Source organism: Juglans microcarpa x Juglans regia, chromosome 5S (assembly GCF_004785595.1).
Source record: "Juglans microcarpa x Juglans regia isolate MS1-56 chromosome 5S, Jm3101_v1.0, whole genome shotgun sequence".
Classification (NCBI taxonomy): Eukaryota; Viridiplantae; Streptophyta; class Magnoliopsida; order Fagales; family Juglandaceae; genus Juglans; species Juglans microcarpa x Juglans regia.
In genome coordinates, this window is record NC_054603.1 from 4,175,872 (window position 1) to 4,247,289 (window position 71,418).

A 71,418-nucleotide genomic window follows, 5' to 3' on the forward strand; every position below is an offset into this window, starting at 1 on the left:
CAGGGAGCCACGCCACCATCCCTTAGCCCCAACGGCTAGTGCCATCCCAGACTCCACACTGTCTTAAAAGATCCTAATAAAATGTAGTGGGAATGACATGAACTCCTTGACCGAGGGGACAAGATGTCCCCCAACAACCTTATATAAAAGTCAACTCCAGGTATGAAAAACTCTCTCTAAGCTCTAGCATTCTAGCACAAATTACTAAGAAGATTTACTGACTTAAACATTGAAAGCTTCCCGGCTACCACTGAGCCCTTCCTTTTTGTCTTCTGAAATAAAGACCCATACCCGAATTGTTGAAACCAATCTCAAGGCACATAAAACACGACATTAAACCTTAAAAACATATGGCTTTGTAATCATATTGTAGAATAAATGATAGTTTAAAGAGCTTAAAAAATCATTTTTAAATTAATAAATTTTTAAATAGATGTCTATGTGTTTGACTGTAATCTGGCTGAAGCCCACGAAAGCACTACTGTTTAGGTCACATTCGGGCCTGATGAAGTTGGACCCAACCCAGCATAAGCTTTTCAAATGTACGTAAGAACTTCGAAGATCGTTGAGCGTTTAAATAAAACGGGCGATGCCTTGGCGATTACGACGGGATGGGCCCGAACCGGCCCGGACGATTCGGTCGGATTAAAATCGTCGTCCTGTATTGGGATATAACGTTAATCTGAATCCAATATTCCACGCCATTTTTTTAAAATGTTAAAAACTATATCATGAAAAATATAAATTTATAATTTTTTATACTATTTTATTAATTAAAATTATTTTTCTAAGATTAAAATTTAATTTTAATGAAGTGAAATAATTATATTGATTGATTGTAAAATGGATTATAAAAAAAAGTTTTAAAAACTTGTAGATATATCATTACCCAATAAACAAAAAATGGGAAGCTGTTGATCTAAACTCTAAATTTTAAAATGAAATAAAAACAAACACATGAAATATGCCATGCATCATTGGTGTCTCGCTTTAAATTTATTACTTTTAAATATTCACCAAATATCATATAACACCCATGATAATTATAATAGGGTCACAATTACTATGAGGGCAAGCTAAGCTTTGTCATATTGCTATAAGTGACTACATTTAATGCGGGTCACATTGTCGATTGCATTAAATGTTAGGGCAGAGCTAGCAAGCGGTATGTTAGTGTATTTTTTTAACTTTTTTTTTTAAATATTTTTAATTTTAAAAAAAAATTAAAATAATATATAACTTTCATACTGTTATAAATATAAAAAAATTATATAAAATAAACTTATAAATTGATATGATTTTATGGAATCCGTTATATCTACTTTATAATAAAAATAACTTTATAATTTGATGTATCACATCAAATTACATTAATTTTAGAATTTATTTTTGTGTAATTTTTTTATGATTAAAATATTTTTATTTTTATAAATGTTAAGAGTTGTTTTGTAAGAATAATTTTACAGATCAACCATTATAGACATCTCATATCTTATATTTATAACTTTTTTATAGAATATGAAATTACTTTTTATAAAATATGAAAATATTTTTTTAAAAATATAAAATATAAGTACTAAATAATAACTGATAAAAATAATTTTTCGTTTTCTAAATCCTCTATCACATAACGATGGGACGACAGTAGTTTGACGCTTTATAAGAAGCAGTCTTGTCAAATTTTTGGGCATTGTCTATCCATTCCTTTTTTTTTTTTTTTTTGAAATACAATCCATTTGATGCTAACCTTAAATCCTGTTTCACATATGCTAAGATATCTTTATTTTTCGGGAAGATGTGCGTAGTTTTTGTATAGTCATGTTTTAAATTAAGGGTGTTTTTGTAAAACTATATTGCTATAAAAATATCCTCCATCTAAAACAGGATTACGTAAATAATTGTGGAAAAAAAAAAAAAGTTACATGTGTATCATTTTATTTTTTGTAGTCTTACATTGTTTGGTCGGCGACGTATATTTTTCGATAACCCACACTTAGAACTAATCCCACACTCACAGGCATAGAAGTTATCACTGTTTGATTGGCTGGCACTTATACGATTGCCTTTCTTATTGGTCCGCGTGGTTCGTGGCACTTGCCCCTTACTCCTGTGCGCTCGCGATGCAGCCAGTCCAGAGAAATAATAAAAAAAAAAACCAATGAATCGGTAAACTGAACCTGACCGAATCGGTATCGAATTTGGTTTAATCTAGTACTAGTTTTATTTTTTTTTAAATCAGTTAAAATTGATCTGATTTCAATTTTTTTTTTTAAATCAGATCGGATCGAATTGAACCGTTTTATATATATATATATATATATATATATATATATATATATATATATTATAATTTTTTATATTGTATATAATTTTTATATATAATATATAATCATATATAAAATAGTTTTGTATTATAACATATTATAACATAAATTACTAATTAATATAATATTAATTTTTAAAATCTTATATCGCTATAATCTATTATATTAACAGTTATATTAATATTATATTACTATATATTATAATATATCACTATAGTCTATAATACATAATATATAATATAGTATATTAAAATTAAAAAATCGGATCGAACTGAACCGGAACCAGTAAAACAGGAAGTACCGGTTTGGTTTTACCGGTTTAGAGGAGTAATTGGTTCTTGAAAATTTAAAACTGGTGCATACCGGTTAGATCCCAAATTTTGTCAAAAAACCGAATCAAATTAGATCGGCTACATTCCTAATAATTGTAGAATGCGCAAACACTACACAATCTTTTTAAAAAAAAATAAAAATAAATACATAAATCACATGATAACAAAAAATTAATTTTTTAATAATGAACTCCACTCTTATACTCCATGACTGTATCTAACATTACTCCAAATAATATAAGGAAAATGATAGCATGACTCTCAAATTGCTTACCAAATGTGTCTAGTTATATATATTTTTTTCCCTTAATGATTAAGGAAATGATTATTAGTGGATTTATATTTATATTTATATTTTTTTCTAATGGTTAAGGATGTTTAAAAATTACTTCAGTTTGGATTAAAAAAATATATCATTTCATCTTATATTACATATTTTTTAAATTTTTACACAAAATACAATAACAATTCAATTTTTTAAAATTTTAAAATAATAATAATATTAAAAAATAATATTATAATAATATTTTATTTAATATCTTAACTTTCATCTCAACTCACCGTATAAAAGAAAAGAAAAAAAAAACTCATTTGCACTTGTACCTAGCGTTGTCCATAATTTACAAAGTTTGATATTGACTTTTCTGTCGGCATCAGAGTTGTAAGTTTTGTTGATTTTCCATTCCAAATCAAGTGGTAATGGTTAGGTCGAAAATAGTTGCAATAAATAAAGTCAGCAAAATTTAAAATTTATTAAATAGGAAAAATAATATTTAAAAAGAGATCCCAAAACATCAAATTGGCTATCTCGTGAAGGCTGAAGCTGTTACGAAGGATAAACGATTAATTTAAGGCATTTATAATGTTGAAGTGGGTGGGAATGTTTCGAAATTAAGGTATCAACTGAGAGAACTTGTTGCTATACACATGAACTTTTTTTTTTCTCACAAGTTAAGTATTGTATAGATAAATTAAACGGTAACAAGGATATAAGATTTAGTAGAGTGGAAGTCCCTAACAATCATCCAAAACACAACAAAAATAACACTAAAAATAAAAATAAAAAAACGGGTTATTAAGCCAAAAGCTTGACTTCAAAGTTCAATTCAATCCTACAGGGGATGCCGCTTTAAAGCAGTTTTAATATAGCTTAATAAACAGACTATAAACTTATGATTAAAAACCACAGTCGAGAGGGGTGCGTCGTATTTTATTGATTCGTCCCAACTGTAAGAGACTATAATGATCACATCGTCTTGATCGATGGTTAGGAAAAGCAAGAACACAGAAGAATAGCAACTTGAAGATGATCTAATACACCGGCGAAGGACCACCACCAATAGTGGTGGCGTGTCCCACTGAGAAAAAAATGAGCACATGGATTTGAAAGATTCAAAACCGCTAGCCCTGATGGTGCCATGCATGGTGGCGGGAAACTCCCTTTAGTGTGGCAACGCATGAGCCACACGCGTCAATCGGTTGGACAGATTTCTTCCACCGTCCAACAAATCGATGGTTGGGAATTCCTTTAGAGGGGTGAGTGGCAGTCATATATGACCAGCAAGCAGTAGATCGAAACTTCTTGGTACTATCACCGAACAAAGTAAAAAAAAAATTAGAAATAAACCTATAAACAGGGTCTGGGCGAGTGAAAGGGAGGAGGAGACGAAACCCCTCCCCCTTGGGCAGAGATACTGAAATGACGGGACGTGGGTAGAGAGAAAAGTCTAAGAGGGAGAAAATGGAGAAAAAAATAGGACACATGGACATTTTACTACAACGATAGACTGTCATTAGATATAATTAAGTATTTTTTAAGATAGCTAAGCTCTAACTGCCGCTATGTTACAAACAATTGAATTTGTTTATCATTTAGATAGATTACGCATTTCTTAACACATGCCTCTCAAGTCTTTTTGCCCTTACTGTATTTAAGGCCAACTTTTATCTACCTAATTCCAATACTTTTATCTACCTAACTCCAATATTGTTACTCTCTCTCTCTCTCTCTCTAAACAAAGCCAACATATTCCTCCCCCTCCCTTTCCCCTTTCCTCTTTCCTATCCCTCTATAGTTTATTTTATTTATTTTTTTAAAATAATTACACAACGATTGTATAATTCACAATTATAAATATATTTTCTCATACATCTAAAAATTTTTCCATTACCTTTCTCTTTCCAATAGGTCGAAAATGTTCAGATCTACTGCCCTTCAATCACCAAGCGACGACACATGCCAATCCACCAAACTCCTTGGCTGCCGATGTTCAAGAAGCTGTCAAGATCACCGCCATCAAACAAGCGCATGAAGCACACACGCCGTTCAACCTGCACGTGAGTTTCACACGCAGTTGCGTAACCACGTATCTAATGAGTACACATGGGCCACCGGAGAGATAATTGGCCTTTAATATTCAGGATAGGCCGCTCACCACCTTCACCCACAACGAGTGTTCTCATGCACCCTCGCAAAGTGTGTGCGCCTTTTGGTGCTTACCATAGATCGAAACTTTTCGATTCTATCAATCACGTTATGGTTTTGTTTTTCTTAAATGAGAACATAGATATAATGGACGTGGAAATCTCCAGTAAAAGCATCAAAATAGTTGGTTGTAGAGTGCTGTAATTGGGGTCTTTAATCTCAACCCTTTGGTTAACTCATTTGGACCACAAAAAGCCACCTTCGACGGTCCCTTCCATAGCAAGAGCAAGAAACATGGCCAATGATCTTTGGTCCATGCAAGTAACGTAATGAGTAGAAGTTGGAACCTGGTCCAGTCCCATTGTACATTTCTGATTGGAATTAGTAGCTAATACCATTTGTAATGTCCAAATAAATAATAAACAACGTGTGGATCAATACAAAAAAAAAACACTCATAAATATTATTGTGGATCAATAAACAACGTTCTCACTACGCCAAGTTCATTATAAGTGAGACTTGAGCACCTTTACACCATTTCAGTCAAGAGTACTACACCCAATCCCTAGCGAGAGATCTCAATGTCATAAATACGATGTTATGACGTAGAAAATATAGTCTCCCATCTCATATTGGTGTGTTATGCTTGGTCTTTTACATTTCTTTCTCTCTTTCTTTTTTATCCTCACATATCATACAACATATTTATTTTAATTTTATTTACTATTTTTTGGGTTTTATTCTTTTTAAACTAATTGAATTATTCTACTCATCATCCATACACTACATATTTAGTAAGAGAACAAAAATAAATAAATACGATGTGTGGAGATGATAAATAGAATTTTTTATATACAATTCAACTTTGATACTTGTATAAATCCCGATTACTGTCCAATTTGCTTTGAAAATTTGGTGAAGTTAAAGAACCCGTTTAGATAGTAAGATGAGATGAAATGAAATGAGTTAAAATGATTTATGAATAGTAGTGTGATTTTATCTTCATCATATAAAAACAGTTGGTTTGAATAGTTAAGAACTTCTTAAAAGACATATATTATTGCAAATGAAATTTGATGGTTTTATAAATTTTATCTTTGTAAATGAAATTTTATAAATTTGCTTGAAATTCTATCAAAATTTAGCCTTTACTTATAAAATTTTCCCAAAATCATTTACATACCATCTAATTTTCGCAAATTTGGCTTATAATCACATAAATATTAGAAATATAAATTCATATACGCTATGTTGTTATTAAATTCGGATGAAGCCTATCTAAGAAGTAAGAACATAGTTAAGAAAAAAATAAAACAAAAATCTTGACATCTGTTACTTAGGAGAAGAATAGTATTTGTTTTTATTTATTTTTCGTGTACTTTTATAGTAAATAAGAGAATGTTTGAATACAGAGATTGAGACATTAAGTTCTCAAAATTATAAAGATTTCTTATAATTTCATTCTCAAACATAACTTAAATAAAAGATATTTTTTAATTTTAAATATTAACATTTTTCATGTAAATATTATCTAATTATTATCAAAACATAAAAATCAAGACAATTTTTATAAATTATAAAATAAAGTATAAAAATCAATACAATTTTTACAAATTTAAAATAAAAATAATATTAAAGAACTAGATTCAAATAATTTGTTTCTAATAATTTGTTTGCTTTATAATATTTTTACGCAATTTTTTCTTTTTTTTTTCTCATATATTATAAAATATATTAATTAAAAATAAATAATTTGTACAAATTTTAAATAGTAAATTTCATCTAAAAATAAATGTAAAAACCTATACTTTATTAGCAAGTTCGTGTGAACTCTAAAAAAAAAAAGTTCGTGTGAACGGTCAAACAGAATGCGCAATCACACATCAATATAATCGGCCAGGCAATCAGAGCCCGCCACGTAGCAAAATTTGCCCAAATTGACCTTATTCACGTACATCTGAAATTTTCCCTCACTTACATCCCTGCTTTTTTCAACGCGTGAGAAACCCAACCCAGGCAATACATTCTTGATGTTCAGAATTCCAGACTGAAATTATAGGGTTATACGAATATACAACATTTTGCAAGGGGGCGAAAGAATCCACAAATTGGAAATCTGCCCCCAACCACTATTCTCTCTGATTTGCCTTTTCTAATTTAATTTAATTTCTTTTAATTATCTTTGCCTCGCGCAGTGGAGTGCTATTTTTGACCTTTCGCTTTCTGGATCTAGGGTTTCGCTTTAGACAATTCATTTCTCCTCCTCCAGCATCACCACCACCACCACCATCATCACAATCAAATCAAAACCCTAGCTCAATCATTTATTGCTTCCGAGACGAAAATCGAATCGGAGATCGCTTAGGGTTTTTTTGGATCGTCTTCATCATCAGCAATCAGATCTAATTGTTTTCCAGGAAAAAACCCTAAATTTTCTCTGAATGATCTGGGATTTTTACTTTTGTTTGTTAAACTCCAAAAAATAGGATCAAATCTAAAGCATTCTTGAGACGATGATGATATTGAGTTTCACAAAGAAATTGATGAACAATCTGAGCCCCACCAAAGAGTAAGATTTTGACTATTTTGGTTTTCGGCGAGAAATGGATATGTATAAGGCGGAGGTGTATCAAGGGAAGAGTTACTGGGGGAGGTAGAGATGTACCCTGTAGGGAACAACAACGACAACCCGATGATTGAAGCGAAGGAAATCAGAATAAGTTACTTTTCGCAAGCGAGTGAGAGGTGTCCACCACTGGCAGTGCTCCATACCATTGCATCTAGTGGGATTTGCTTCAAAATGGAATCAAAGTCCTCGCAGTCACAGGACTCGCCGCTCTATCTTTTGCACTCATCATGTTTCAAGGAGAACAAGGTATAAGCACAACTCCACAAAATAAATAAAATCTAAAAAACGAGAAAACTACTGAAACTCCAATTTTAAATCTCAGAAGAAAAAATTAAAAATAAAGGAAGGAAATTCAGATTCTAAATGAACACTGTTAATCTTGCTGAGGACCCCGAGAAGAATTAACAACGACCCGTCTTGAAGTTATTATGATTTTTTTAACGCTTTTAGAGAACCAATTTTGCCCAAGATTTATGAGAACTGTCTGAACTTTGAACTTTCAAATTCTGAATTTCAAACCCAGGTAATTTGAGAACTCTCTGAAGTCTGAGCTAGTTGATGCTGCAACAAATATATGAACTTCTTGTGTAGGACTGAACTGACTGGTATATTAAGACTTGCTTTGAACTTGTTAACCTGGGTAACGTGGTCGAAAAACTCTGACGCTAAGAATATAACACATGGTGACAACTTTTTGTCACGAGTCTTTCTAAAAGCGTGGTTTAGGATTTGCTATTAGTCTTCCTGAAAATGTGGTTGAGGATTACGTTTTTGGCACAATTTCGGTTTTTACTGCATTTGAGAAGAATGTTGAAAGATGACTCTGGAACTCTGCAAAACAAGTCTTCAATATCTAGTTCTGAGAATATAGCTCAGAACATTGGAACAACAAGCAACTTTGTGGCTCTGATTTCATTATGTGAAGTGCATAACAATTTAGGAAATAGACGGGGTTATCCAGGAAACTATTTCCTAAAATTCCTTATGGATGGCTTGAGAGAAACATTGTGTTATCTATATGTCCTTCCTGTATATACTTTTTGTTTTTTGTGTGATCCTTTCTTCCCTACAGGACATTTGATATAAATAACTTGCACAGATTTAAGTTCTTCCTTGATTCTCTTGCTTGGGTGTGGATGGTTTTTGTGAATGTTAACAATGATTGCTATATGGCATCTACAGACTGCGGTAATAGCAGTAGGAGGGGAGGAACTTCATTTGGTTGCTATGTCTTCGAGGAATACTGACAAACAGTATCCATGTTTCTGGGGATTCAATGTTGCATCAGGACTTTATGATTATTGTCTCGTCATGCTGAACCTTAGATGTCTTGGAATAGTATTTGATCTTGATGAAACGCTCATAGTTGCAAATACAATGCGCTCATTTGAGGATAGGATTGATGCCCTACAGCGGAAAATAAACAGTGAAGTGGACCCACAACGCATCTCTGGCATGGTGGCAGAGGTCAAGCGTTATCAAGATGACAAGCATATATTGAAGCAATATGCTGAAAATGACCAGGTTGTTGAAAATGGAAAGGTGATAAAAAGTCAGTCTGAGGTTGTTCCAGCCGTGTCAGATAACCATCAACCTATTGTTCGGCCAATTATACGGTTACAGGAGAAGAACATTATTCTGACTCGCATCAATCCACAGGTATGTAATTGGAATAGGCACTCTTGCTGAAATTCTTTTTACTTATATTAGATGGTGGTTCATGATGTTATGGACTTCCTACCAGATGCTTGGAGTGATTGGTTTCTGCAATATCCACTTGATGGTGGACATGCATTTAGACGTTTAGGTTATATTTATTATTTTACAATGCACCAATAAAAAAAAAATGATTATTTTACAATGTAAGAGCCTCGTTAGAATTAGTTGGTCCAAGTAATGTTTCTTTTTCCTGATATTTTTCAGGATTTGCATAGCCTCTTTTCATTTTTAGTGTGAAGTAGGTATTTCCTTTGTATATGTCCTGTGTACTTGGGCTTTGCCTATTCATGGTAATAAAATTTCTTATGAACTATAAGAAAATGTTTCTTTTTCCTCTATAGATTCGTGATACAAGTGTTCTTGTGAGGTTGAGACCTGCATGGGATGATCTCCGGAGCTACTTGATAGCACGAGGGCGCAAGCGTTTTGAGGTTTATGTTTGCACAATGGCTGAAAGGGATTATGCTTTAGAAATGTGGAGGCTTCTTGATCCAGATTCAAATTTGATAAACTCCAAGGAATTATTGGCTCGCATTGTCTGTGTCAAGTCTGGTAAGTGAAATGATCTGTGCAAACAGCTTCCAGTTCTGTCCAGCTCATTAAGAGAAGCTAATTACGTATTGTCTGTAACGAGCCATTAGGCAAGAAAAAAAAAGCCATTATATTTCTGCATTTTTGTTATTTTTGCCTGAAATTGTTTGAATTAGCTAGTTCATTTCCCTATGATGCTCTGCCTATTGCTTCTATGTTAAACTAATAGGTTCAAGGAAGTCACTGTTCAATGTCTTTCAAGGTGGCTTATGCCATCCTAAGATGGCATTGGTCATTGATGATCGCTTGAAAGTGTGGGATGAGAAAGACCAACCACGGGTCCATGTTGTTCCTGCATTTGCTCCATACTACGCTCCCCAAGCTGAGGTATCCGCCAATTGCATTTGACTATGTGTGCAAATGCACCCTAGAGACTCACTTTCTGAATTTTATGTTGTAGGCTAATAATGCTATACCTGTTTTGTGTGTGGCGAGAAATGTTGCCTGCAACGTTAGAGGTGGTTTTTTCAAGTAAGAATACTAAGTCCCAACACACGTTCAACATCAATTAATCGTTATTACTTATAAAAAAAAAATCAATTAATTGTTATTGTTGGAACTTTTTTTTTTTTTTTTTTATAATGTTATTGTTGGAACTTAAGGTTTGAGAAAGTAAATGCTGGTCCTCCTATATATATTCAGTACATATATATGATATTGTTTGTTTTGCGTGACTTGACCTTCATATCTGATGACAGGGAATTTGATGAGGGTCTTCTACAAAAGATTTCTGAAATTGCTCATGAAGATGATATTAAAGATATTCCTTTTCCACCTGATGTGAGCAATTATTTAGTCTCTGAGGTTAGTCAGGACAAAATTCATTTACGCTGGTTCTTATGTTTGTGTTTTATGAGTTATTCAGATTTCTTGTTACCTATAAAAAAACTTTTCATGCAGGATGATGCTTCTGCTTCAAATGGCAACAGAGATCCACTTTCTTTTGATGGCATGGCAGATGCTGAAGTTGAAAGAAGACTGAAGGTATGCTGAGTTCTGAATTGATGTGTGTATTTGGAATTCAATAAAATTAAGGCAAAAAGATATCCATTCCTTCAAGGCATGCTTATGGGGGTCTTGATGTTAATATGTAGAATTTTATCTGTGCTTTCAAGATAAAATTTGTTTTATTTTTCCTTCTTCCATTCAGGATGCAATATCTGCTTCTTCAACAATCTCTTCAGCAGTTGCTAATCTAGTTCCAAGGCTTGTTCCTGCTCTTCAGAATACAATAACATCAGCATCTAGCTCAATTCCACTTACAACAACTCAAGTTTTGTCACACTTTCCCAGCATTCAGTTCCCTCAGCCGGCTTCACTTGTTAAACCAGCTGGCCATATTGGGCCCCAAGAACCAAGCTTGCAAAGTTCTCCTGCTAGAGAAGAGGGTGAGGTACCAGAATCAGAATTAGATCCTGATACAAGGCGGAGGCTACTCATATTGCAACATGGGCAAGATACAAGAGAGCATGCATCAACTGAACCCCAATTTCCTGTCAGACCTCCAATTCAAGTTCCTGCTCCCCGGGTGCAATCACGGGGTGGCTGGTTTCCAGTGGAGGAAGAGATGGGCCCACAACAGCTGAGCCGAGCAGGAGCCAAAGAATTTCCCTTAGATCCAGAATCAATGCATATTGAGAAGCATGGACCTCATCATCCTCCTTTTTTCCCAAAGGTTGAGAGTTCAATTAATTCTGATAGAGTTCTTCACGAAAATCAAAGATTGCAAAAAGAGGTGATTGTTACTTGGTGTTGTTCTGGCTTTATACTTCTGTTTCAGTGCTGCAAGGTTTAACGTACTTGTGACTGGTGTATGAATCTCATAAGATTATTTATTTGCAGGCATTTCATAGAGATGATCGGTTGAGATTGAACCATACACTGTCCAGTTATCATTCTTTCTCAGGTGAGCTATTTCACAAAATTGCATACTGAGGCGAATCTTACTGGTTTTTTTCATTGGTGGGTTTGCAGCTTACTATTTTGAATGTCGCCGAATCCCAAAGGATCTGAACTCACCTACATGTCTCTATGAAATTAAAGCTTATTAAAAACAATTCACCTTTGCACATAAAAAGGTTTGACAATGATGTCTAATAAAAATTTTAAGCATCATAGATTCATAGCCTGTATACACGGGCATCACTTACTAGAAAAAGTTTGTTTACAGGAGCATTAATGAATGAGATATTCTTAAACATGCCAAACTCGATTTTTGAAGTCTTGAATGAATCCTACTGTTGAAAAGGGATACCTATTACTAATCTTAAACCGTGGGATAACTGAATTAGGTTCTTATTAGTTGCTGTTCCCTTTAGAATTTCTTTGATTGTCTGTCCGAATAAGGCTTTTATCAGATGATTTACCATATAGAATTTTGTTGATACTATTTTAAAAGATTTTCCGAATCTGAATTCATACATAAATAGAAGCTTCTTGGCTCTTGAGTCTTGACTTTCTTGAGTAATGGATATCAGAGCTTTTAAAGATGTTGATTTATGCTCTGCAACATTTCAATTGGTGGTTCTTTTTACTCTCTCTTTGGAATTTATTATCACGTCTGCTGTTATATTATGCTGATGCCATTTTGAAGGTGAGGATATTCCATTGAGTCGACCATCTTCCAGCAACAGGGATCTAGACTTCGAATCTGGACGAGGTGTTCCAAATGAAGAAACTCCAGCTGGAGTCTTACAGGATATCGCAATGAAGTGTGGAACCAAGGTAATTGGAAAGAGATTTATTATGACTTGGTCCTATGTGCATGTTGAGTTCCATCTAAGTTCCATTTTTTCCCCTCCTGTTTTTAATGGGACTGATAGGTGGAGTTCAGACCAGCTTTGATTGGTAGCATGGAATTGCAATTTTCCATGGAGGTATTTTAATTCTTTACCCCCCAAAATCTTTAATTTTTTTTTTTTACCTATAAAAAAAATCTTTAATTTCTTTTTAGTTTTGAGGATATAATCTCTGTATTTTCAGTTATGAATGTATAGTTTTTTTTTTTTTTTTTTGGGGGGGGGGGGGGGGGGGAAGGAGTTGAGGTCATATTTGCCTGACTGGCAAGCTTTTTGAATAAAAAATTTCAGTCCTTTGAGTTGTTGATGCAATACATTTAAGAAGTAAGGTTGGAAATATAATTTAATGAAAGCGAGATTAAAGGGCCCATTCTCATTAAATATGATGCCATGTAGCATTTATTGAACAATATTTGTCATCCTTCATTTACCTATCCTAAAATTATTTGTCACTCCTAATGCTTGATGTTATGAAGCTAATAATTTCGCTTACAAAGCTTACGCAAAATAAATCCACACTTTTGTGATACCCAATTATAAACCGGCCAAATTTTTATTATGATTTGGCCTATTCAAACGAGGGCTGAGTTCTCCTTAGTGGAGCTAGATATTGGACTTGTAAAACTGATGGTTTAGTTCAGAGCTAAATACCACCTTGATTCTTTCAGCAATGGTGTTTCCTCTTTCATAATGACCCGATTATGTTGTCCATTTCTTTGTTGTGAGATGACATGCTTGATAAGTCATCCCCAAATTGTTTTTTGTAGGCTTGGTTTGCAGGGGAAAAAATTGGTGAAGGGATTGGTAGAACGAGGAGGGAAGCGCAACGTCAGGCTGCCGAGGGTTCTCTTAAGAACTTGGCTAGTAAGATTTCTTGTTTTTTATATTTATGTTGACTGAAGCAGAGCTTGGGCTCTATTACTTGGTGCTCATCTCTTGAGATGGTTTTATAATGGTATACTAAAAACCCCTAGGGGTTGGCTCAAGTGGTAAAGGCCTTGGGCTTGGGGGTATGCTCCCCAGGTTTGAGGTTCAAATCCCCTTAGGTGCAAACAATCTCTAGGGGTCATCGGACTGGGAGCTTTTCTCTTTAAATTACCCGAGGTGCACTTGTGGGAAACTCCTTGCGGAGGGCCTGTGCACCCCCGAGATTAGTCAGGATGCTGTTCCTAGACACCCAGTGCCAATAAAAAATAATAATAATAATGGTATACGCCATATTATTTGGTGATTATATCATGAGCTGATTTGGTGCTCATATCATACAATGGATATCAATCTCATGTTTGTTGTACATTGCTACATCTGGGCCTTTTTTACTTGGTTTCATTGGGGAAATCTTGTTGAAATATGTTAAGTTTTTTTCTCATGGCATTTCCCTTTTGTGATCCTGACCATTTCATACATTTCGCCCACAGATGTATATATTCATGGGGATTGGAGTATTCTAAATGCAAATGGCAATGGTTTTTTGGGTAGTGTGAATTCTTTTGGGGATCAGCCATTGTCCAAAGAGGAGCCTGTCTCATTTTCAGCTGCATCTGAACCATCTAGGCCTCTCGACCCTCGGTTGGAAGGCTCTAAGAAGACAATGGGTTCGGTCTCTGCACTGAAAGAATTAGTAAATTCACAAGAACTCAAGCATCTTTGATTTTCACATTCATTACTTGTCGGAAAGAGTTGGAATTTTTTTTTTAATGATTATTCATGTGCTCTATCTTTTTGCATTTTTAACTTCTTTCAGTGCACAATGGAAGGCCTCGATGTGGCTTTTCAACCTCGGCCACCACCTTCTGGTAATTCAGTTCAGAATGATGAAGTCTATGCACAGGTTTGCATTAGCAAGATTATTTTCATTGAAGTTTGGGAATGCTTCTGTAACAAGTTTTAATATTATACTTCTGTGAATTATGGAATGTTCCTTTTTTCCTCCCTTTCTGAAATCTTAGGCAAACTCGGTGGGACACAATGACTTATTGTGAGGCTCTTTTACAAAAATACAATGATATTTTTGTTTAAATATTGAATCAGGCAGTCTTTGAGCTAGCATGCCTTTTCTAAATACTTAGGGCTTTGCTGTAGCCAAGCTTACTGCTAGCTTATCTGCTTGAGCCAAGCTTTGACAGCGACTTCTCTTATTATGTTTTATATCCTTATTTTTTCTTGTACTCTGGACCTATTTATCTGTTCATGAGATGCATATATGTCCTGGATTTCATTCCCTCAAGTGATCTATTTATGTACATCTTATAGTCATTTTTCTGGTTAGCCATCTATGGATGGATGTGGATGAAAATTCATATTAGCCTGCAAGTGGTAATAAATTGAAATTGAGGAGCCGCATTTGCAGTGTGGGAGTTTAAGCAACTCTATTTGAGGGTTATTCATGGCCATTTTTTTTATACATGTTCCATGCTTGATTCTAAGAACCTCTATTCTGTATTGATGCTTTTCTTCAGGTTGAAATAGACGGTCAGGTCTTAGGGAAAGGGATCGGTCTGACATGGGATGAGGCTAAGATGCAGGTATGTTTACTAATATAGGAAAATTTAGCTTGAAGGGATTCACATTATCTCTTCTTCTGTACACACCTATATTTTTTCATGTATTTCGCCAACCACCTTGACATGTTTTTCCTCAGGCTGCTGAAAAGGCACTTGGAAGTCTAAGATCAATGCTTGGTCAATCTAATCCGAAGCGGCCGGATTTTTCTAGGTGTGTGATGTAACCAGTTGCCAGTGTTCAGTTCCTAATTTTTTTTATATAGAACATGTGTTTCAATGTTGAGGTGCGGCATGGCCTGCCACCCCCACAAATTATCAAAAATATTGTGATTTGGGGGAGGGTGGGGGGCCCAGGATATGTCCTGAAAATTCAGTGCTGTTATTTTGCCGTTCAATAACAGAACAAAAATAAAAGTAGTTCCTTCACAGCACTGCTATTTTTATTAGCTGGAATTCCATTTCTTCTGTATGAGCTTTGTTTTCCAGTTTTTCTTATTCTCTTTTCTCTATTCCTTTTTTCTTATTTGATGTTTTTGGCAATATGAACAAGGTCATTGCATGGGATTTCGAATAAACGTATGAAGCCGGAATTTTCACGAGTTCTGCAGCGGATGCCTTCTTCTGCTAGATATGCCAAGAATGCTCCTCCTGTTCCCTAAAGTGCATAGTACATTTTTTCTTCCCACTTCTTGGTATGGCTGCCGTTGGGACATTTTATGGTACATAACTAACTAAGAGACAGGCAAGGGCAGTTGAGATTCAGAACTGCCAATTGGCTATCTGCCCTCTATTCTTCTTAAGATCTCAGTGGAACTTCCACCGGAATATTGATCTTGTTGTGGCTTCATCTCCGATCCATTCGAAGGCATAGGGAGACACCAAAATGACTGCAGTCCGAGGTATTCATGTTTCCGGAGTTTTATTTGCTAGCTAATGAGGCCTTTTCTCCTCAAAATGTTTAGCGACCTCTCAAGGTGATAGAAGGTTGTACCATGTAGTCTTCCCCACTTTTTAATGTGGCCGATGCCGTCGGTGCCAATGTTTTTCTGCAAGCTGCATTGAGCTGGATTTATTTGCAGTGTACTGATATTTGTTTAAGCAGAAGAAAACAGAGATTTATTTGCGGTGTATTGACCAAGGGCGGCTTCCAGCCATGCTCGGAGTTGCTTAACATTCTAACCATGGTTAATTTCAGACTGTTCTTCTCTACTCAAATACCCACCTCTCTGAAGATACGGAATATGTTAATTTCAGAGTTCTGATATTTGGCAAAAATTCATAGCGATAGTGAACTGAGCCGATTAACTCTGCAGTTTCTTCACATGTAAGTATGGATTGGAGACCCCTTTTTTTTTGTTATGGTTTTTAATGACTTTTGAGTTTGATGAAGTTAGGTAGCGTTTCCTAAGGATGGATCACTGAGAAGTTTTTGCCAACCTCTTGGAATTTCTTTGATAAAATCTGATTATCCACCCGTATCTAGAACTGTACAATATTCATACGCTTATATTGAAATCGTTGCCACCCCATTTTGTGCTTATTTACTTCCAAATTCCCTCTCTTCCAATACGTCATTTCATTTGTCTCGTGTTTAAATGAGTAATTTTACGGACAACGGTGAAGTACGTAAAAATCACGTAATTATTTTGAAAAAGAATGGGGTATATTATTTAAAAATTAATTTTTTTCATATAGATTTCATATTTTATTTATTTTTTTAAAAATAATTATGTGGTAGTTGTACATTTTTAAAGTGATCCGCTTGGCAATGAATATAAAGGCTCTTACTCGTATCCAAAATTTTATTTTCAACTCCTTTTATTTTATTAATTCCTTAAGCACATGTCACATTAATAAACATAAAAAATTATATCGAACGGAATTCGTTTGTTTTTAAAGATAAAATGAAATGAGATAAGTTGAGATTAAAATTAAAAAATTAAATAAAATATTATTAAAATATATTTTTTAATATTATTTTTTTAAAGATTTGAAAAATTTAAATCATTTATTTTATTTTGTGTGGGGATATGAGAAAGTTATAACGGTCAGATAGGAAGTTTTCAAAATTTTTAAAATTTTAAATTTTAGTCTTAAAAACAAACAGGCTAAGAGATGTGTTTACACAGGATTGAGATTTTTAAAATTTTTCAATCCAATCAATATCTACAATTCGGAGAGATTTCATTGGTATTAAATGTTTATATCGTGTTTGGATGATGGAAAAATCTAGGAAATCTTTTCTCAGTTTACCCACAAAATTCTAAGCACGAGAGCTCAAGCCTCGAAGAAAATCAAATAAAAGTTAGGACGGGTACAAATCGATCCGCTTGGCAAGTCGATTACAGTCCATTCGTTCACTTTTCCGTGGCAAGTATATAAGAAGGTCGAGGGTAGTTTGTAAATTTGAAAGGCTCTCCAGTCAGCAAAAGCTTTTGCATTCCACAGATAGGGAGAAACATTTCTAGAGAGAGAAAGTGAGTGTTTATTAGAGAAAGAGAGATGTCTTCCTTCGACGCGTACGGAGAGGAGATGAACGTGAGCGCTTCAACTCGTCACTTCGTCGACGACCACGACGACGATAACTTTACTGGCGGCAGCTACGGATCCGGAGCCTACTCCAGCTTCCCAGCCGCCGCAGGAGACTTCTCCGGAGGATTTCCTGCGGAAGGTGACGTCGCCGTCAACCACGCATCTGCCTCGCCGGAGATATTTTCATTCGACGATCCAAATGCTGGCTACTCCCAGTCTCCGTACGATCCGATTCATGTGGAGAACGGAAATGGTTACGGCGTTGGTGACGATGTTTTTGTCTCGGATGGGCCCGTGCTCCCGCCGCCGAGTGAGATGGAGCATGAGGAAGGGTTCGCTCTTCGCGAATGGAGGCGGTGAGGATTTTAATTAGTTTCTTTTTTTTATATCGGATTTCTCTAAGAATTGAGTTGTTTGATTTGTTAACTTTCAGATCTAAGATGAATTTTGTTTCAATCTCCATAGATCTGTAATTATTTTGATCTCATTAGACAATTTCAACTTCTCAGAGTCTCTTCTTGTTCTTTCTTGGCTGTTCAGTTGATCCGGTGTTGCAACTGTTGCATCCAAGTGTACAATATTCGAAGTTGTGCTTTTTGCAGAGAAAGTAGGTGTTCATTTGATTTGATCGTCTATGAAAATATATTAAATCGAATTTAGCTCAGTTTTAGACAAGTGCAGTTTAATGTCTTTTTGGTATACTTTTTTGTTGAATGTTTAGTTGATGGCTTAATCTATTATGATCCAGAAGAGATAAAATATGGCATGCAGGCATGTACATGCACGATTTAACATGAAACCGTGTATCTAGTCTGTTTTTGTGCCACGCAGATTTCTTTTTCTTTTTTCTCTGCAAAGTTAGATCCGTATGTCACATATACTGCCGAGGGGTCTCTTCAGGATTAAATTTATTTTTTGAGGCTATGTGATATTCATTAGTCTAGCTTAGTAAGGATTCCTCACACGTAAGCAGCTGGAGTTGCTTTAAACATGATATAGGATCAGAAATATGAGAAAGATGTTTCATGATCCCGTTGAAGGAAATGTTATCCCCTCCCCCCTTCGAAGATGCCATCCAGTGTAAGGACAGAAATAAAAGCAGTCCCTTGTGTGTAACACCCATATATGGGAAGGTAGCGTGAAGGAGTTGTTGGCATTTATTTTTTCGTAAGTATCTGTTGGCATTTCTAATGATTCCAAGGAAGCTCCAATTGTAATTTTTTCAAGTCATTTCAGAGTATAAGAGCAAAGGTGGCTTGAGCTTTTATTTTTATGGGAAGATGATGAATGTAAACTTGGTGAATGAAATCCCATGTTACGTGGAGGAAAAAGTTCTTGCCATTTTATAACGATTTCAAGGAAACTCCAATCGTAATCTTGACTAATTTTTTTTTTTTTTTTCGAGATTATGTGGGGGGATTACTTGTGATGACAATGGACTCTTGAAGCGAGATGTTGGAACTTAAAATGTGTAGTACCATCGGTATTTCAGAGGTCGATTCCTGAATTACTTTGGGTCTTAGCCAAAGGGAAGGTAAAAGAGTACATACCTTGGGTTTATGTTTAGTTGGTTCCAAGTGGTTACAACTATGTCCTTGCCAACTGTAGGAAACCTTTTTTTATTTCTTGGATAAGTTAGGCAAACCTTGTTACTTTCTTTAACATTAGAAGTCTATCTTGGATGTTATGGAAGTGCTTTGATTCAAAGGATGGGTAGCATCTCGTGCGGGGAGGTCTTGAGATGTTATGTAGGATAGGATTTTGTGGGTCTTGGTACTTCCTTTGTTGGTCGAAAGGAAAAAGATTAAACCAATTTAAAGCTAATAACATCTGTAAACCAGCTGTGAGCCATTGGTATATTATATCCTTCAAGCAGAAGCATAGATCATCATTGCTTGGTGCCCAATTTTAGGTCTGCGACAGGTGCAGCATACCATTTTGTCCTATGTGTGGGTTCCATCCACATGTGGTAAATGAGGCAAGTTGCAAAGTTTATTTAGCGTATGCATAAAGGCAGACACTGGTGTAGCAGGAAAGAAAGGGGGTTAACTTTAGAAAAGTCAGTTGTCTGATACAATAATTTGTTTGATATGTTTTTTGTTTTTAATAGGGAACACCCTCTATGTTATTTACTTATTTTAAATGTGAAGATATTTCTGTCTTTCTAAATTATATTGGAATTACTTTCAATTAAATTTAAGGAAGGACGAACCATGAATTTGCTGGTGCAGTCAAAATGCCATTCAACTTGAGGAGAAGGAGAAGAGGGAGAAAGAAATGAGAATCCAAATTATTATAGAAGCTGAGGAGTATATGCAAGCTTTTTATGAGAAAAGGAAGCTGAACCTTGAGAGTAATAAGGTCAACAACAGAGAACGGGAAAAGGTAAATGTTGAAGTGCTTCTAACCTAGCCACCCTATTTTCTGCTCTGGTTATGGTTTTCTCAATGCTTGACTATCGGTGTCTCTCTCTGGCGCAGTTATACTCAGCTAATCAAGAGAAGTTTCATAAAGATGCAGACAAACAGTACTGGAAAGCAATAGCAGAGCTCATTCCCCATGAGATCCCAAACATTGAGAAGAAAAGAGGCAAGAAAGATCAGGACAAGAAGCCATCAATCACAGTTGTGCAGGGCCCAAAGCCTGGGAAACCCACTGATCTTTCAAGGATGCGCCAAATACTGGTGAAGCTAAAACACACGCCTCCTCCCCACATGATAACTCCCCCATCTGCACCTGCTAAGGATGGCAAAGACCGGAAGGGAGTAAAAGATGCCAAAAATGGAAAAGACGCAACTCCAAATGCAACTGGATCTGCAGCTGGAGGAGAGCCGGGTTTACCAAACAAAGATGCCACCTCTAATGATACTCCTCAAGCTTCCAAACAAGAAGCTCCTGCCGAGGAACAGTCTGCAGCATAACCATAGCAGTATGAAGTGCTTTGGTCCGTACACGTTTTCTTTTTATTTGTTGTACTTCATCTTGCTTCCTCTTCGTTTTGAATATGTTTTGTGTAATAGTTGTGTCCATTCTATTCAGCTTTCAGTGGAACCCACTTTTTGGATTGCTTGTTGCTATGTTATGAATGGGATTGGAAGTAGTCATTGATTTCACGGTATTTTACCATGTTACTACACTTTTTGTACTAACATTATGTCTAGCTTTGGCAAGGATCAAATTGATTGTGCTGTGCGCATACTCATTTGTTTTGATGCTATGAACTGATTATCCAAAGGTTTACATTATGTAACATGACAATATGGTACGGCTTTCTTCTATGTTGGAAGTGCTTCAAGCCAAAGAATCGTATGTTGTGTGTTCACAGGTTTAATCATGTCGGCACCAAAGGAAATAGAAGAAGATAATGAGTCTGCTCTAACCCAATCCAAAGCCCAAAAAATAAAAATATAAAAAAATAAAAACAATATAAAACCGATATGTATCTAGTGGACAGATACATATCATCAAATGACGTCTTCTTTCACGTGGTCTTGACTGGATAGATTCTTAATATCATCAAAATGAAAAAATCATTTCCGGATGTATGGCAAAAGAGAATGCTTCGTTTTGTTCGAATCATTGGTCTATCATGTTGGATTGTGGCACTCTCCAAAAAAGGCATCAATATTTCAAATTTGAAAATATGTAGCTGAAATGTGAAGAATTTGTGGACAGGGTTAGACAATGGTGGTCCTCATATTAGATACAAGGTATTCCTAGCTTTACCTTTGCGGGTAAACTGAAAGCTCCAAAAAAAGATTTAAAACTCTGGAACATGTAGTCGTTTGGTGATATAAGGGAACACAAGAAAAGCAAGGTGATGGAGATCCATGAGTTAGAGAGGATACAAGAGGATCAGACTCTTATACAAGAAGAATTAGCTCGGAAGACAGTGCTGGTCGCAAATCTTGAGAGGATTATTTTATTAGAAGAGATTTATTAGCGTAAAAAATAAGAGTATTGTAGTTAAAGGAAGGAGATTGAAGCACGAAGTTCTTCCACATAATAGCTAACTCTCACGGGAGAACCAACAACATTGAGATGCTAAAAATTGATGGTGTTCATTGTAGGGAAGAGCAAGTGATTCACAATCATGTAATTTATTTCTTTGAGCAGTTACTTACCAAGTAGGTGGGATGGCGGCCTACGTTTGATGGGCTTGGTTTTGACTCCATTAAGCCGCATGATGTTTGTTGGTTGGAGAGACCTTTTAAGGAGGCGAAGGTTTACGAAGTAGCGAGGAAAATGGTTAAAAACAAGGCACTGGGTCCTAATAGTTTTTCTATGAGCTTCTTTCAAACATGTTGGGACGTGTTAAAAGATGATCTTATGAGAGTGTTTCAAGAACTTTTCTCGACTGGAAAATTTGAGAAAAGCCTTAAAGTCACTATTCTCGCATTGATACCGAAAAAGGTTGGGGCTGTGGAGATCAGGGAGTTTTGGCCCTTTAGCTTAGTAAATGGGGTATATAAGGTGATTGTGAATCATCTAATTGAGGTATTGGGGAAAATAATTACAAAACCCCAAAATGCTTTTGTAAATGGTAGGCATATTTTAAATGTGGTTCTTATCGCCAATGAATGCCTTGACAGTAGATTGAAAGATGGCATTGCAGAGATCATCTGCAAGCTAGACATGGAGAAGGCGTACAATCACGTTAACTGAGATTTTCTTCTTTACCTTCTTAGGAGATTTGGTTTTAGGGAGAGGTGGCGGTCGTGGATCCGCTAGTGCATATCAATGGTGAAATTCTCAATTTGGATAGACAGAAGCCCAGCTGGCTTTTTTAATAGCACACGAGGATTAAGACAAGGAGACTCATTGTCTCCATTACTTTTTGTTATTGTGATGGAGGTGCTAAGCAGAATGATCTCGGCACTGGTTAACAATGGTCTCATGATCGGCTTCTTGATTGGAACCCCGGGTAGGGGAATTATTAATATTTCTCATTTGTTATTTGCAGATGACACACTTATCTTTTGTGAGGCAGATCACAACTAGGTTCGAGCACTGAAGGCCCTTCTCCTTTGTTTTAAAGCAGCGTCCAGTTTGAAAGTGTACTTCGACAAATTAGAGATGGTGCCAATTGGTGGTGTTCATCATATAAGATAGTTGACTAGCACTCTGGGGTGTAAGATTGCCTCTCTTCCTATGACTTACCTTGAACTCTTGTTGGGGGCTGCCTTGAGCGTCTTCATTATGGGACACAGTGATTGAGAAAGTAGAGCGAAGATTGGCAGGATGGAAAAGAATGTACCTGTCGAAAGGTGATAGGATTACCTTGATCAAGAGTACAATATCTAATCTACCAACTTACTTTTTGTCTCTATTCCTTATCCCAACAAGTGTGACGTTTCGAATTGAGAAATTTCAATGTGATTTCTTGTGAAGTGGAGTGGGTGAGGAGTTTAAATTCCACCTAATCAAGTGGAAGAAGGTATGTTGCCCTATCTCTAATAGTGGTTTGAGTATTAGAAATATGAGAATTTTTAATTTGACGTTATTTGGAAAATAGTTGTGGAGATATAATAAGGAATTATAAGCCTTATAGAAATTAGTGATTGAGAACAAATATAGAGGCTTATGGGGGGATGGTGTACTAAGGAAGTGAGAGGGGCTTATGGAGTGGGGTTGTGGAAACACATAAGAAGAGAATGGAGGGTCTTTACTCAACACACAAGATTTCTTTTGGGTGATGGTTCCAGGATTAAATTCTGGAGTAATATTTGGTGTGGTAACAATGCTCTAAAGGATTTATTTCCTTCACTTTTCCGGGTTGCAAGTGTCAAAGATGTTTCAGTGGCTGAATTCATGATGATATCGAGGGAGCAAATCCATTGGAATATCAATTTTAGTCGGGCGGCACAAGATTGAGAAATGAGCAGGTTTGAAGACTTTTTCAACCTTTTGTACTCCATAAAACCGAACAACTAGCAAGAAGATATGTTGTGGTAGATACCCGCAGGTAAAGGTTCATTCTCGGTTCGCTCTTTTTAGAAATCTTTCACACGAGCCCAATATTCAGTTTCCATGGAGCAGGCTTTAGAGACAGAAGGCGCCTCCCAAAACAGTATTTTTTGTATGGACAGCTTCCTTGGATAAGATCCTCACAATCGACAATTTGAGGAAACGTAGGTGATCATTGCAGATTAGTGTTGCATGTGTAGAAACGAGGGCGAGTCTATGAACCATCTCCTACTACATTGTAAGACAGTTAGAGTGTCATGGAATAAGGTGTTCAATAGACTAAACTTGGCTTGGATTATGCCCAAGATAGTGGTGGCAGTTCTGGCCAACTGGACAAATCTAATAGGCATTCAACATATTAAAGTTGTGTGAAAGATGGTCCCTATATACATTATGTGGTGTTTGTGGCAGGAGCGCAATGGTCGGACGTTAGAAGATAAGGAGAGATCGCTCGAGGAACTAAAAGCTTTATTTATTAGAACACTATATACTTGGGCCATTGCTGTTGATTTTAATGGCCTAGATCTACATGATTTTCTTGTCTCTATTGCGCCTACATAGTTAGGGCATACTTTTGTATTGTACCTAGCTATGCCTATTCATTGATTAATAAAATTTGTTTACTTATAAAAAAAAAATGTATGTAAAACAAGCTGTAACTGCATTTTTGCTGAGTCGTATTCACTGTTGACCTAGGAATGGAATTATTCAATCATCTAGGGGTAACTTCAGTAATTGTGACGGGGACAGAGCTCATCTGATTGCTGGTATAGTCGGAGGATGACCCTTTCTTGGAGGAAGATGCCTCCCCTGACCCCGTGAAATGACCTGGGGCAGTAAGTTCCTTCTCATTGAGTCGGATGTTCCTCGAGAGCATGTCAACAACCTGGCTCATCAATGGCCTTCGGCTCGCTGCTGCTTGGGTGCAGAAAAAGGCTACCTTAATGTATCTAATCACTTCTTCCTCGGGGTATCCTTGCATTTCCGGATCCACGATCTCCAAGAGTCTCTCTTCTCCATACAGCTGCCATGCCTAATAGAGCAAAAAGGTTTGTAGTTAAAGAAAAGGTTGAGGAATTGTATAACAGCAAGACCAATAAAAGGGATATGCCATCACTAAAATTAAGAAAATGTATGGATTTGCCGTAGTTATTACCTGTTTCCTCCCAGACTTTCTCCCTAAATTAATTTTAATATAAGACTACCCACCAAATATTCAGCCATTCTTATGATTGATGTTCAATGGAGCAAAGAGGTTGATTAACAAAAGTAAAACTAGTTATGGCAGGTGAGGTTGGGTCAAATCCGTAGGGTGAGTGAAGAAGCAAGTTTGACTGCTTCTTCTTGTCAATGACAATTACAAAGATAATTTAGTACAAAGAAAGAAGCCAGCCAACTCATTAATGAGGGGAGCAGCGGATGTCAGGAGCTACCGAGAGTTTTGTAGAAAGTAGGAAACGGAAAAATGGACATACCCATTCCAAGAGAAATTTCTCTGTTCCTCCCCAGTTTGCCTTAGCACTGCTTCTGCTGCTAATTATTTCTAGTACAAGGACTCCAAAACTGTAAACATCGGCTTTCATGGTCAAATGACCACCCAAGGCATATTCTGGTGCTAAATACCCACTGCAGAAAGCAAAAGCAAGTTATGCATCTGCCTTTCACTGACCAGCTAAAATTTAAATCTCAATATAAACTCTAAAACGAAGGCCTTCTACCATTTTTAAATCATCATATAATCAAGATGATTTGGGTCAATCACAAAACTAACATACCTTCCTTGAATGTGGTGATGTCTAGTTCAAGTTAGATAAAAGTTAACAGGAATGCTGATTATGTAGGGAAAATTATAGACTGATCAAGTTTCGAAAGGTAAATCTTTAATGATGCAAGGAATATACAATTTCATATATGAAATCACAGTCAACCAGAAATCTGAAGGATAACATACGTTGTTCCAGCAATTCTCGTGCTAATGTGAGTGATGTCATCTGGGAAAAGTTTAGCCAGCCCAAAGTCTCCAATTTTTGGGTTAAATTCTTTGTCCAGAAGTATATTACTAGCTTTAATATCTCTATGCACAATATGTGGTACAAGATCTTCATGAAGAAATACAAGACCCTAGCAGTGCCCAGGCATATAGCAGATCTTTGTTCCCAATTCAGATTGATCTTTGGACTCTTTGAACCTAAAAACATTAGGAAACAGATTAAATTTTCAATCCTTCATCGAGTACGAAGACATTGAGCCCATCTTGCAGAATAATGCTGAATTACCTAATAATGCACGATCAAGGCTGTTATTTTGTAAGTATTCATAGACCAAAATCCGATGAGATCCTTCGACACAGTAGCCTACCAACTCAACCAGGTTTGGATGCCTGACATTTGATATGGTATTAATCTCGGTCAAAAATTCACGTAGTCCTTGCTTTGAATGGGCAGAAAGTGTCTTCACAGCAACTTCTATTCCATGTTTTAGGATTCCCTAGAAAAATAACAATGCACTAATTAAGTAAGATTTATCTTAATTTTTGAATACTAAATGGTCAAAAACCATCTTTGGATTCCTTTTGCAGTAATTATATGAACTTTCATATTTGTTCCTCTCCAAAGTTTGACCTCCAGAAACACATTCAACTTAAGAAAATCGAGCTTGAATTATATTCTTCGATAGAGAAAGTAAAGATTCAGAAAAATCAATTCACAGTGGTGGCTAATTTTGTTCAAGGTGCATCAAATTTTAAACCAAACAATGAAAAGTTGCTTTCCCACACCACTGGAGACCTGGAGTCAAAAACTTATTTATATTCAAAAGCCCATGTTTCACAACTTATCGTGAAAATGACCGAGCCAATGACATGGGATATGAAATATATAATAATAATAATAATAATAATAATAATAATAATAGTAATAAAAGAGTAAGCAGCAGTATCTATATGTCTCAACAATTCTATAAGAACCTCTAAAGAATGTTTTTAATAAGTTCAGGTTTTCCGACATTAGAAAGGTACATCATCTGCAAATTATGATACCTTGTAAACAGTTCCAAAACCTCCTTGGCCTAATTTATTGCTTGGATGGAAATTATCTGTCGCCAACCTTAATTCATTGTAGGAGAAATGTTTAATATTCCCAGGCAAACTCCCTATGCAACAGAAGGAAAAAGAAATAACTTAAAGAAAATCATAATTATGAAACAGAGAATTTAGCAATGCAGGAAAACTCAAGAAAATGTGGAGGGGGGAGGGGGGAGGTGCCATAAATATAAACATTGACTTTGCAGATGAGAGATAGTTACAATCCAAAGCATGGATATTCCCAATTTATGGTAATGATGAGATAATGAGACCAGGCACTGAGTCTGATACGAGTCACATGAAAAAATTTGACATACAATGGCAATACAACCCAGCACACACCAATAATTCTTTTTCAAGTCAGAATTAGGACAAACAGATGTAAAGGCAGCAAAGAACATATTGGGATGCTCAAATCAGGATGTCGCATTCTAACAGTCTGGGCCAGTCTCAAATTGAGCCAGTACTGTAAGTGAACAAATGTGATTTAGACATCGGTGGAGAATTAACCACAATCAAAATGGAATAAAATGCAAAACCTCTGTTGATTAGACATGAACATGCCACATACCTGACACCATGGCAAAATTTTTAGTGAGTACTATTAGATAGTTTTCCTTCTTTTTCTTTTTTCTTCTCATTTTAGGTAAAATAGTATATATTATTGGTGATAAGACTGGAGTAGACTACAATGCCATGATTACACCCATAGATAGAGATTTCCTTTTGGATGAACAATGAAGATACGTAGGAAATTTTCCTTCTTTTTTATAATGCTCAGAAAATCCTCATAATAAGGAAGCATAAAACTGCATCTGGCTTTGAACAGGGCTATGCATCAGTTGATCAAGGTACAAAAATTTATGATGTTTTGAACTTGGGTCCATATTTATGTGCCTCCTTAAAGAATGCCTCTTGTTCAACAGATTCCCAATCTATGAATCTGTTATAAGAATAAGTTTCACAAGCTGATTAGAACTACCTCAAAGTCCCCCCCCCCCCCCCCCCCCCCCCTCCCTCCTTAAATTTACAACGGTAAGCAATACTTGCTGTAGGACTAGTCCTTAAGAGCAATGGTGATGAAGGTATAGCTCAGGTTCAATGGCCTCAGGTTATGTTCTCATCTATATGCATAAAGAACCTGTGAGCAAAATGTTTAATTATTATACGCTCCATGTGTCAGGTAAGCAGTAAAACTTGCGGACGAGGGGGGGTGGGGAGGGTCTGGGGAGACGGAAAAGATCCACAAAAGCCATATCATTAAGTATGTAGTATGTGACCACAAACTGTTCCAAATCGTGAATATTGGCATATACAAAATGTTTCATGTGTCAACAAATAGTGTTATAACATTAACAATCACAGAAAACGGGTAAAAATTGCCCAGATTAAGCAGACATATTATGCATTACACATAACAAAGACAGATAATGTAACTCAATTTATAGGGCAGTTTCTAGAATACGAAACATGAAAAGAAAGAAGTTCCCTACCTACTATTTCACGATGAGCAGAGCTCTCTCCCCTCTTCACTTTTAAGGCCCCAAAGCAGCTACAACTCATAATATTATAAGTTATGTGACTACTATGTTCTTGTTGTAAATTATACCTTTCACCTGCAAAATGAAATGGGACAGATAAAGAAATAATTCAATATAAATTAACATTATACTTGCTTTTTCTTTATTGAGCTTCACGTGCTGTTTCCATATTTCTAACTAACTATTTGAGGACTAGGAAACAGATTAAATCAATAGATAATTAACTTATGACCTCATTTTGATCATCCAAATTTCCTAGAGCATCATGACTAAAACATAGTCATAATCCTCTCTATTTTTCTCTATGTTAGCATTTGTGTTATTGAAGTGAAAGACAGCACTGTCACCTACCGGATCACCTAAAACAAAATTTGGTCTTCGATAAAAATCAAACGCCAAACTGCTCATGCATCCAAAACGAAAGATATTCAGAATAGCAACCTAAGTCCCAAGTGCAGCATATAATCTACAACACAGAATTTCACAAGGTCGTATGTTCTATTCCTACAAATATATGTATATATGCATGCATGCATATGCATAAGAAGACGCAAAGTTAAACAAAATTTGAACGAACCGGCTCAGAAAACCAAATTCCCGTGCATTACGACCAAAACAAACTAAAAACTCAGACAATCTAAGCCCCAAAATAAACTAAGATACTAGCAGGAGCAACTTAAGTAATTACCTAGATTAACAGGGAAAACAACTTCAGCTCCCGATTTAGTTACGGAATCAACACATGGAGGAGACCTCAAAGGCTCCAAGATTTTTCTCTGCTCTGGCTTCTTCTAAATTTGCGTGCGTTGAAACTGTTCGTTAACAAAAAAAAAAAAAAAAAAAAACATAATGATAAAATAGGAGAGGAGTTGAAAGATGAGGCAGCAAGGTGTTTTGTCGCGTAATCCGTCGTCGTCTCAATAGGTTGAACAGGCTCCGCTGTGCGCCTACAGAGACACACCTCCTTTTCTTTCTCCTCCACGTACGATTTCACACTCGCACCTGCTCTTGCTCTACCTGGAGGGACCTTCGTCTATTTATTTTTATTATTTCTGTTATTTTCTTATTAACTTAAGTAGTTGAGTAATGGGTTTCGAATGTTGACTTTTGACACACCTACTTTCAAAGACCTGACATCTCTTTGTTTTTTTTTTTTTTTTTTTTTTTAAATAATATCTAGTTTTTTAAGAAAAAAAATTAATTCATAATTTTATTTTACAATTTATTTTCTTTGACGTGGTACATGATCAAATTAAAAAATATTTTTTATTATTAAATAAATTTAACATATCATATTTATAAATTCTTTTTATAAATCTAGCACTTTTTATATTTATTAATGAAAAAAAACTCAAATGATAAGTTTAGTCAAAATTAGAATTGAAATTTAGGAAATTGAAGTTGAATTCTAAAAAATGACTTTTCCTTTGATTTTTTTCTCTAACATTATTGGGGCCATACTCCGGTCCGCCCAAACTCATAAATCAAATAAATTTTAAAATAAATAAATAAATAACCAAAAAGAAAATACAAGTGGGAATGGGTAAAGTCTGTCCCAACTTCCAAACGTCAAACCATGTGGCGAGAAGGGAGATAATAATAAGAAGGAAAATTTTAATTGTAAGTAATTTTACGTATTAATATATATATTTATTTAATTTAATTGATCAGAAAATAAATTTTATTAAAAATAATATTAATTTAAATTTAAAATATAAAAATAATAATATTAATATACAAAATTGATATATAAATTTACTTATATATAACAAAACTCTAATAACAATCATTGCACGCATTCACAAACAAACGAAGAGTGCCTTCACCGCACGTTTCTCGTATTTTTCTGTCAATTAACTTTTAAGAATGAAGGGAAACTGATTTTTTTCTTTCTTTTTAATCTAATTTTCTTATTATAGACTACAATCATAAAGTAGGTTCCGTATTCTTTTGAACGATTAAGCCCACCTTTTTGTATGGAAGTTCTAGTGGCCGACATCGCCCAAACAACAATTTTCAATGCGAACAGTAAACGGGGCAATTCAGAATTGTCTGTTTTACTTTTTCCTTGAAAGTTTTGGCAATAGCATTAAGAATTTAAGACACGTATTTTATTTCATTTTTTCTTAACACGTGCATACTACAACGGTACAATCACTCTTTTAAAGTCGTATGTTGATTGTAATAATGTTTTTGTTTGGTAAATCCCACTTCTAATATCTTTTGTATTTTTAATTAAGAAATAATATTTATAATTTTAAAATTTATAAATCTCGTGTATTTATAAGACTGTATTTAATATTATTCTTCTTAATTTGTCGAGAGAAATTGATGAGAAGAAACAAAAAAACTCACGAGATTGGGCCTGGCACCACCACCTTGAGCACCTCCCATGTGACTTCCAGGTTAAAGCGCAACATCAAAATTTTATAGGGGTTTAGGTAGATTTATCATGTAGGGCCTATTTATGTCAAGTTCACATAAAAACTTCAGATCCAAATTATTTTATTTTGACAATCTATGTAGCCCAAAGTCATATCCATAACATTCCTTTTTATCCACAGAACAATAACTGCAAGTCAATGCAACTCTATAAAGGGAGGCAAGTGTATTCAAAAGACGAATAGAACCAACAAACTTCTAGTGGTTGGGTGGATGGGTTTCACGTTTTTTATGTTCTAACAGTACTCTTGATCGAACAGTCAGGAATGTTAGCCCCACATTGCCCAGTTGGCTTCGCTGCTAACACGTGGCATGCTGTGGATCCTTGATTGAACATCGATCTTGAAGTTGGCCCCACACATGACCCCCTCACTGTCAATCCTAGGCATTGCTTTCATTTTCTTGGTTGGATGCTCAAAGCTCATCAACCCATGCTCACTGTGGAACATGCACCCTGCAATTTCACCCACCAAATCCGAGTTTAGCTAGATTTTGCTTCAATGCAATCAAATTCCAAAGCTAAACTGCTCGACATATCCTTTTCTATTAGAAAAATTTTATGTATTATACTATTATTCTATTTTTATCTTATTATGTAAGATGTGACATATTTTTTTCACTTTATATATACTTCTCTCACTCTATACTCTAAAATTTGAACTAATACTTACAATCCAACTTAGTTTTCCTAGGAAGCAAGATTCATTACCAAGCTCGTGGCATAAAATATGATAAATACATACAAGATGTTTTCCATCTCCACCCATTTCCATTTTTTTTTTTTTTTTGGTCTTAGGTACGTTCACCATGGCGACAACTTGAGGTCTGAGCTGCTTCAGAAAACCCTCGTAGCTGAACCACCCATTTCCAATTTTAAAACATACAATTAATCGAAAACATAATTAAAACTGCATAGCATCCCACCACGTGTCCGATGAGATCGGTTATGTAAACGTTATACGTGCTCGGTACTTGCCAAGTTTTGAACAACTTTAGAAAATATATTTGTAAATTCGTCGAGTAATTATTTTTAAAAAAATTAAATAAAAAATAAAATTTACATGAAAAAAATTAATTTTTTAATAATAAATTTTATTTTAAAAAAAAATGATTACGTAATATTTACACACTTCATAATTATAAGTAAAATTACTCATTTCCCAAAGCACATTATATATGTAACAAAAAAATTACTTGCATCCGGGATGGGGATAGGCTCGTTTCTCCTTTCTGTCCTTTTTTTTTTTTAAATATAATATAAAGCTGACGTGATATTAGTCACGTCAGCAATTCCGCAATAGATATCCGAATAAGGGAACCTGTAGCAGAATTGAATGTATACACCTACAATTACCAGAAAAGAAAACGGAGGGCAAAGCCCAACTACAACAGATAATGCCTGGGCCGAATATGAGAAAAAAAAAAAAAAAAAAAAAAAAAAAAAAAAAAAAACAAAAGCAAAAGACAAAGGACAAATACCATAAGCTGTCCCTCTCCAAAAAAACAAAAACAAAAACAAAAAGATATTACATGCTGTAGTTTAAGCCCCGTGGTCCCTGATATGATATTTGTCTTCTGGATAATAGTTCACCACGTTGCCTGCATACTTCCTACCATTAAGTGCATTCCTTGCATTGGCACAGCCAGCAATATCAGAATATTCCAAGAACACCTGCAATTTGAACCATCAAATTTCCACAAATTTGCTCGTATCTATACTTATAGGAGTCAAGGAAGACCACTATGTTTAAAAAAGAAAACAAATATGCATTTCTACTCAAAAGAAAGCCACCATACAGCCACACTTTTTCTCATGATCAACACGTTTACGATGCAATAGCATCTCCACACACTGACAAGAACCCCCAATATCTATTGTATTCCACACGCAATCAACAGAGCTGGTTGATTGCTTTCAGCATGCAATTAACAAAGCATGGCATGATTAATGTACCGTACCAACCAGTATGCGAAGATGCCTGATTTAAAAATATTTTACCCAGAAATACCCATCCATTAACTAATCAACACTACCAAAACTCTTGATGCTAAGGTACAAACATATAATTAGCAATAGTGTATCTAATAGTCATAGTTATACACGAGTGGAGCATAACAAATAGTCTCCAAGTATTTAATACTACATCATGGGATTAATCACACAATCATCAGGCAAAAACCCAAGCATAAGGCAAAATCATAACCGAATACCAACTCAGTCAAACATAAGATTTTAGTCGGAGTCTCTGCATTTGTGATAGGTGCTATCCCAACTCCAGGAAGGTTCACGTCACCTGTCAACAAAGCCATTTTCTGAAAGACAAAACGACGATTAAGTCAAGAAGGTAGATGAATGAGATTTATTCTTATATGCTAGCATTTGTGGTATTAAAGTGAAAGACAGCACTATCACCTACCGGATCTCCTAAAACAAAGATATTTGCTCTTCGATAAAAATCAAACGCCAAACTGCTCATGCATGCATCCAAAACGAAAGATATTCAGAATAGCAACCTAAGTCCCAAGCACAGCATATAATCTACAACACAGAATTTCACAAGGTCGTATGTTCTATTCCTACAAATGTATGTATATATGCACAAGAAGACGCAGAGTTAAATAAAATTTGAACGAATCGGCTCAGACAATCTAAGCCCCCAAAATAAACTAACAAACTAGCAGGACTAGCAACTTAAGTAATTACCTAGATTAACAGGGAAAAACAACTTCAGCTCCCGATTTAATTACGGAATCAACACATGGAGGAGACCTCGAAAGCTCCAAGATTTATAAATTCTTTTTATAAATCTAGCACTTTTTATATTTATTACTGAAACAAAAATTCAAATGATCATAAGGTTAGTCAAAATTAGAATTGAAATTTAGGAAATTCAAGTTGAATTCTAAAAAGTGACTTTTCCTTTGATTTTTCCTCTTTAACATTTTTGGGGCCATACTCCGGTCCGCCCAAATTCGTCCTCATACGAAGTAATCAAATAAATTCTACAAAAAATAAATAAATAACCAAAAATAAAAAATAATAATTCTTTTCATCAGTAACTATTCATTACCATACACTCAATAGAAGAAAAAAAAACTATCAGGTGTGGAGTGTGGAGATGAATAATGGCCGATGTATAGCAAAATCCTGTGAGGTTTGGATAGTGAGATGAGATGAGATGGTTTTAGATGAAAGTTGAATAAAATATTATTTTTTAATATTATTTTATTTTGATATTTGAAAAAGTTAAATTTCTTATTATATTTTGTATAAAAACTTAAAAAAACTGTAATGATGAGATGATATAGAGTGATGCATCTAAGATTAAAGGGAAACTGTTTTTTTGATTAATTGAATTTTCTTATTGTAGTCTACAATCATAAAGTGGAAAGAGAAAAAAAAGGGGATTGAATATTGATTAGGTTCTATATATATATATATATATATATATATATATATATATATATATATTAAATAAGTTCTGTAGTATTTTGAATGATTAAGCCCATCTTTTTGTGTCACAGCAGGAAGTTCTAGAGGCCGACATCGCCCAAACAACAATTTTCAATGCGAACAGTAAACAGAGCAATTCAAAAATTTTATTCATCATTTTTCACACACTGTATTTTTTTTTTTCTTCTCACCAAATACGTAATATATGGATGATAAATATAAAATTTTAATTGGTTTAAGAATAATAAAATAAAAAATAATTAAAAAATAAAAAGAATACAAATAAGTATGATATACGGTATGTAAGTCAATTCAGAATTGTCTGTTTTTCTTTTTCCTTAAAAGTTTTGGCAATAGCATCAAGACACGTAATTTTTTTTCCTTAACATGTGCATGCTACAAGTCTAAAACGGTACAACGAGTCTTTCAAAGCCGTATGTTGATTGTAATAAAGTTTTTGTCTGGTATATCTCACTTCTTCTTTCTTGTATTTATTTTTAATTGCAAAATGATATTTGTAATTTTAAAATCTATAAATTTTGTGCATTTTAAAAAAAAAAAAAAAACTAAATTTGAGATTTATACAAAAAAATTATTTTTTTAATAATAAACTCTACTTCTTTGAAAAGAGACTGTATCCAATATTATTCTTCTTAATTTGTCGGGAGAAATTGGTGAGAAGAAACAAAAAAAAATTCACGAGGCTGGGCCTGGCACTACCACCTTGAGGTTGAACGTTTGTTATTGGACAACTTTCACTTAATATGTTTACTAAAAGGAGGTCCATGTGACTTCCAGGTTAAAGCCCAATATCTTAATTTTATAAAGGTTTAGGTGGATTTATCATTTAGAGCCTATTTAGGTCAACTTCACATAAAAACTTCATATCCAAATTATATATTTTGACAATCCATTTGATTCAGAACTTTTTTTTAGTAATATTATGTACAAATTTTAAATAAACAAATTTCATACAAGTCATGAACATGGCTTCATTGGATATGTAATAAATAAGTTTCATATGTACATTGCATGGTGTTGAGGAATAATGACAAGATAATATTTGAATTAACTTTAATTTTCCCAGTTAAAAATCGTATTAAATTAAGTTACTAGTGTTGTGGTATAAGGAATGAAATTTATTAGTTATATAACAAAAGATCACTATGACTCGCATTGGCAGTTGATTTGATATTGATATTACAGAATTCATATAATGTATTTTGAGTTAGAAAAGTTTACTGGAAATGAATGTGCACATTATGGTTAATTTTCTGTAATAAATTCATAAACGGAAAATATTATTTTATGGGCATATAGGCAAAGTGGGAGAATGTAAAAATTTTATTTAAACTCTATGTCCCCACACACCTATGTCCTAATGGGTTTAGACTACTTCAAACATTATCATTTAATTAATAAATCATAGTAGGATATAAATATCTCTAGATTTAATCATAGTGTGACATGAATATCTATAGATCCAAAAATCTATAAATAACACTGAGGTTTTAATGGTTCTCACCAACAACATAATTTATGTCTCTAGCTATCGGGAGATACTTGGAGGTAAAGTTACTAAGATGATCATTCTCTCATTGTCAAATCAGATTCTTCATTAAATTGTAATAAAAGAATGTAAGTTTTTTAATTGTTATTATTTATTATTTTAGATCATAAAAAATTGAAGATTTAATTATTAATATTTTTTATTAAAATATTTAACATGGGCTTCGCAGAAGAATTCGATGGAGCCGGGGCCGCCGGGTTATTTAGCTCCTGAGGTGGCTGAACCAAATCTTTGTTGAATATCTCCAACATCTCTTCCTGCTTTCGAAAAAACTCCACTCACCCGCAAGAAATTTCAAAGAGATGTAATCCAAACTACGAGGAGCTAGACGAAAGAGACTTCAGAGCGGTAGTAGGTAGCAGAAAAGAAATGAAGAAATGAATGTCATGCATGGATTTTACATACAGTGACAGACAGGCCCGGACGGTGACAAAGAGACAACGTGGCAATGTTATCCAAACTCGAAGATCGAGGCTTGGCATACACGTACGGCCGTATCCTATTCCTAGCTGGTGACTATCCTATCTTCAGAAAAGTAATGACTTCTATTTCTGTTTTTTTTTTTACCAAATTATCTATTAAGAGTAGTGATTTTAATTTTATACCGTATATTTTAGAAAAATGTTATTCATAAATTGGCACAGAAGATACGCTCTGACATATTATTAAAAAAATAAAAATAAAATTTATTTTTTTTATATAAAGGACAATGTTACAGCTCCTGCTAGAGCTCCCGCTGAAGCTCTGCATTTTTTATGTTTTTTTTAAAATTATTTTTTATATAGATTTTTTTAATTTTTTTAAAATATTTTTAAAAAATAAAATAAATTTAGAACATTATTAAAAACACTTCTTTAATTAGAAAGTAAGAAAAATTATTAAAAAATATTTCTTTAATCACGAAATAAAATAAAAAATTATAAAAAGTATTTTTTATTTTAGAAGTATTTTTTAATAATATTATGAATTTTTTTATTTTTTCAAAATATTTAAAATTGTTAAAAAAATTTATATAAAAAAAAACTAAAAAAAATACATGAAAGCACATGTTGGAGCTCCAGCATTATTCTTTATATAAATAATAATTAAATAGTTATTGTTTAGAAGGATGTGCGTATGTAAATGCAGAGCATCAACCAACCATCTAATGGTTATGCAAATGTAGAGCATCAACTGATCATCTAACTGGATTGTGACAGTGGGATCTCACCGGAGTATACTCTTGTCCATGTGAGGTCAGAGGAGTCTGGAAAAAGTATTAAGGATTATGTGAGAGAGTGACTGACGGTGTTCTGACTTCTGAGTCAGCAAACTAACTTTGGTCGCTGACTTTCTAACGACTGCCGGTTGGATATCGCTCATCACACTCCTCTAGGTCGATATGTGAATTCCATTTTCATATGAAAAGAACTGCCCAATGTTTACCAAGTGACTAGCTGATTGGCGTCCGTTCAATGAAAGATAAGTGTTGTCTAAAAGACATCCTACAAAAATAGAAATAATAAAAATTATTGTAGTACATCAAATTATAAAAAAACAATCATTACAAAAATCTAATGTATAAAATCTAATTACATCAATTTAAAAACTTTACTAAAATTTGTTTGACTACACCATTTCTCTTAATAAAATTTTTAATTCGTACTCGGCACGAATAACAAAATATCTTATTGAGATCAAATTAGTAATATCTGTCAGGTCAATGATAAAAAAAAAAAAAACAGAATAAAGAGAGATTTTTTTTTTTCACTTTATATATACTTCTCTCACTCTATACTCTAAAATTTGAACTAATACTTACAATCCAACTTAGTTTTCCTAGGAAGCAAGATTCATTACCAAGCTCGTGGCATAAATATGATAAATACATACAAAATGTTTTCCATCTCCACCCATTTCCAATTTTAAAACATAAAATTGATCGAAAACATTATTAAAAGTTTAAAACTGCTTGGCATCCAACCACGTGTCCGACGAGACCGGTTTTGTAAACGTTATACGTGCTCAGTACTTGCAAAGTTTTGACAAATTTCCAAAAGCACACTTAAATTGCGGGTAATAGTAATACAAAGAAAATAAGCTTACTTCAATGATACGGTGCATTTTGGTTCAATGATACGGTGCATTTTGGTGTTCAGAAAATAAATCCAAAACGGAAAGGTGCGCCATAGTAGCATGGAGCTAATCATCTGACTTGTTATATATATAATGTATACGTACAATTACCAGAATAGAAAAGGGAGGGCAAAGCCCAAGTACTACAGATAATGCCTGGGCTGGGCCCAATAAGAAAAACAAAAAAACAAAAGCCAAAGCAAAGGACAAAAACTATAAGCTGTCTCTCTCCATAAATTAGAAAAAAAAAGGAAAAAAAAGAAGAAGATATTACATGCTGTCAATACATAAGGAGTAAATTACCGCACATTGTCGTAGTTTAAGCCCCGTAGTCCCTGATATGATATTTGTCTTCTGGATAATAGAAGGCATTCACCACGTTGCCTCCAAATTTCCTCCCATTAAGTGCATTCCTTGCATTGGCACACCCAGCAATATCAGAATATTCCAAGAACACCTGCAAGTTGATCCATCAAATTTCCACAAATTTGCTCGTATCTATACTTATAGGAGTCGAGGAAGACCACTATGTTAAAAAAGAAAACAAATATGCACTTCTACTCAAAAGAAAGCCACCCTACAGCCACACTTTTTCTCATGATCAACACGTGTATGATGCAGTAGCATCTCCACAACACTGACAAGAACCCCCAATATCTACTGTATCCCATCACGCAATCAACAAAGTTGGTTGATACTTGCAATATTGCTTTCAGCATGCAATTAACAAAGCATGGCATAACTAACGTGCCGTACCAACCAGTATGTTTTACCAGCATGCAATTAAAAATGTTTTACCTAGAAATACCCATCGATTAACAAATCAACACTACCAAAACTCTTGATGCTAAGGTACAAACATATAATTAGCAATAGTGTATCTAATAGTCATAGTACACATGGGATGGAAGAGGATGATAGTAAAAGAGATGATGAGCAGCATTACTCTAAACATTAATCACACAACCATCAGGCAAAAACCCAAGCACAAGGCAAAATCATAACCGAATACCTTTCCAACACCTGGGATGTGCTCTCCGTTTTGATTTGGACGAGGAATAGTTATGTCCACCAAAGTTCCTATCATTCCACAAAAAGAAAGTTTATATTTACTCTTTAATGATGGTAAAAACCACAAACCATAAATATATCCATCACTCTTCAGAGATTCAGTTTGCTTTGCAACAGCATATGGCATAAGTATATTTCTTTTGTGGTAGCAAGATGCAAGAATAGGGGTGATATAGGTCATCCAGGGTTACAATCATAGACAGTCCAGCTTTAGTGCAAGGGATTAGATTTTGAGTGCGTGCTTGACTGTCTGAGGGGGAACAGGGAGACAGAGAGAGAAGCCAAGGTTGCAATTTTTTTATACCTTTCATGTATCTCATGGGCCTGGCCTTTTCTATGCGATTATGCTTTATTTCTCAATTTCACTTTGCATTGTTACTCTAATCTTAGGTCTTGAGATAACAATTCACAACTTACTCAATTTCCTTTATACTTTTCGTTCTAGAGTGTTTTAGACACACAAGACTTTTAACTACAAGCATAAATAATTTATTGGGAGATAATTGACATGCATACCAAATTTGCTACATTCATCTCGCATGTCTTCTGATATTTCTTCGTACTCTTGATCATCGTTCAGTTGATCCACAGTTACCGCCTTTATCATTAGGGGAGGAAAAAATCAATTACTTGCAATCAGTAAGGTATCACAATTAAATGATTAATAACCAGGATATAAAAGGGGAAAAGAACTGATGAAATCAAAACTACCTCTAAACATTAACAGTCTAACTAAACTATATAAGCAGAACAATTGTCTACATCCTTTACTTCTATTGTTGGCAACGACGAATATTGAAAGCCAATAGAAAAAGAAAAGGACCATAAAACCGGTGGTTATATTATTCTAAAAACTGATACAACCTCAGTCAAACATAAGACTTTAGTCAGAGTCTCTGCATTTGTTATAGGTGCCATCCCAACTCCAGGAAGGTTCACGTCACCAGTCAACAAAGCCATTTTCTGTAAGACAAAACGACGATTAAGTCAAGAAGGTAGATGAATGAGATTTAATACATAATCAGGAGGCACACAGATGTGAGCTTTACTTGCATAGCTATATGCTGTTGTGCCTGCGCTAAGATCATTTCCTGTTCTGTTTTGGACTGCCCCGCACTGTGAAAATCCAACACAATAAAGTGACATCTAATGAAATGGGAACATAATTAAACATGTCAATATATTTTTTTTATAAGTAAACATGTCAATATTTGACAGAGAAATACTTGCCTTGAAATATTGCAAGATTTACACATCAATTTTTTTTTTTTTTTTTTTTTTGACTAGTACACATCTATCATATCTTCAGTAAATATTAAATAATCTGTTATATAAATAAAGAAGAAAGAGCCCACTTCTTCTAGCATCAAAGAAACTTCTACGAGATGCAATATTACTCCATGGTTGGAATAGAAGAATCTCATCGCACTTTAGTTTTTTGCACCCAAGCTATATATTTACAACCATGAAAATGAGACGCACAGAATAAACTGAATGCAAAAATTTATGCATTACCTACTCAATTCAATTTGAATCAATACACTCTTTTACAAAAACAATTTGTTACTAAACTCCCTGTACCGATAGAGGAACAAAAACAAAGGAGTTCCAATAAAATTAAAACTATAAAAGAGAGGAGGAAAAATGATATTGGTAAAGACCGGGAATTTCATATAACTTTGAGACTCATTTGATTGAAGAAATCAAACCTTGCAGTAGCACGCCTGACTGTTAGGATTTTATCACCCATTTTCAAGCCACTAAGAGCAGCACAAGCAATGTCTGTCACAGCTGGATCCTGGAGTTCTTGTACATTAGCTGACCAGTTTTCAGAAGGAAGAATCCTCCAGAATTATAATATGGTTTATACATGCTAAAGACAAGATGGAAATTGCCATAAATCAACAATATTAGTTGTTAAGGAAACTTTTTTTTTATAAGTAAAAAATTTATTAATACCAATAGGTGTAGCCAAGTACACTGAATGTATACAAGAGAAAACACCTAGTTGGGGTGCAAAAAAGATACAAGGGACAATAAACCCAACAAAGCCCTAGCCCAACAACAAACCCATCTAGGACAATTAACCTAACAAAGCCCTAGCCCAAGCCCAATCCCGATCTTAAGGAAACTGAAAAACAAAGATTAGCCATCAAGTCCAAACACACTTATCCAAAAGACAAGCATTCATAGATCTGGTGATTTCAAATGTTAACTTCATTTACCTGATACACGCAGAAACCATATCCTTTAGAGTTTCCTGTGTCTTTATCCTTAACAAGATCAAACCCACGGAGAGGTCTGTGACAGGCCAAGTGCACCATTAGAACATGAAAAATTAATTGATTACAGGGTTAAACCTATGGGTGGAAAAGGGATGGGAAGAAAAAACGACGAGGTTTTAACAAGAAAATTGCATATACGGGTAGTAATTTAAGCCCCATACCCAAAAGTCTGCAGCAATTCCCTAATCTGTACTTCAGTAAAGTAGTATGGTAGCCCACCAACAAAAATACGGTCAGGTCCCTCTGCTCCACCAATTACACTGCGATCAGATCCCAAATTAGTACACCAAAAGTAACCTCTTCAACTCAATGTTACAACATATCCATTTACACAGAAAATATAAAGTGCGTGTCCAAAATGAGTTCACTAATAGAGCCAGCATACCCCGGTGTAAGCCCAGCAGCCGCTAAGTTAAGGTGAGGACTTGGTTGGCTAGGACCAAGTGCTGCAGCTAATGCAGGGTTGTAGTCTGTAGGCCTTCGCACCCTCACAGCAACCCCCTTGCATGATCACAAGAAGCACGTCAAATAAGGAATATGTCATCTTGCTCTGTCATTTGAGTCAATACACAGTGCAGTTCAAATAACTACATCTTCTCATTTTTTTTACTGCATATGCTTCTTATTACATTCTCACATTCATTTATTTCATTTTCATCTACTAAAGTAACCATTCCCCTTATGAAAATAAATAAGAAAAAAAAGAGAGAGCGAGTTTCAGATTGGCATGCCTCAAATATAATCCCATCTAATGCCATTGCATTACTTGCTTCTTCAACAGTTCTCATCTCCACAAATGCAAACTTCTTTTCATGATTAATGTAGACATTGACTACTGCATCACCTACAAGTTTGGATTATGCAAAACAATTGAATAAAACAAGTGAAAAATACATATCCACTATCTGCTAGAAAGTTGAATACTGAATCATGCAATGCCCAAAAAAAAAAGATGGAAAATGTTTTTGGTTACATGACTACCTTGACCAGCAGAATTTCCACCAATTGCAGCCATGATTTGGCTAAAAAAAGTTGCAATTGTCTGTTCAAAAAAAAAAAATCAGAGAAACTCTCAACAATTATTTTGATGGGTACAATGCATAAGAGGTGAAAATTGGGAAAGAAGTAACTACAGCCATGTGGCCATGGAACTAACAAGCTATCTAATACATTAGCAACATCAGTGATCCTGCAAACATAGATGAATTACTATACTCACCATAACATGTAGATGGAAATTAAGTAAATAAACAAATGTAAATAGGAGTCCAAGAGAAAAGAGAGAAAAAGAATAATCTTTGGGTTCTTAGAACTATAATGGCAATATCTTCTTTTTATATTATATTAATGAGAATAGGCATAGCCCAAGTACATAGGGGGTATACACGAGTTTACACCTAGCTAAGTGGAAGAGATAGAAACAAGAAAATCATGAAAATTTAAGCCATTACAATCTACAACACTTGCCCATAAGAACAAAGTTTTAACAAGGAACAATCTAATCTCTTCCAATGTTCACTCCTTATCTTCAAAAGTCCAATCATTTCGTACATTTCATAGACACCAAAGAATACACATAGGAACCATCTTCCACACGGCTAAAATTTGTGGAATTCCGTCCAAATTCTTCCAACTAGCCAAGAGCTCAACCACCATAGCAGGCATAACCCAGGCAACTCCAACCTTCTAAAGACATCATTCCATAGTGATCTAGTGACCTCACAATGCAGTAGAAAATGATATACAGTCTCACCATTTCTGCACATACAACACAAGTCCACGACAATCACCCGACGTTTTTGTAGATTATCCATAGTCAAAATCTTGCCCAATGAAGATGTCCAAGCAAAAAAATTCGCCTTAAGAGGCGCCTTGTTTCTCCAAATACTTCTCCATGGAAAGCTATTAATGCGCATTGGTGAGGGTCTTATAGAAGGAGCAGACAAAGAAAGCACCTTTTCTAGTGGGTGTCCACAACAACTTATTAGTTCCCCAAGTGCTCAATCTCATGGCATACAAGGTTCTGAAAAAATTAGCAAAACTGTCAACTTCCCAATCATGAGCCGCCCTCATAAAATTCACATTCCATTGGATTGAGCCACCGGACTTCTCCATGAGATCCACAACTGATGCTTCTTGTTCACACGCAATCCTGAAAACTGTAGGAAATGTGTCCTTAAGAGCTCAATCTCCACACCATAGATCATGCCAGAATTTTATTCTAGATCCGTCACCCATCAGAATTCTAGTGTGTCGAGCAAACACCCCCCCCCCCCCCAACCTCTTCGTATGTGCTTCCAAACTCACTCCATACACCGCTTGTACCTCCCTAGTACTCCAACCCCCCCCCCCCCAAAACAAATACCCGTAGTTAAGATCAATCACCACCTTCCATAAAGCTTCCCTCTCTATGTTATATCGCCACAACCATTTTCCAAGAAGAGCCTGGTTGAATACCCTCAAATTTCTAATTACCAACCCACCAGTAGAAATTGGATAGCAAAACTTATCCCATTTGGCCAGGTGGAACTTAAACTCATCCCCCAACCCACTCCAAAGGAAATCATGTTAGAGTTCTCTATTTGGATCGCCACACTAGCCGGGATTGGGAACAAAGATAAGAAGTGAGTTGGTAAATTGGACATCATGCTCTTGATTAGGGTGGTCCTACCACCTTTTCACAAATACAATCGCTTGGAACCTGCCAATATGCGTTCAATCTTTTCTATTACTTCATCCCATATAGATTTAGCCCTAAAAGAGGTCCCCAAAGGAAGGCCAAGGTATTTCATGGGAAATGAGGAGACCTTGCATCAAAGAACGTTGCCGTTCTTTGATGCCCAACCGCCGGTGGTTACGAACGTTTCCAACTAGGCCAAGCTCCGATTTGTTTCTCTTTCTGCCACCTATTTTTTTTTCAGTTTGTTTTTCTTTGCTTTTTTTGAAGTGGACTGATAGGGCGGAAATAAAATTTAGGTAATATCTTTTATGGTAATATCTTGGGTTAATTGATGGTTCTGCAGCAGCTAAAAGATGAATGCAATGTATACGTACAAAATTTCTCAGATAAGAGCAAAACAAAACTAAAAGCACAGGTCAAAGCTTAAACTCAAAGTCACAAAATATTGAAGAAAAAGGGGAATAAAGAAGGATATGTAAAGAACCAAGATACCATGCTTAACAGAAAACATGTAAAAAATGACAAACTGGGAAACAGAAGCCTCAACAATACTTGGGAAAGTTGATCACAATGACAAAGCAAAAGACGGGGAAAAAAAAAAAAAAAAAAACCTGCTCGTTGGCCAGGGGGGAAGCCCACCAACATATACTCGTCGAGCATGTCTTGTAGCCTGTAAGAATGAAATACACCAGAAAAAGTACATGAGAAATCCTCACCGATGTAGCATAACTGGAGGGAAGAGGGCCTTAAACACTTACCTGCTGGGTCATGGCTTGGGCTGGCATTAGAGGAAGAGCTCCCAGCTGTAATATATAAATGATATATAATTTAGAGATAAAAAAATAAACACAAACCATGCAGAAGAAATAAAAGACGGATGCTTGCAAAAACACATACCTGTGTCCCAAAAGGTAACATGTTCTGTATTATTCCTGGCATTGATTGAGAAACAACTGGTGGTTGAACTACATTATTGCCAGAAAAGAAGCAAGTAAATACCGAAGAATGACTAATGTAGATGACAGATTAAATTCCGTTGCAAGACATTTTTGAGAAGTAACACAACTAAAAGCCAATACTCTGCATCTCATAATAAATAGGACAAGAAAAGAAACCTACCATACCTAAATATACCATCAAACAACAAAGTAAGAAATGAAATCCCTCATTGCCGATGATATGGAAATATTTGTGGTCTACCAAATGGCAGCTGTTGCCGGTGGAAGGCGAACAACATCCAGCTAATTGGTGCATTGGTTCTCCATTGAACATAAGCTCTACGGCTGTCACGTCGTGTGGTAGCACAGTGGGACATGGAGTCCAACATTGCCTTCTTACCCACACCACAATCACGAAACGCAAACAAAAGACCACACACAACAGCCAAAGAACACAATTACGGTTCTCAGTTTCCATAGTAAATTATTAGAAAATCATTTAATAAAAAGGCCACAAACAAGTCTAAACTACAGACAAGTGCAGCGAATACTGCAAAATGAAAATGCAACGAGTATCTTAACAAAAAAACCTAGTATGCATAACTATTTGATAGGATTCAGTATTTGTACTTGAAGAGTTTAGATGCAAACCTGGAACAGCAGCACCAGGCAGCCCAGAAACAGCGGGTGGTGCCATGTCAAAACCACTTGTCCTTTTGCTGAAGACATAAATGACAGTTAGCAAGACAACAGGAAGTGATACAGTCATAGGCCCAAATTAAACAACAGCATTTTCCAAAATTCAACAGACCTTAAAAACACAACATACTGAACAAAAGCTTGTAATGTGGTGAACAGGCTTGGACAATTAATGAGGCAGAGATTTCAAGAAAATTCACAAAATAAAGCATTTTATATACATTCTCAGGAATATAATTCATGGAAGGGCATGCACATGCACAGCGAGGGGAGAAGAGTGAGAGCGAAAAAATTAGCCAGTGCACTTTCCAGACTCTGAGGGTGTGCTGATGAGAGAATTTCCATGGTGAAGCTTGTGAGGACAAAATCTTCTAGGAATGTTATTGAGAAATTATTTGCCTCTTCACTTCCTTTAATAAAATTTTACTTATAAAAAAAAAAAAAATAGAGAAATTATAAAGGTTTGGGAATTATGTATGGTGGGAAGAAAGTATAAACCAGAACTTCAGAGATTATAAACCAATTGGTAGGATATTTTCACGTGTAACATACAAAAGTAGCTCAGTTTTGAACTTCTAAAAAAACATTTCCTCAATCAAAGAAGAAGTTCCAGAGGCGGTTGGCATGAACAGGCAATAACCACACTCATCCCTTTTTCCCTTCATCCACAGGCTTGATAGATCAAACTAGTACTTTGAATTCAAATTGAAAAGGAAATATGTGAGATGCTTAGGAACAGGAATTCTTCCTAACTGGGGCCGAGCAAGGGATAAGTAGTTAATGTCTTTTCATGACTTCCTTGTATTGCTAAACTCGCATATATAGGCAATGCTCTTGTATATGTCCCATATACTCAGGCCTTTGTCTACTTTATTCTCAATAAAATTTCAATCCAAAAAATAAGTAGTTCTACATTGGATACATCAGTTCACCAAGGATACAGAGAGATTCCTTATAAAAATTAAAAAGAAAAAAAAAATGAGAGAGAAAGATTCACAGAATAATCAGAAAGGAGAGCGACATCAATAGTTATTTGGAGAAAAATGAAGCAGAAGAAGAAAATAATCTGAAAAATTCAACAATGTTGCATACCTTTCTGAATGAGAACGGGAACGAGAGTGCGATCTAGATGATTCATTCCTAGATCCATCCCTAGAACGGGAACGCGATCTACGTCTATGTCTCCTTTCTCTTTCTCGATCAGAATAATGGTGTCTATAACAGGGAAGTGTGATATTTGCAAATAAGAATACACATTTCAGAACAAGTTTAACTTTGTTTTAATAAGGAATCAAAGATTTTATTAATCATTGCAAAGGGTGTAGCCCGAGTACACAAGATGAATGCAAGAGGAACAACTAGTTAGGAACTGAAAAAGAGACAAAAACAATCATGAGCAATATGTTCCGATCAGCAACATTGGTCAAGAAATGACCACGAGATACAGTAACTTATATGTTGTGTAACTAACAATGGCAAACTTGTGAGACGTCTTAAATGAACAAAATCAGAGGGAATATAGTACCTGTTATAATGACCACTTTGATGGCGGTCATAATCATCATACTTGCCACCTCTGTTATCATCTTTTGTACTTCTATCCTTGTAGTTCCTGTGATGGCGATCTCCATCTTTTTCCCTATACTGATTTTTATCTCTAATCCTCAATCTCTCATGATCTGATCCACGTGAATTGTGCTGAAAATAATTTCACACTAGTCAGTCATTTGACCAACAATTGTAATAAAAGATTACTAAGCAAGGGATATAAAATAAGGAGAATATGTGTCTAGCTAGAACAATGTCATCATAAATGACCACCACAACAAAGCAAGAAAAGTTGCAAAAATCTTAGATCACGAGGAGTCACCAATTGGATACAAACCACTTTCCATGAAAAATACATAGAAGTGATTAATTTAATAATCTGATCAGGCATCCCGAAGAAAATGAACCATTCCTCATTGCTTCGCACAGCAAGTCATGTGTGCTCTATGTCTGCTTCCGTCTATACTTGCATATGAAGGTATTATATGTGTAACCATTGCCATATAGACGCAGCAAAGATGGCATAAGCGGTCTTTACAAGTGCACAGGCACACGCACATAGATATGCAACTCAATTCACCATTTAGGCCTAATTTTTGGCTCAGTTGAGAAAAGTTCAACCCTCAAACGCTAGTTAGTAGCCTTTCATAGAATCAGATTGGAAATCAGCATCTGTTTACGCTCACCTCCCAGATTATCAGAGAAACCAAAATCATACACGCAAACATCTGCTGAAACATTATAACCACGCAAGACGAAACATATACCATCGAAAAACAGTGCCAAAAAAAAATTGTAATTAGGATCATATGCTTGCTAGAAAAAAAAAAAAAAAAAAAAAAAAAAGGTTATAACGTTACACAGGTTAAGCGATAGAATAGAAAAAAAAAAACGATAAAAAAAATAACATTGGACGGTTGGAAGAGAAGGACCTTCTGATGCGAGTCGCGGGCATCTAGGCCTCCGGGCTCGGATCCTTCGTTCTCAGGCGAAGCGTAATCGGACATTGTAGCTCAGTATTGAAACCCTAATCCTCGCGAACGCAACTTCTGAGCTAGACAGCTGAGGAACTCGATCGCGTGTACGTTTTGCTCGGGCAGCAGGACATTAATGAGTTGGGCTTCCCACGAAGGCCCAAGTAATTCGGACTCCCAATTATTATTATTATTATTATTTTGCAATATATTTACGAATGTACCTCAACAAAGCAAAATTCTTGTTCGGACCAAAGCGGAAAAAAAATTTAAAATAATAATAATAATAAAAGAGCGTTCACTAAGCGAAATTAGATTCTTTAAAATTTTTATTTAAAATTAAAAACCTAGAGTGAAAGAGAGACCTACGAAGCAGACTTAAATCTAATTTATGCCCAAAATTCATGTTAAGAATGGACTAATAAAAATATTGAGATATTTCAAATTCTTATTGGAGTGTTAAATCTGAGTGAGAGACACATGAAAAGTGAGGCCTACATAATTTATTACAGTTCATATAAATATTTAGAATATCATTAAATAACTAATAAATATTATAAATTTTACTTATCTGTATCCTAAACCTTAAACTCAGATAAGAATTTATCTGAATTTGAGTGAATGTTTTAAATAGAAATATTCTTTTATGTGTCTACTCGAAGTCTCGATTCTAGCTATATGGAGAAACAAAAACTCAAGAATAAAGATAAGGTTAATGATCTACTATTACTCTTTTTATATTTGATTTTTTTTTTAATTTTTTTAATTTTACTTAATGATTAAAGAAGTAATTATTAGTAAAGTTATATATTTTTAAATTTTTTTTAATGATTAAGAATATTAAAAAAATACTTAAAATAAAATGATAAAAAAAATAAAAAATAATAAAATACACTTGAATACTATATAAATAATAATAAAATAGTAAGCGTATTAGTACCCAAAACTCAAATCAAGCTTTGCCCAAAAGTGACGTTGGGCTCAAACAAGAAATAGGCCTTTTTTGAAAAAAAAAAATGGGAAATAGGCTTTTATTTGTCTATTCGTTTCTAAAACCCAAGGCTATATGGATTTAAATACAGTGTGATAAAAATTTAGGCTGGTTTGGAATTTTGACTGACCTAAAATGATGAGTCTAATTTTAAAATAAATCTAACATTTAAATATCAAATTTTTAAATTATTAAACTCATCTTAATTCAAAATTTCTTTACACGTGGGATCCAAAACCTTTTTCAACTTAACATCTATTTACACACGAGACCCATAACTTTTTTTCAACTTTTTATAAATACATCTAAACTTATATTAACATAAAACACATATAAACTTATCTTAGGTGTGCTTCACAAAACTCATTTCACAATCTTAACTTACTACTATTTATAAAAAAATTCAATTCAACCTAACATCAAAACAGGACCTTCAAATACAAGTGCGCATAATTCATTTTTATTGGATCGACGTGGTTATTATTTTCCTCTAATCAAGTCAATGCTATATCATTTTAACTAGAAAGCCAAGGATATAACATTTACATGATTATTATATAATTTATCTACGGGATAATTATTATATTTACAATACAGATCAACAAATTATTGGGCGGTTCAGAAGTTCACCATGGCTTCTCTCTTCTTGAGAATTCATACATTTCTTATTTGTATATAGAGAGCTATCTCTCGAACACTGGTTTAGATTCGATATCAATGAAAAAATAAAACGGAACGTCTAACAATATATCTTCACATACCCATAAATGGATGAAAAATATATAAATCCTACTTTGTTGTTCTTACAAATATTGTATTAGCTGGTGGTAGAAAGTCACTGTGAAAAGCTCCAAAAAAAAAGGGTATGAATTTTTTAAAATTTTATGTTTTATTGTTAAAATTTTTTAACAAAGCTCTTATTGGTAAGTTGGTTTCCTCCAAACTCCTGAATAAATACACTTTTCACTCCACGATTCGTGTTGGACTTTTGTAAAAGTTCTCACTATAGAGGACCTAGCAGCAAACCTTTTCATGTTTACCTTTCTCTCCCCAGTTGATAAACACAGAGTTTATTTACAAAGACCGTGAAATTTTAAGGGGTTCCATATGGTATTGAAAGAATGGCCACCGAGACTTAACATTCAAGATATTGATCTCTCTCATTCAGCTTTTTGTATTCATATTTATGGGTTACCCTTATAAATGGTGACAGAAGGTAACATTGTAAAAATCGGGAAAGTCCTGGGAAATGTGCTTGAAATAGATCAGAATTTTCTTCCAAGAAATGGGTTCAAACAATGTCTTCGGATTAGAATTGAAATAGACACAGAAAAGCCACTGCATGAAGGTTTCATCTTACCCCGTACCAACAAGCCTCCTGCAAAAATAAGTTTTAAATATGAAAGGTTATCTGAATTTTGTTATGGATGCGGGAGACTCGGGCATCTTCAACAAGGGTGCCATATTTACACCAGTTCCCCTGCAGAGCCAATATTTGGTCCATGGATGAGGGTGGAATCTCAAGATCCTAAAAGGCAACCTCGGTTCGAAGAAAGATCAAGAGACGCACTATCTGAATCTTCAAGATTTACCATTGCTAGACCAAATGAACTGTAGTACAATCTCACTCCCACCAATTCGTATCCAAGAGCCTTACAACAGTTCCCATGGAGGCGTGAAAAGTACTGGAACGGAAACAAAAAGAAATCCAGTCGAATACTTAGGGAAAGGCAAAGCTACAATCATCAATACCAAAGCTGGGCAACACAAAGAATTTTGTATAAAAAGTCTATTTTCGGAAAAGTCAAGTTGTAGTAGTGAAATCTATAAGGGAGATACTGTTCAGATGCAAGACAGAGACAAAGAGCCACACAACCAGTTCCTAATTCCAGATGGCGTCATCCCATGTAAACAGACAAGCTGGTCAGAGGTATTTAAGGTAAGCAGCAATTCCTTAAATGCAAACCCTTTGCTATCTGCTTCCCCGACAACCTTGCCGGTTGCGATGTCCTCCATCGACCACATGTCCAATTTGATGTCAGAGAAATCACCCCTTGAATCAGAAAATCCTTATCTGTCTAGTCCCTTGGGCCTCGTCTCTAACCCCACGGAATACTCTTCTCAGAGCCCCTATAATGAGCCCATCGAACCGCTTGAGCCCCTATCTACTGAGCCCAAAGCCGAAAACTCTTTCATTAAACAACTGATATCACACCTCAAAGAACTCAAAAGCCCATCTGATTTCCACAATTCGAGCCACAAGGTTTCGCTTTTGGTCAGGCCTTCGGGTAAGGCATGTTTTGCCTTTAATACCATACAGTTGAGTCCAACAAATATCTTTTCCCCAAATCAGCCGATTCATCCATCCCATTTGGATCCCCAATCTGATCTTCCGCGGTCCACGGCTCAATTCTTTCCCTCATCGCAAATGATTTCCTCTGAAGTTCTTGACATAAATCCCTCCCAACCAGAGTCGTTTTGCCCATCCTTACCCCAACTTGAGACTACGAAGAAAAGAAATAACCCATTGACAGAGATGAGCTTCCTCCCCAAAAAATATTGTCTGTAGAGTTCAAATAACATGAGAGATCCTCCTGTTCTAGTCACCGTTCCAGAAGAAGAAACAGCTCAGCAATTTGAAGCGGATGCACCTGTTCCAAAGAATAATAATCGAAAATCAAAGAATGAAAGAAATCAAGGAAAGTGCAAGAAGAGGAATCCATCATCAGTGAGATATGCGCCTTACCAAATCCAGAATCTGAAAGCTATGGGTAACAAAATCCAGTCTCAAACTATGAATTTTTTCCCCTTGAATCTAATGGCTGCTGTGGCAGAGTCCTCACTGCCACCTGAAGATCCATGAGACTTTTGGCTTGGAATTGCCGAGGCCTTGCCTGACCTTGTGCAATCAGGTCTCTTAGGGCTAATATTAGTGCTCTGAATCCGGATATTATTTTCCTTTCAGAATGTTTGTTAGTTTCTAATGACTGTGATAATATTGTGAATAAACTAGGTTATGCTTCCTATGTATTTTCCCCCTGCTGGTAATTGGGGGGCCTTTTGCTCTTATATCGACCTAGTGTTGATATAGAAATTGTTCATATTTCCTGTAATATTATCTCTGTTTTTGTGTACTCGGATCCTAGCCATTTCTCGTGGATGTTAAATTTGGTCTACTGTCCCGCTTCTTATCGTAAGAAGAATTCTTTTTGGGAACTTCTTTATGGTATTATTTCCTCTTTTTCGAGTCCCAATCTAGCAATAGGTGACTTTAATTCCATCCTATCCCAGTCAGAAAAATCTGGGGGTAAACCTCTTGGAAACTCTTCAAAGCCAAAAGATCTTCATCTTTTTATGGAAAATTAGGCCTTGTGGACTTAGGATTTTCAGGACCAAAATTCACTTGGTCCAATAATAGATCCGGTCACCATCAGATTCGTGAGCGTCTTGATAAAGGCATTGCTAATATCTCTTGGTTAGATTTATTCCCTCAGGCTACGCTCACCACCCTTCCGAGAATTACTTTTGATCATGCACCAATCATTCTTGACACTGCTAACAAGATGAGCCTCCCAAAATCCTTCAAGTTTGAAAAATTTTGGTTGCGTGACCCTTTTGTCTTTGCCATCATCAAGAAAGCTTGGAATTCCCCCTTTAATGGTACTCCTTCCTTCATTCTCACAAAAATACTCAAAGCTACCAAAAAAGCTCTTAGAGATTGGAATCATAGCAGCTTTGGTCACATTCAATCCAAAATTAAAGTCTTGATGTCTGAACTTCAATCCTTACAAGGAGATGAAGTTCAACCATTTCCTTATAATCTGGAAGCTGACTTGAAAGAAAACATTAATGAGCTGTTCTTAATAGAGAAATCTCTTTGGAGGCAAAAATCAAGAGTAACCTGGCTCACCACAACTGATCTCAATACAAAATTCTTTCATGCCACCACTTCCATTAGACGTAGAAGGAATACCATTAATTGCCTCAAGCTGGGTAGGAACCATTGGATAGTTGACCCCTTTTTTATCTTCACACCAATTCAGGAACATTACAAAAAAAAAAATTTTCCACCTCTCATCCCATCCATTCGGAGGAGCTTGAAAATCTTTTTCCTAACAAAATTTCTGAAGCTGATAATGATTTTCTTTGCAAAATTCCTGATGAAGAGGAAATCTATACCATTGTTAAAAATCTTCCTTCTACCAAAGCTCCTGGTCCTGATGGTTTCACGGGTTTGTTTTATAAAACTTTCTGGGAGGTCATCAAAGTTGATTTCATCGCGGTTCTTAAAAGTTTTTTCATTCAAGGGAAATTGCTTAAAAAGCTCAATCACACAAATTTAGTCCTGATCTCCAAGGTTGATAATCCCAATGAAATTAACCAGCTCAGACCAATTAGTTTGTCCAATGTTTGCTTTAAAATAATAGCAAAAATCCTTGCCAACAGGCTCAAATATGTTCTCCCCAACATTATCTCTCCTTGTCAAGCAGCCTACATTCCTGACCGGCTCATTCATGACAATACCATCTTGGCCCAAGAGATCTTTCATAATATGAAAAAAAGAATAGGCAGGCTTGGTCTCATGGCCATCAAAATTGACATGGCAAAAGCATTTGATTCAATGGAATGGTCCTTTCTGCTGGACATTTTAAAACATGCAGGTTTTTGCCAACAATGGATCTCTTGGATCTAGGAATGTATTTCAACTGTCTCTTATTCCATCCTTATCAATGGCTCTCCTCAAGGTCACTTTTTTCCAACAAGGGGTCTTCGTCAAGATGACCCACTTTCCCCCTTCCTCTTTATCTTAGGAACTGAGGTCCTGTTAAGACTTCTTGCAAAAAAGGAACATCTTAATTGTATAAAGGGAATCAAACTTTCTAGAGGTGGGCCTCCTATCTCTCATCTTTTATTTGCTGATGATCTATTCCTTTTTGGAACTGCTACTGCTCATAATGCTCAACATTTTTCTTATTGTCTTGAGAATTACAATAGCAAGTCTGGTCAAAGTATCAATGAGAGCAAATCTTCTCTCCACTTTAGTAAGAACACCACTCGGGTCGCCATTCAAAAAATCCAAAACATTTTCAAATTCAGAATCTCCCCTCCAAATTCCAAATATGTTGGTTTACCCCTCTCGAATGGCCCTGATTGAAAGAACTTTATGCTTGGCTTAATGGAGAGAATTCAATCCAAGCTCCGAGGTTGGAAATCAAAAATTCTTTCTCAAGCTGCAAAAACAGTCCTCATTAGAGCTGTGGCTATCTCTATCCCTTCCTATGTCATGTCATCAGCCCTGCTTTCAAAAGAAACAACAAAAAAATGGACACTCTTTTCCGTAGATTCTGGTGGGGTTATAAGGATACTGAGAATAAGAAATTTACTCCCAAATCCTGGAAATCCATTTGTCTTCCCAAATCCATGAAGTCTCGGTTTAAAAAACATGTCTCTTTTCAATTATGCTATTCTTTCTAAGCATGCTTGGTCCATCATCAATGGATCATCCAGTCTATGGAAAGAAGCTATTTCAAAAAAATATTTAGATTCCAGATCTCTCCTGGAAATATCTCCCAAATCGACCGATTCTTAGTTTTGGAAGAGTCTGCTAAAGTAGAGAGATTTGCTGAAGTCTGGAATTAGTTTTCAAATCAACAATGGCTATTCCACTAAAGTCTAGTTAGACCCTTGGGTCCCTTCCATCATTGCTTATATTCCTCATAAGAATCCAAACATTCCCTTTGCTCCGGATCATAGCATGATTGTATCTGAACTCATCTTAGAAGAACCAAGACGTTGGAATACCGTTCTTCTAAACACTCTTTTCTCGGAACATTCATCAAGAGAGATTCAAAAAATCCTATTGGCGAATTACAATTTTCATCATGTTCAAGACAAAATCAAATGGCTTCATCATTTTTCTGGAAAATTTTCGGTTAAGTCAGCATATGCTTCACTAGTTAATGAAGAAAATTCTTCCTTTCCAATCAATCAGCCTTTAAACTGGAAAATTCTTTGGAAATTAAAACTGCAAGATAGGTTGAAATTATTTCTCTGGAAAGTTAGCCATAATATCTTGCCCACCAAAGCCAAGATTAATAATGTAATTCTTCTTGATGAAGAGCAAATTGTCTGTCCTCTATGTAGCACCGAAGCAGAAGATATTTCTCATCTTTTCCTCAATTGCATTTATTCTAGAGTTCTTTGGAGGCACTCAAAATGGCCTATTGATATATCATACTTTGCTAGGTATCCTTGTAATATCTGGATGAAAACCATTCTTAATCCTTCAGATATCCTTAAAATTTCAGGGGAAGATACTCATTCTTTTCAAATTTTTGCCACAATTGCAATAGATCACCTTTGGTTTCTTAGAAACAAAAAAGTCCACAATCTGGTCTTCATTCTCCCTTTCCCTATTGACTTTGTTGATTCTGTTAAAAATTCATTTCACCATCACTTAGCAGCCTGGATAGAAGTTGATAATCAAAAGTCAATGAAGGCTGATAATTATCCAACTGATTTTTTTCTCATTAAATTTGATGTGGCAGTCAGAGATAAGGGCAACAAGATTGCTTCTTTGTGTTGGAATGATTCTACAAAACTCATATTTGCTCTCACATACCACATTCCCAATGTGAGTCCAAATCTTGGTGAAGCAATGGCAACCTTGATGGCAGTATCAGAAGCAAAGAGATTGGGGATGAAAAAAATTATTTTGGAAGGCGACTCGAACACCACAATAGCAGCAATTTTCAATTCTGCAGATGAAGAAGACTGGACCACAAGCCCTATCATTAAGGATTTAAAGCATCATCTCCTATTTTTCGAAGCTTGAAAAGTTAAGAAAATTCATTGGTCTAAAAACCGATACGTGCATAATTTGGCGCTGTGGGCAGTGGCAACGCAAGCCTATGGTAATATCCTCCTAATCTAAATTCCCCCCTCTTTACTGTCTTTTCATAGTGGAAAAGATCATCCACTCTTATCTGTATAATTATGATACTGAGACTTAAACTCTAGCTGTTGTACTCAGGATTCTTTTTTAATATAATCTGGTAGTAACTTGCAAAAAAAAAAAAAAAAAACAATAGATATTGTATTGACTTTTGGCAGAAATTATGGAAAGCTCTTAAAAGAAGTGCTGAATGGGAATTTCAGGAGATCCGAATGGGAAGAAATTTTATGATCCATATATTTCGACTCAGTAACTTTGGTTGGTTTAGAAATAGATCTCATATCATCTCATTTTCAAATATAATTTAAATATAAACATTTTAAAATTAATTATTACAACTTTTCAAAAATTTTAAACAAGAAATAAAAAAACAATTCAATCTTTTTAAGGGCTCGTTTCAATTCAAAATCCACATTAACTCATCTCATCTCATAAATACAATTTTCTTAAATTTTCACATAAAATAGAATAAACAATTCAACTTTTATTTTACTATTCACAAACCGTCTCAATTCATCTCTGAATCCAAATCACTCCTTAATTAGCTCAGTTTGGATTAAAAAACACTCTCAATCCATCTCATCTCATCATTACAACTTTCACAAATTTACACATAAAATATAATAAACAATTTAACTTTTTCAAATTTTAAAATAATAATAATATTAAAAAATATTATTTTAATAATATTTTATTCAACTTTTATCTTAATTCATCTCATTTTAACAATATCCAAACCTAACCTTTTAACTCTATTATTACGAAACTTCCCTGAATAAATCCTAAAATTGGAAAGACGTTGGCCCATGTCCCACGGCAAGAGGTCCGGACGAAACGGTCTGCTCTAAATTTTAAGTCCTAAAAGAGTCACAGATCATTCAGATTCATCAGCTTCACAGTCAGCGTGAGGAGAGGGAGAGAATATCGTCTCCCACGTTGAGAACGGAAGGGAAAGGACCGGAAGAGAAGAGAAAAGATATGGGGGTTAGAGGGGAAGAGAAAGAAGCGGAGGGAGTAATGGCCACGGACTTCTTCTGGTCGTACACGGACGAGCCCCACGCTTCCAGGCGCCGCCAGATTCTCTCTCAGTACCCACAGATCAAGGACCTTTTCGGCCCCGACCCCTGGGCTTTCCTCAAGGTCCTCTTACTATCTTCTCTCTCAGTGTCTATCTGTTTCTATCACTCTACAATTTGAATTTATTATTTACGCGGTTGTATGTTTTTCCCCGTTGGGTATGGATCTGATACAATGTGGGTTAAGCCATGAGTTTTATTGGGATGATTTATGCTTAATGTTTGTTCGTACTCTAATTGGACTTCTGGGTTTCGTTTCTTATGCCATTATATCAGTCTTATCCGTCAGGCTTGTGATTGTTTAGAATTATATTTGACGGTGTCTGCGGGAATATACTATTATCAATTGACGGTGCAGTTTTAATCCATGTGTTCATAATGTTTGATGAATCTCAGAATCTGCATTTGATTATGCTTGTAATTTTGGATCTGTTTTCTCTAATATATGTTCCAAGTCACGCCATGGATTGCCATTATTAAATTTCTCCCATTGAAAATTTAGTTCACTTTGGATCTATTTGCTGATTGAAAAATTATGAAAACTATGCCACTTCCGAATCCACCAAATTATGAAAATTTTCGAAGGGTTTAATGAGACCTCATTGTATAAGTGCTTTCTGTTCTCGTATGTCCTATTTTATCCTCTATCTTGTAAGAAACAAAAGAGTAAATCTGAGATCTCTGCGTTCCAAGAAGTTCTCAAGTGCCTGGTTTCCTAAAGCTTTCTCAATTTTTGCATTGATAGTTTCTCCTTTAAGATTTTTGTTATTCTTTATAGTATATTGAGACCTACTTGAACATGTCAGCTATTGATATCAAACTTTCTGTTTCATTTCCTTGTAATTGTGGTGCCGCAGGTTTTGGTTGCTGTTTTGCTTCAGCTGTGGACTGCTACTTTTCTTCATAATGCTGGCTGGCTGAAAATACTGGCAATTGCCTACTTCTTTGGCTCTTTTCTCAACCACAACCTATTCTTAGCCATCCATGAGCTCAGCCACAATCTTGCCTTCTCAACTCCAGTCTACAACCGTTGGCTCGGGATTTTTGCTAACCTCCCTATTGGTGTGCCGATGTCTGTCACATTTCAAAAATACCACCTTGAACATCATCGCTTCCAAGGAGTAGATGGCATTGATATGGACATCCCAAGCTGTACTGAAGCCCATCTTGTGACAAATGTTGTTTCTAAAAGCATATGGGTCATCTTCCAACTCTTCTTCTATGCTCTCCGGCCTCTATTTCTGAAACCAAAACCTCCTGGTTATTGGGAGTTCATCAATTTATTTGTTCAGATAGCCCTGGATGCAGCCATGGTTTACTTTTGGGGCTGGAAATCTTTTGCCTATTTGATTCTTTCGACATTCGTTGGGGGTGGGATGCACCCAATGGCTGGTCACTTTATTTCAGAACATTATGTTTTCAAGCCTGACCAGGAGACATATTCTTACTATGGCCCCCTGAATCTTATGACATGGTGTGTGGGATACCACAATGAGCACCATGATTTCCCCAGAATTCCTGGGAGCAAGCTCTACAAGGTGAAGGAGATCGCACCGGAGTATTATGAGGGTTTAGAGTCATATAAATCTTGGAGTCAGGTCATTTACATGTATATCATGGACCGGGCAGTTGGTCCGTTTAGCCGAATGAAGAGAAAGGCAACAAAATCTGAATAGTTCTTTTTATTCTATACTACTTGTTCCATATTTTTTGTCCTCCCCTGGATTGGCAATATTTATTTTCTCTCTAATTTGCTATTATGTATAACATCTCTGTGGAGTGCTGTAGTTGTAGGCTGAAATTTGTTTGTTTATTCGTTGACAATGCAGAAGTCTTGTTTATTTGGTTTATGTTGCCAATCCGTGCTTTCTTTGACTGGTTTGATTATTTGTAAAATTAAGCATATTTTTTCTGCCTTTTATTTATGAAAAATTCTACTTGCAAGCCAATATGGAAAACACACATTCCACACCACTTACTTGTCAAGATTTGATTTACAAGAAAAGTTTAGAGGGAGATTTTTCTGCTATGAACTTCCTAGACTGCATCATAAGGAAAATAGAAACAAACATTAACATGCAAGTGTTACTTATACATTGTTACATCCACTATAAAAGCTCTAGAGCGCACATTCAACCAAAATTTCATCATCTTCGCTTATATCAGAGTCCTCCACCTAAACGTCAAACTCGCCATCAAATGCCAAAATGATTACTCCCTCTCTCATATGCTCCTTACAAGAAAATCTTGCACTGGTCTCTTCACTTGTTTGCCTGAGAAGGCCATCAATATAACCATTAAAAATTTATTAAAAAAACAGAAGAAATCTTAATGCCCATTGAAAAAAATTGAAAAAACCAAGGAGTTAGGTATGGGTTATGGAAGTTGAGAATGAAAACTTACATTCCAGGTGTTATAATTGATGGCAGAACGAGGATCAGACGGATCCTTAACGTAAGGTGGAGGTTGAACTTTATTGTTTACGAGCGGAAGCCTCTCGGGAGCATAATCCCCATCAGAATCATAGTTATAATAGGATGGCCCTAGAGTTCTCAGAGCTACTGCCAACAGAATCGAAAATCCCTGCAGGTGAAGGACATGTGCATTCAGGTCTAAGGAAAATATCTTTGAACAAGCTGGCATGAATGGCACATAAAAATGAGTCCCCAATTGCATGTTGGTTATGTTTGTGTAATTCTGAACCATCACATTTCCCTGTAAACATTTGCATAAAAGCCTGACTGAATAGGTCCTGCCTTTTCTTTTGTTGATAGGCAAAAGGAAGCAAATTTAGTTCAACTAGTGCAGTAGACTCCATAAATATACACACGCACACTGCAGACACGGTTTAAGAAAAAACTGAGACCCTTCATCTTTTCTTGCGCAACCACATTAAGGTCAATGTATTTATTACCTGAGCTAAGATGATCATAAAGCCTATCCATTTGCAAAAATCGAAGTTTGACTTCACAAAATCTTCGAAGTCATGGAACCTCCCAGTTGGATCCTCAGGCAAATCCTGATGTAGATTGTCATAGCAGTTCAAGTTGAGAAACAAATTTACATGTCAAATGTGGAAAAGAAAAATTGGGAAGAAAGTATGACAGCAATCAAGATAAAATCACCTTCTCCCAGTCAGAATTCAGGAGTATATCTGCTGACATTGCAGTTTCCAATAGTAGAAGAAAACTGATAATCACCACATACTTTGTTGATTTAAGGCTAACAATATTAAAGAGGCATGAGCCTGAAAGTGGGGACACATCTTACACAGAAAACGAAGCTACTATATATGGTGTTCTAGATCTAATTTCAATGAAAACCATACATATATCATGTTTTCAGGAACATAAACCCATTGACAGTTAAAAACCACCTTCAAAATTGTGACTTTCGAAAACATTTTATTTAGGGATCCACTTTTAGTCACAAAACATGCTCCTATTATCTGCGCAAGGATATGCAATAATTGAGAAGGATACACAAGAGAGGCAATAACCGTGTGCACTATCGGCAGCAATATGGCCTAGGCAAGTTATCACACCCATGGTAACACCAATTCCAAGAAAAGTGTACATGAACCTGCAAATTTCAAGACAGATTATACTGCTAACTGAGCATCAATAACAAGTAAATCTGATTAAGTTTCAATACTCGAAAGATATAGAACAAATAAATTCTTCTGAACATTAGTTTACCAAAATATTGATCAGCATTCATTGTTGATGTAATCACGGAATGAAGGGAAAAGGAAGTATATCATTCTTATGGGGTGAAAGTTAAGCTTTTGCAAATAAAATCAACCTAAAACCAGTGCAGAAGCAAGCAAGAATCTAATAATGCCATTGTTCCAAGCTCCCAGAAACAATATTGGAGCACTAAATTCACTTGAAGAATGACCAGACAGGCTAAGGCAAAGACAAGGAAGAATGACAAAGAACTACCTTACCACGGACCAGTAGAACTATAATCAACATGGGATGAATCTCTCTGCCAAACTCTAATCATCCAACAACTATACAGAATCAGCATAATCCCCACTATACCCATAGCGGAATTCGCAACTTTCAGCAATGACCTTAGGCAAGTCTTCGCAATACTTCCCATTGTGACAACCCGTGGCCAACTTCTCAAGTCTCTTGGAGAAAGTGAGGAACACGGTATTGCAAGATTTACAACCAAAATTAAGATCGAACTTGGTTTATGTACGAAAAGCAGACAGAGACAGAAGTTGGTTTATTGATCAATATTATTAACGACTGTGTTGATTCATAAATTCTATTTCCAAGCCCATATATCAATACATTAAACATACCACCTTACTTATGTAGAAGTCTATTGCATTAATTAATAAAAAATATCTATGCTTGGACGTTTTTATAATTATAATAGGTCTCACGATAGGTGACGTAAAATATACTGACTTGTAAGTAGTCTAACTCTATACAATATTACCTTTATCTTAAAGAAATTAGGTCTCATTTGTTTTTACAATTCATCTCAACTCAACTCATCTCATCTTATCTCATCTAATCATTATAAATTTTTTAAATTTTCATATAAAATAAAATAAACAATTCAACTTTTTTAAATTCAAAAATAAAAATAACATTAAAAAAATATATTCTAATAATATTTTATTCAATTTTTAATTTTAATCTCATCTCATCTTATCTTAAAAAGAAACGAGTCCAAATATGGGAACTTGTAGAGACAAAAATTAAACTCCCTCACAACAGTTGCCCATATAGTAGGACAAAGTTGGGGGGTTTTGTTAACTGGTGAAAGAAATGTTATTTCTTTAAGAACTTAGGTGCCACAATGCTAGTGTAGAAATCATGAGAGGCATGATGGGAGGAGGTAGGGAAATTTCTTCGAAACAAGGGTCTCTCTGTCCTTTTATATGTTTGGGCCTTAGAGGCTTCTTATGCCGGTGACATGACCATCGATATCTCATCTCCTTTTGTCCCGACGTGGGATGAAATTTCGCCCCTCTCAAATACCGGTCGAGGCGGAAATAAGCGAACCCGAAAGTATGTGATTTTACCAACAATTTTTAATAGTGAAGGATAAGTTGCTGTGGTGTAGTGGTTATCACGTTAGTCTTACACACTAAAGGTCCCCAGTTCGATCCTGGGCAGCAACATTTTGATCAACTTTAACCTTTTTTTTTCTTTTTTTCCTTCTTAAATCCTAGAAAAGTTTTAAATTTAATATATTAAGCTTTTGGAAGATGAGATGAGATGAATTGAAAATTGAATAAAATATTTTTATAATATTATTTTATAATATTATTATTGTTTTGATATTTAAAAAAGTTGAATTGTTTATTATATATTGTGTGAGAATTTGAAAAAATTATAAGGATGAGATGAAACTATTTATATATCCAAATAGGGCCTAAAAGTTTTTCCGCTTATGGCATTACTCATTTTCTTAGATTTTCGATCAACGTCCCTCCATCTTCAAGGTGCAAGGGGAGATGCAAAAGATGGATAAAGGAGCCATGGCCGGATTAATGCTATCCTTTGAAGTGTGCCGCTAAATTTGATATTTATGCAAAGGTGCCTGAAACGATTCGAAACTAGACCACTGTAGTGGTGATATTAATTAGTTTGCAACATATTGCTCTTTTCTTTTCTGTTTTCTTTATGTTATAAACTTGTAAAAGCAGCAATAAAGCCAAGGGCCTTTCGCAAGACGTGGCTTGTTTGTATCCACCCTGAGCTTCGAAAAGTATTGTAGACAAACTTTAATCTGCAACATCTACCAAAGAGGCAGCAACATCTGCCTTGCACACCCCATAATCATAATGGCTTTGATTTTCTCAAGTAAGTCTAGCCATCAATGTTTGTTGTTTTAGGCATCTTTGCACATAAAGCAAGATTTTGTTAAATCCTAGAAAAGTTTTGTCGATAAGACTACTTGCTAGGTGAGATTTTCCGTTTTGAATAATATTATACACCATACTCTCATCCTATCAAGTAAAATATGACACATTCATCACTATTAGATGATAAAGATACATCCAATAAATAATCATTCAATGATGATAAACGTGACACATTTTATTTAGTGAGATGATAGTTTGGTATATAGAATTTTTCATTTCATATTTGTCAGTAAAATCAAGCCTCTCTCTCTTTTTTTTTTTTTTTTTTTTTTTTTGTCAACTAATTTTTCCTTTCATCTTGCATATCTCCCTTTGTCATGCATGATAATGCTATAGCCTTTTTCCCATCAAAGACCTATCGAGAACGACGGATGCAGAAATTTTACCTTGCCAAAGACTACATAAAAAGGATGAAGCACACAGCATAAGACGTATATAAATATAAAAACACAATCTCATTAAACTAGGTTGGACGGAATTTATATAGGATGGGGCTAGTCCAAAGTTTATCATAATACAGGTGGTTATTTCTGAAAAAAAATAGATATGCCAAATTTCTACCTGGATGAAGCATAATTGACCAAATATTCCTAACATGAAACTTGGTACAAAATCTACCAGTTACTTCTCTGTCTCCATCAATATTGAACAGAGACCCAAACTGCACTTTGGTTACCCAGGGTATGCTTATAAAAAAGGAATGAGTGCCAGTTGCTAGGTGATATGAAGATTGAGGAACCCAATGAGGAATAAAAAAGATGTACTTCAGCTAACAGAGAGAGCCTAAGGTAGAACTGATCTGAACTTATGTGGCCAAAACGAATGTTCCTGCAATGCTCACCAATTTGTTAGTTTCTGATATTTCGTCAGCAACACTATGCCTGGTTTCTCGTTATGCAGAAGTGCTAAGTACGTCTTCAGCTGTCACATTGGAATCAACAGGTGGTCGAATGGGCTTTGGGACAGGGGGAGGCTTAGGTGGCCTGTGCGGACGAACTTTATCAACTTCCTTTGAAGGAATATCAAACTGCAAAGTAAAATATATATCATTGAGTTACTGCAGTTAAAAAAAGATAACTTTAATCCAGTGAATTCGTGCATCAAATTTATAGGAATATACTAGCAAAGTAGTGCACCGAAGGTCCAAAATAAATTGATTCTCTAGTAATGACCAGAAATTGGGAAATTAAACAAGAAAAACCCCAATCCATCATCCCTATGTGCGTAATTAAAATTTAGAATCATATAAACTGCCAGTTTATTGTGCATCTCTAGCACTCTTAATGATGGTGATGTGAGTGGAAGAGAAAATGAAACGAGTCTGGGGAAGAGGGGGGTAGAAAAGTTAACTGCCACACAAACGATTGTGACCGAAATCCTTACAAGACAGAAACCACTGAATCAAACTAGGGGTACATACCCATGTCCTTCTTCTTCAATTTAAAAAGCCAGATCTAATCAAATTCATCAAGTTCACATCATTACTGGCGAGACCATAAAGCCCATTGACAATGCAAAGCACAACGTGCATGCAAAAGTTCATGGGTGACAGGCATTAAGAAAAAAATGCAAATGATCCAGTGCCACTTTTGTACAAGGAACCAGCCATCTAATAGAAGTGCTGCATCTATTAATATTCTGCAAAAGAATTCTTCAGTGAAACCAAAAGCTCATATCACCGAGAACATACTAACCTTGTAACCACAGCCAGATACGCAAGCACGAAAACACTCCTGTATAGAGAAATGATAAACAATCTATAATAAGCGTGTTCAGCAATGCTAATGTTCTTTGCTTCCATGTCATGCATTTCCACAATTTGAAAACTAAAAGAATGATTGAAGAGCATCAAGTACAACTACAAAGTTTTTAACCAGATAAATCCTATATTGATAATAACAAGTTGTCTAAAGAATGACATTATTGTTATAGAAATGCTAAATTCCAACAGTAAGTAAAGCATTTCTATATACGAAGTACTTTTGTATTGTGCAATCTTAATACTGGCTTTCTCCTAAAATCCAGAGCCTTCGTATTCAGCATCAAATGTAATTTCTTTAACTTGTAAAATAAAGCATTGGATCTGTTAGGTATGCTTTATTGAGCAGAGCAACAAGTACAGTAGGTTCATAAAGCCATCTTATCTGACAAACTTGTGTATATTGTGGCTGCTGAAGAGCTCTAATTAAGTGTAGTAGTTACAAATTCCAAGAGAATGATAACCACAATATAGAAGGCATCTGAGTTTCTGGTGTTGTAGAAGCAAGATGCAGAGTGGACAGGTTGTTTGGGTCAAGGTGACAAAGGAACATTTCTTGCAAGAAGTTGGGACGGGTTAACAATGCATTTCCAAAGAAAGAACAAAAAAACACCCCAACATACAATATAAGTCATCCATTTTTTTTAAGATTCACAATTAACTTCATTCAACTGTCCTTTGAGTGATCTCCCAAATCTGGGCACCGCCAGGACACTCCAAATCTATAATCAATTGCCATGTCACTTCAATTTACATGATGTCACTCAAACCCTCTTCTTCTTCTTCTTTTTTACTTTTTTTTTTTTGACAAGTACTCAAGTCCTCTTCTAAGGCCCACAAATTACTTCAATTTAGAAATCACAAGAGTTCAAGAACAAAATTTCCAAGGATTTTTTGTGCCTAAAAAAAGCTCTGAACTTCAGATTATAGGAGTGAAAGAATACACAGTACCGTAACCAAACAACTGAACCTTTATCTAATCTGTCTCTCATTACCATACCTTCTTTTTAAGTGTCAGTCATTACTATTACCACATTATACTCCACTAGTCCCCTGCCCCAAAGTCAATCGATTACTTTGAAATTGCGAATTTAACCAAAGGGAGATGTCATTGGCCGTTACCTACCACAGTACTAATAAAAATATTTTTTCTTTTTTGACAAGTAAAAAGAGTATTAGTAAAAATAACTTAAAATTGAATTCCCATTTGATTGAAAGGTAAAATCACAAATAAGTCCACACTAACAACCAAAGAAAAAAAAAAAAAAAAGAGGATAATCACCAGGCAGCTTAATGTGAACTGTGAAGGCTTTAACCATAAAAGCAGTATAAGCGCTAAAATAAATCGCAGCATTCGGGATCTTGAAAAATAGAAAGGAAATGCAAAAGAACCACAGGTGATAGAGAAAGTGCCTCTGAGTGGCTGGCAGCTCCAGGAGAACGGTCAATGTAGGCACTCCACTGGCGGTCCTTTAATACAGGGTCCTTATAGCATAACTCATTGCACTCCTCCAAGCCTGCAATGATCTTATCATGTGAAGCTTATAAACAACTATAAGAAAAATTGGACTCCTGGCTCCCCAAGTAATAAATGCACCTTTTTGTGTTGGTAACATAACTCTTCAAACCAATTACATACTACAAATCAACGTTCAATAGATGGCTCAATCACTCAACTGAGAAACGGCAAAGCAAAACTTAACCAAGAGTAATTTTTAAAGGCATCAATTTCAAGAGTTAAGTCAAGCACTAATGGAATTTGTAGCCCAGTGTTTCTCCCCTTTAATGGGGAAAGTCGAGGGCTCAATATCATCTAATACATAGAAAAATTCTGAAATTTAAAGGACTAAGCCCATATAGTAGCTGGAATAGCCCAAACAAGCTACATGTAATTGATGGGGAAGTAATTTAATTTCTGTTCTATTAGAGGGGTGCTTGTACAACATTTCGTTTTTATAAGACCCTCTAGAGATATTGTGGTGACTGTTAAAGCACATAAGGGCATATAGGCAGTTTTGGTTGGACTTTGTGAAATATTAAGGAGACATTAGTTGGCAGTTTGGTAAACAGACCAAAAATCCCATAACCCACCCCTTCTCCACTCGAGACAAGCCTGTTGGTCACCTTTGTGGTTTGGGTTAGACAAGCCTTGCTTTCTGTTTTGGTAGGGTTGTGCTCTTGAGTTTGTATTTTAGATTCCTTTGTTGTGAGTATGCGACACTAGTGCATTGAGGCTGCCTTCAAGATGCTTATGTTTGTAGTTTTCTATCTCTTTGTATTTGTTAAGACTTTGAATATTATTATGTATATATTCAGAGATTTTTATAGACTTGATATTTTTTTGTTCTTAGGATGCTTTTTTACATGGTTAGTTTGGTTCATGCAAATATCTTGTCAAGTTTGGCATTAGCTCACCAGTAGACAGTAGTTCACCATTATTTCCTAATGAGAAACGATATTTGCAGTCCTAGGATGTGCAAACCCCGCGCACTCCCTTTTAAAAAAGTAAGTAAATCTGGGACCCACATAAAAAGGAATTTCTAGCAATGATATGCTGATAAGTTCCAGAGATGAAAACTTTCAAATCTGACTTGAAATGAAAAAACAAAGGGGCTGATTCACAAGCAACATTGATACAAAGAAGAAAGAAAACTTACATTCTTCCCACGTCTCTGCATCAGCATCACACCCCTTTTTGCAAAATACTCGCCCTACAATAAAAACCAAGCAGGATGCAATCAGTAATTTTTTATATTAAAAGAGCAATGATTATTGTGGAAAAAATCAAGAACAAAGACTTCAAAAAGATTATAACTTGAAAACAACCCAGTCTATGCATTAGATTCAGATATTGGTGCGATTAAAGATAGACTGAAGGTTTGATAGTTTCAAATAATCTTGCATGAAGCAAGTCAACTGGTGGATAGCCCCACCGATAGAACAGCTTGAATTAATTGCTCAGCTCATGCATGATTAGATTTCATAATAAAATAACATAGATGGCTGTGAATCGCTGCTAATAAGAAATGAACACCCGCATATCCATCTTTTTTTTTATAAGTAAATGATTGTATTAATAGAATAGGCATAGCCCAAGTACACAAGATGGTATACGAAAGGAAACACCTATCTAGGATGAAGAAAAGGAAACAAGAAAATCATGCAGGTCTAAACCATTAAAATCTATAGCTATGGCCCATAGGAATAACATTCTAACAAAAAAAGATCTAAGATCCTCAAAAGATCTCTCCTTATCTTCGAACGTCCTGTCAAACGTCCTGTCATTTCGCTCCTACCATAAGCACCATAAATACAAATAGGAACCATCCTCCACACGGCTTTGATTTGTGGAATACCTCCTAGATTTGTCCAACAAGCCAAGAGCGCCTCTACTGTGGCAGAACCTCTTATCCATCTATGACAGAACTGCTGAAAAGATCGATATAAGAAAAACTACTTTCCAACTCCAAAATGTATATAGGCTACACTGACCTATTAAAAAATGCTTAGGCTACGTCTATGGGATATAATCTGGGAAACCAGGAAAGATTTTTTTTTTTTTTTTGGGGGGGGGGGGGGGGGGGGGGGGGGGAGAGAGAGGTGGGGGACGTTGGCAGTAATTGTGTCTGGTTGAGGTTGTACGGATGCACTGCAGTTTGATTGAAGAACAATCGATAAAGGGAAACAAAAGAGTAAAGGAGCAATTGAATATTCCTTGTTTTGGTATGGATGAATTATTACCATTCGAGTAAAAATGGAAAAACGAAGAACAAATAGTACTAGCCAAGGGCGAAGCAATGACAACACAATGGATTGGAAAAGGTCAAAATGGGTAAAGCATTTAAGAATTCACCCAAAGAAAAATGAAATCTTAACCACAGTGAATATTACAAATAGGTTGCAAACATTCTAAGAAAGCAAAAAATAGAATTAAATCAGATCATCATTGTCTTGACTCCTTCCATAGGCAACCGATTGAAAGCCATGTTCTCTTCGATGGAATCTCTTTCTACTTCTGATACCTATCTCTTTCTACTTCTGATACCTAACTAATAGAGATTAGTATTCAGATATTGAGAATTAGCTTATAAGTCTCTTTCTACTGCTTTTTTTATAAGAAAAATAATACATAGATAACTTTATTAACTCACTTCAAGGTTGGAGCAAGACCCCTGTACAACCTATATGATTTGAACTCCTACTCGCTATAAAGTCTCTTCCTACAACTAACATTTTGTCTTTGAGCACTGAAAAACTTACCATATATGCACTAAAGTTTATATTTCATACAATTGGGTTTATAGTGAATCCTACCAACAAGCTCACAATTCAAATTTCATTGCATAGCATCGTTCAAAGAAGGCGAGAGTGTTTAACTACAGCCAATGCATGCACTAACATGAATTTCCCATGAAAAAGGGGAAAGAGTTCATTAATGGCCGCCGAGGGTGCTCCTTTGTGTTAGCATACATTGCTCTGCGCTATAGACTTAATGCATCTACACTCTGAGATTAGCATATCATTTCCTTTTTTTTTTTTTTAAGTTGACTTATAATTGTGTATGCCAATTCCTAACCCAAAGCAAAATTGGACTATGCGCCCTGTTGCTCACCTAAAGAGCAATCCGATGACAAAAAGATGGAATGGAAACTCCACAAGGAAGAAAGGGGCAACCAAGTTTCTGCTCAGACATTCATGACTGTACTAAATAAAGAGATATTTAATAAAATTATAATGTCAATAAAGAAACAAATTAAGCCAAGTACAATACACATTAACCAAAAAGATTTATAAAATTACAGATCAATTTTCAAAAAGAAATTATGAAGGTAGAACTCAGAAAGTGAATTACATGGAATCTGCGTCAGCATTGCATACTTGTTCGTGCACTCTTTTCCGCAAGGCGGCGCCCACTGCTGCGGTATCATTTTTGTAACACTCTCGGTCTTGCTCCCCTCTCTCGCTCGTCTGCGCGTGTGACCGCTTTCTCTCTGTCAATGATCGCCCGGGGAGAGGGGGGGGGGGTGGGTGAAGAAATGTAGCAGCGGAGGAGATGGGCGCGGTTTGTTGCGAGAGGGAAGTTGGGACTTGGGCCCAGTTCGATCTCCGACCCCACGAGCCCCATAATTAAAATCCCAACCCCAATCTACCCGTCGTGTCGTTGCACCATTTTTACTTATATTTTATTTTAAAAAAATTTATAATTTATAATTTTCAACGCAAAAAAATAAATTTTTTATAAATTTTTCTTTAAATACATCATTTTTCATTTCAATTTTCGTTTTCAATGAAGCGCGAGGTTCACATGCTTCTTCGTGGACACGTTGGAACCCACGTAGAGCGGCGCCCCCCATCTGTCCTTTTCTAATTTGTGATTTTCCTATGAGAAAAATATTTGATATTTTTATTCGATAAATTATATTTTCAACTATAAAATGTGGAAGTACTTTTAAAAAAAAATAAAAAATTTATATAATAAAAATTAATTTTTTAATAATATAACTTATTCTTTTTTAAAAGAAATGGATAGCACTTGCCAAACCTATAATATCCAGTATTACTTTTAGACAGTGCTAGTCGTTAGTATAATTTTTTTTGTTTTAATTTTTTTAATATCCTTAATTATTAAATAAATAAATAAATAAATATAATTTCACTAATAATAAATTTATTAATTATTAATAAAAAATAAAAATAAAAATTCAAAAAGTAACTTTTAACGATAAATTTGAAAACCAAGTATCAATATTCCTTACTTTTTATGCTCATCGCCCTGAAATACTTTCTATATTTTTTTCGTTGTTTTTGCGTTTTTTCTCCCTGCGGATGGAGCTCGTATCAATGGCCAGTGGTCAAACACGCACGCAGGGCCGCAGGCATGTGACACCGTTGGTGCGTATGCTCAGCACACGTTGCTAACCTCAACACCATAACTTTTTTAAAAATTATACATATCATCCTCACATCACATTATATATATAATTTTTTTTATTTTTTTCTTATCAAATATATGGTATATAGATAATGAATAGAAGAATTTAATTAATTTAGAAAATCAAAAAAATTAAAAAAATTAATAAAAATAAATATAAATATTATGTATAATGTGTGAGGATGATAAGTAAAAAAACTTAAAAATGACTTTGTATAGTCATTTTGTATTATTTATTTTGTATCAATATACTAAGAGATGAATATATTATTTAAAAAGTATTACAGTCATAAAAATATCTTATAAAAATAAATTTATAAACTGACATAACTTTACATGATATATTAGATAAAACTAACTTTAAAATCTAACGTAATATATCAGTTTGTGTTTGAAATTAATTACAAGGTTGGAAATAAAAGCTCTCATAACAAGCAATAACAAGCAGGACGAACAATTTTAATTAAAGCAATGGTCTAAGCTCTTCCTACATACATTATGAGCTATTTTCAACTACCCAAGTCGTTTTGTACGAAGTTAAAGTGTATATTTGCTAGATTTTGGTAGAGACAATATGGATCTAAACGTAAAC

At 35.3% G+C, this 71,418-nt stretch overlaps 6 protein-coding genes, 1 non-coding gene and 1 pseudogene across 9 annotated transcripts; 4 read left to right on the plus strand and 4 right to left on the minus strand.

Moving 5' to 3' along the window:
• Positions 1 to 7,148: 7,148 nt before the first annotated feature.
• LOC121266803 (RNA polymerase II C-terminal domain phosphatase-like 1) lies at positions 7,149 to 16,862 on the plus strand. Its single transcript, XM_041170628.1, is given in 18 exon segments — positions 7,149 to 7,715; positions 7,718 to 7,956; positions 8,893 to 9,369; positions 9,771 to 9,981; positions 10,190 to 10,347; positions 10,421 to 10,491; positions 10,719 to 10,824; positions 10,921 to 11,004; positions 11,171 to 11,755; positions 11,863 to 11,926; positions 12,614 to 12,744; positions 12,843 to 12,896; positions 13,586 to 13,682; positions 14,237 to 14,439; positions 14,563 to 14,649; positions 15,278 to 15,343; positions 15,460 to 15,533; positions 15,873 to 16,862. Coding segments are annotated over 18 exon segments (2,847 nt in total). The 5' UTR covers positions 7,149 to 7,684; the 3' UTR covers positions 15,982 to 16,862.
• A 694-nt stretch (positions 16,863 to 17,556) lies between these two features.
• On the plus strand, positions 17,557 to 20,972 carry LOC121266804 (clathrin light chain 2-like). The gene is made up of 3 exons (XM_041170629.1): positions 17,557 to 18,210; positions 20,086 to 20,239; positions 20,335 to 20,972. Exons 1-3 carry the CDS (start codon positions 17,825 to 17,827, stop codon positions 20,773 to 20,775), a joined length of 981 nt encoding a protein of 326 aa, XP_041026563.1. The 5' UTR covers positions 17,557 to 17,824; the 3' UTR covers positions 20,776 to 20,972.
• A 3,302-nt stretch (positions 20,973 to 24,274) lies between these two features.
• Positions 24,275 to 29,479, minus strand: LOC121266806 (annotated as a pseudogene).
• An 8,607-nt stretch (positions 29,480 to 38,086) lies between these two features.
• Positions 38,087 to 48,336, minus strand: LOC121266808 (splicing factor U2af large subunit B-like). The gene is given in 19 exon segments (XM_041170631.1): positions 38,087 to 38,482; positions 39,038 to 39,105; positions 39,613 to 39,694; positions 39,961 to 40,059; positions 40,146 to 40,212; positions 40,806 to 40,894; positions 41,322 to 41,397; positions 41,543 to 41,641; positions 41,767 to 41,882; positions 42,113 to 42,225; positions 42,363 to 42,423; positions 44,673 to 44,695; positions 44,698 to 44,731; positions 44,820 to 44,864; positions 44,959 to 45,026; positions 45,651 to 45,718; positions 46,791 to 46,913; positions 47,224 to 47,396; positions 48,179 to 48,336. Coding segments are annotated over 19 exon segments (1,617 nt in total). The 5' UTR covers positions 48,254 to 48,336; the 3' UTR covers positions 38,087 to 38,344.
• Positions 48,337 to 56,972: 8,636 nt separating this feature from the next.
• Positions 56,973 to 59,086, plus strand: LOC121266809 (sphingolipid delta(4)-desaturase DES1-like). Its single transcript, XM_041170633.1, has 2 exons — positions 56,973 to 57,306; positions 58,100 to 59,086. Exons 1-2 carry the CDS (start codon positions 57,145 to 57,147, stop codon positions 58,916 to 58,918), a joined length of 981 nt encoding a protein of 326 aa, XP_041026567.1. The 5' UTR covers positions 56,973 to 57,144; the 3' UTR covers positions 58,919 to 59,086.
• Positions 59,087 to 59,129: 43 nt separating this feature from the next.
• Positions 59,130 to 61,664, minus strand: LOC121266810 (tetraspanin-19-like). 2 transcript variants are annotated; one of them, XM_041170634.1, is made up of 6 exons: positions 61,192 to 61,664; positions 60,725 to 60,824; positions 60,368 to 60,448; positions 60,157 to 60,261; positions 59,646 to 59,957; positions 59,130 to 59,515 (listed from the first exon to the last, which is right to left on the minus strand). In XM_041170634.1, exons 1-6 carry the CDS (start codon positions 61,347 to 61,349, stop codon positions 59,504 to 59,506), a joined length of 768 nt encoding a protein of 255 aa, XP_041026568.1. In that variant the 5' UTR covers positions 61,350 to 61,664; the 3' UTR covers positions 59,130 to 59,503. The 2 variants fall into 2 exon arrangements, with proteins under 2 accessions (XP_041026568.1, XP_041026569.1); XM_041170635.1 differs by having other exon boundaries at positions 59,646 to 59,825; positions 61,192 to 61,654.
• Positions 61,665 to 62,315: 651 nt separating this feature from the next.
• Positions 62,316 to 62,388, plus strand: TRNAV-UAC. Its single transcript has one exon. It is a non-coding gene; the product is annotated as a tRNA-Val (tRNA).
• Positions 62,389 to 63,571: 1,183 nt separating this feature from the next.
• Positions 63,572 to 70,038, minus strand: LOC121266811. Of its 2 annotated transcripts, XM_041170636.1 has the most exons (5): positions 69,747 to 70,034; positions 67,552 to 67,605; positions 66,308 to 66,411; positions 64,830 to 64,868; positions 63,572 to 64,162 (listed from the first exon to the last, which is right to left on the minus strand). In XM_041170636.1, the coding sequence occupies exons 1-5, from the start codon at positions 69,820 to 69,822 to the stop codon at positions 64,028 to 64,030; spliced, it is 408 nt and encodes a 135-aa protein (XP_041026570.1). In that variant the 5' UTR covers positions 69,823 to 70,034; the 3' UTR covers positions 63,572 to 64,027. The 2 variants fall into 2 exon arrangements, with proteins under 2 accessions (XP_041026570.1, XP_041026571.1); XM_041170637.1 differs by lacking the exon at positions 64,830 to 64,868 and having other exon boundaries at positions 69,747 to 70,038.
• Between the last annotated feature and the right edge of the window lie 1,380 nt (positions 70,039 to 71,418).

Coding starts and splice junctions, on each gene's coding strand:
- LOC121266809 (XM_041170633.1), top strand. CDS start 57,145: ATGGGGGTTAGAGGGGAAGAGAAAGAAGCGGAGGGAGTAATGGCCACG. Junction 57,307..58,099: donor ACCCCTGGGCTTTCCTCAAG/GTCCTCTTACTA, acceptor GTGGTGCCGCAG/GTTTTGGTTGCTGTTTTGCT.
- LOC121266811 (XM_041170636.1), bottom strand. CDS start 69,822: ATGATACCGCAGCAGTGGGCGCCGCCTTGCGGAAAAGAGTGCACGAAC. Junction 67,606..69,746: donor AATGCTGACGCAGATTCCAT/GTAATTCACTTT, acceptor TTTTTATTGTAG/GGCGAGTATTTTGCAAAAAG. Junction 64,869..66,307: donor GAGCTGCCAGCCACTCAGAG/GCACTTTCTCTA, acceptor TTCTCTATACAG/GAGTGTTTTCGTGCTTGCGT.
- LOC121266804 (XM_041170629.1), top strand. CDS start 17,825: ATGTCTTCCTTCGACGCGTACGGAGAGGAGATGAACGTGAGCGCTTCA. Junction 18,211..20,085: donor GCTCTTCGCGAATGGAGGCG/GTGAGGATTTTA, acceptor TTGCTGGTGCAG/TCAAAATGCCATTCAACTTG. Junction 20,240..20,334: donor ACAACAGAGAACGGGAAAAG/GTAAATGTTGAA, acceptor TCTCTGGCGCAG/TTATACTCAGCTAATCAAGA.
- LOC121266810 (XM_041170634.1), bottom strand. CDS start 61,349: ATGGGAAGTATTGCGAAGACTTGCCTAAGGTCATTGCTGAAAGTTGCG. Junction 60,825..61,191: donor TATAGTTCTACTGGTCCGTG/GTAAGGTAGTTC, acceptor TGAAATTTGCAG/GTTCATGTACACTTTTCTTG. Junction 59,958..60,156: donor TTATGATCATCTTAGCTCAG/GTAATAAATACA, acceptor AAATGTTTACAG/GGAAATGTGATGGTTCAGAA.